A 72,089-nucleotide genomic window follows, 5' to 3' on the forward strand; every position below is an offset into this window, starting at 1 on the left:
TTCTGCAAATGCAAACTCCTGTTGCTGCAAATGTGCAGAAAGGTGGATCAGCAAAAGCAAAACAATATTTACGTGAGAGTGATTTACTTTATAAAGGTCAGTGGAATGATCAGATCCAGGCTGTCTGACCTTTCTCACGCTGCACACTAACTCCCTGTGTCCTTGCATAATACCATGACACCGTTTATCACACCTTTAACTCTTTATCAGACCTCCCACTGAGAGTCCCAGCTCTTTCCTTCCAACGAGCCTGTCTGTAGCGTAGCTTTACTTATCGGCCCCTCAGGAAAAAGCACCAAACGCAGCCTTTCATTCGACCACAGCACAACCTCAGTGCAGGTGTGTGACCAAATCTATTGCGCCTCGAGTCTAGCAGGCATTCCTCCATGGTTCCCCCAACCTATGTCTGTCTCCCTTCCTCATCAGATCCCCATGGAATCGATTTGCAACTTTCCATTACTCACTGCGTCCACTGGGGTCCTGTAAAGTCTTTTCTGGTGTCTGTCTCTCATCGAGCCCTCTAGTGATATTATGTTATTAAGGGGACAAATGACATTTACAAACAGCAATGTGTTATCACATGGTGAGTTGAGTTCAGCCATGTATCTGCTGATGAGGATGTTTAACTAGTAAATGGATGAGGATGAGGATTACAACACATTTGAATCGGCCTCTTTTGAAGACATATGCTTTGTGGTGGTGGGAAAAGAATACATTTGCGTTTAATGGTTATCATAACACAACCTGTCCCATGTAGGAAGAATCAAAACTAAAAGCTCCTTGTAATAAACCACTCAACACATCAGAAAACAAATTGCGATTTTTCTAGAGAAACCTGCAGCAACTGTTCTGATGGTGCTGGACTAGAAACTGTGAATCTGTGTGGAACAGCCACATCCCAATTTCACAGTCGGAAATTTGAACAACAGAGGGCATTTCTCAAGCCGGTCGAATCTTTTTGAAGATATTACAGGAGCCAGATAAAGCTTTGACTTTCACCCCAGTGCAATCTTCCCTGGACAATTTTGAAAGTTTCCTAAGAGATTAAGAAAAGAGTGAGAAGGGAAGGATTTCAAAATAGCTCATGATGGATTAACAAACCTCAGCCAGGTGTCTTAGTCCACCCAACCACTGGCAGCCTTTCCACGTCAAGCACTCAAACATCACTTAACAGCCCTCACATGCCATTCATGAGCACACAGAACTAACAACCATCGATTAGTGGATTCAGGTGCACTAAATCAAGCGTAGAACAATGAGGGTACTTGAGGAATAATAGCTGCTGATCTTCAAAGCAGTTGGACAGATTGATTCCGCAGTTTGTACTTTGCTGGTGTCACAACACGGGGAAGTGTTCTAGGCAGAGTGAATACTCCCTGCTGCATCTGACAACCGGTAGAATCGATGCAAACCCCAGAAGAAGAGGATGAAAGAGGGGGTTTAATCCCTTTCATTGAGGTTTCATCAACAACACACGCACGACTCTCAAGTGTATGTTAGATGTGGGTAATGAGGGTAGCTTATTATTAGTATTTTGCCTCTGACATGCATAGTTCCATGCACTTGTCCATGCATTTCTGTGTTCAGATAAAAATAGGAAGCGATAGAGGGGAAACAGATATGAAAGATGTAGTTCATCGATGTGGCCATTAAAAATTAAACACTGACCGAAGGCATCTATTTAATAAAACAGTAAAGATTCTTAAAGGAGTTTGAACTTGCTGTTTTTTATCTAGTTTGAGTAATTTATGTAAAATGACCACCATTAAACTCCACTCTGAGATCCCTAAATTAAAATATCTCTGTTTTTCTAGCTTCCAGATGACATCACTTGGAGGAACCTTCAGTTCTGATCATGTAATCTCGTTCTATGGAGGTTGTAACCAGGGTGAGTCTGCTTTTCCAGAGCTCCTTTTTTGGTTTGGGATATTTAGGATTCTGCATAAAACAATGTGAATGTAGTTAAAAATGCAGTATGTAAAAAAACAGGCTTTTTATAATCCTCATAAAACACAGAATGTCCAGCACAGAAATATTTGCTTCCATATTCTTTTGAGCGACAAATTAGACAATGTAATTTGCTTTATTACGTCTTGGAGCATTCTCATCTATTGTCATTTCCCAGTGACAACTACCTGAAGCTCTGGGCTTTGTGCACTAAAAATAAATGCCAAACAATTTTAAATACTGAAAGAGTAGCTCAGTATTACTCAAAGTCTGCAGCCACATATAAATTATGAGCAAATAGGCTCCTAGACACATCTGTTACTGTGCTGTTTATGGCCTCTGCCCCTAACAGAAGCACAAGAGACCTTGACTGAATGATACATAAGTAAGATGACTGCAAACAACACAGTTTGCGGTTGAGGACATTTTTTCTTACTTTGTTGTCAATTTGTATCTGTTTGCGTTCCATTTGCACCTTTTCAAGGTCATTGTTGGTCTCTCTGTGGTTGGGTTGTGTATGTGTGATCATTTTTTCCCTCTCTTTCTGGTTCTTGGGCCTTCACGGTTGCATTTTTGCCTCATCTCTTGGTTTTTTTTTCCTGTTTCTGTGTGGTCACTTGCATTTCTTTGGGTAACTTTCCAATGGGATGCATTAAAAGTGCCCTGCTGGCTCCGGTGGCGGGTGAGGAGTAGACATTCCACCCATGGTGATCAGAAAGTTTTAAGAAAGGATAAAAAGAAATAACTTCTGTCCTCTTAAAATTCCCTTTGATTATGGAAATGTACATGGTTTGTTATGCAGTGAATTTTAGCTGATATGAAAACAGCAAACCAACTTTACTTCTTTTCAGTACAGTAGCTTTCTTCTTCAGAACACGTGGTAAAATGTGAGTCATATTGTTTGGTGTGTCGTGTCACAGTTGGCTGCTCACTCCTTTCAAGCTTGTGATGGATTTCAGGCTATCACTGGCTCGACAGGCAGTGATTCCACCTTTCGTTTGAAGGCAGGGAAACCTCAGCAAACACGATGCTCAAGCCTGATTGATGAACTGCTGCTATTGATACGATCCCTCACATGTGGTTTGGACATTGTAGCACATGTGGTTAACCGATAAAGAACAGATCTAGGTTAGATGCAAACACAACAAGCAGATTGCAGGGTTTGGTTCCTGTTCTGATTCAACTGCTACATTATCATTGGCTGCTAAAATGAATCCAAAGGCCAGTTTTAGTCTTCAACCTGTCATTATTGTACCCTGGAGGGTTTTAAATAGGTTTTCTGTCATGCTTCGCGTCCCCAATAGCAGGAGCAATGTAGCTTTTCTCATGGATTACAGCAAGTTCAGAAGAGCACTAAGAAAGTTGGTTTGGTTAATGAATAGTTTTAGTTTATTACAAACTAGGCAGATGATCAATTAGAGTTTTAAAGAAAAGCCACATATCCATGTAAATTCAAATAATATTGTTATATTGGAGTTTGTGTCATGGACAAATGAAAGGTTCAAACCCTTCAAATTTGTATGTAGGCAGATGCAGCAGAGTGGGAGTTTGTGTATGGGGTAAAGACTGCAAGATATATAGTGCTAATCACAAAAAAACCTAATAATAATCCAAATCCAATATGTTTCTTTAATCAGGTCGACTGATCTTGGATTAGATTTCATCAGTTGTTTGAAAATTGTACGACACACTAGGGTTCTGCATGGCCATTATATCCAAATATAAAATGCAGTGTGCTGACCTGGAGGGGGTGTTACACGTGGAAAGGTTGGATGTCAAGTAATCGCAGAGCTATCGTTGGTAATTTAACGAGGCAATTTAAAAATTTCCACTCACTACCTACAACAAAGGCTACTACTAGCTCCCCTGACGACTATCATTATCGTTATCACTATAAATGTAATGGTCCCCAAAATCGGGTCCATTTTATTTCATCTAAACCAAACTTTTCAATCTAAACTGACAGAAAAGGTCCCATTTGGCCAGGGTGCAATGCCTGTTTAAAGCTGACAAATATCATTATTTAGTTACCCAAAAATGTAACGGCAACCATTTTTCAATTCATTTAAACTTTATTTATATCGCGGCAATTCACAACCAAGTCATCTCAAGCCACTTTACATAATAAAGTCAAGACTATAAAGATATAGATCCCCCTTGAGCTAGCACTAGGCAACTTGGAGAGGGAAAACTCCCTTTAAGGGAAGAAACCTCCAGCAGAACCCGGCTCAGGGTGGACGACCATCTGCCTTGACCGGTTGGGGTGAGTGGAAAGTGGAGAGAGAGAAGAAAAAGAGCAACAAAAGCAACAACAAAAAACCGGGTAGGTTGGTTGGACCAGTAGCTGCACGCTGGAAGACACTCAGCTCCAAAGCCGGGGACACCTGCAGAAAGGGACAGACAGAGGGAGACAGAGAGGGAGAACGAAAACTACATGAGAAAGAAGACACTAATTTAATGTTATGCATTGGTAAACTATTTTTAAAAAAAAAGGTTTTTGACAAGGGTCCAGTGCCTCTTTAAATCATTATTTAGTTTCTCTTAAACCTAATGGCAGCGATTTCTATAACAGTCATTTAGGGCTTTGGCACTGTGTACTGTTTCTTGATGATTGACTGATTAATTGATCATAATTTAAGTTGAGGCTGATTTATCAACAACAGAATTTGCTTGGTAACAATCATAATGAAGCTAATTTAAACACCCTCTGAATTTACCTGAACTACCTCCTACCATGTACAATCATTGTCATATCGGTTGTTGCTTTGTACGCAACAATGTCTTATTCTCTGCCAAACTGTCAGGTTGTGAGCCAGGTGCCTGCTTCTTGTTGTTGTCTTTAAAAGGAGGGCGTCAACCATATGAAGTGTGTACGTATTTGCATGTGTGCACTTGTTTGAACTTGATGCATTACTGACAGGAGCAAGCCCTGGTGCAGCAGTGATCTATTGTTTTCCCTGGCAGAGATTAGTGGCCCCCAGGGGTCGATGCCACAAAGAGAGCTCTGTTACCCACTAGAGTTCTTTATTGTACCCTAAATTAACCCCATGGAGAGGAGAAAAAAAAAAACCCAGCATGGCAAATATAGAGCATGCATAATGTCACTGAGCAAACTGACAGCTGCGTAGTGCAGAAATTCCATGCTGCTCGCATCCATCAGTGATGCTCATCTTCCCCCGATGAGACGTGTTCAGTTTTTACTTTAAGACAATTCTAATGTCTGTTCAGTTTAACTCGTTAATCTAGAAAATGCATTTAGGGTTTTTTTCTACATCTTTACAGTGCCTGTGGAATTTAAATAACATTTTTGCCCCTTTGATTCTTATATTTAGAGCCCCTCATTTTATCATGTCGGAATAAAGAAACCACGTTGTTCAGTGTGGCTTAACGTCCTCTTACACGCTTGTTCGTGTTCATCTAAAACATGGACAGAGCTCTACATCCCCGAATTCTTCTAAGACCTCTCCAAAAGACGAATGGGGTCATGTTTACAAAGAAGAATAATCCTCTATTCTCCGCTGCCGACAAACAGGCCTGTCAATTGGCCTCATTGTCAACATCCTAGGGGACAGTTTTTTTCAAAGTGTCAAGATCAAAAGGCTTGACTGACAAAGCACGCTTTTTATTATTGCAGTGGCAACCCATAAGCTGTTAATGTTGGAAATTATAGTAATTAAGTACAAGCTGTACAAGCTTTGGATATCCACAGAGGCTTTGAGGAGTTAACCACAAACCCCCCCCCCCCCCAAAAAAACAGTCCCATAGCTGAGATAAAGAGGGTGGTATGTAAATATGGGCTCTTTGTACTGGTAAGTAGTACAGAGAGCTCGCCTGAGGTGTCTCCTATGAATCCAAGCAGCATGTGATTTATCAGATTTCAAGAAATGGTGTCTTTGATTTACAATAAGGCTTAATGACACAGGAAGGTTGGAGGAGAGAAAATTATAATGAATAGGTAAGCTGAAGAAGACCCTGCTGCAAAGGAATTGCGTACCGCTTCCAACCCGTGAGAAGTTAGTCCCCTGGCAAACTGTGTGTAAAACGAGCAACCTGCATTTTCTCTAGCATTTTGTGTGACATTATGCATTTTTGGATTAACTTGTAATCCCTTAAGACTCAGATCATCATCCATATGTTTGTGGCCCCATTCACTTCAGGAGGGAACTTTGTTGCTTCTTTGTTGCCATGTTTTAGCTGATCATTGAGTAGGCACCAGGTAAACTTCACCCTAATATGAATAAAATGTATCATTTAAAATTTTTGACCCTTTATCTTTTGTCACTTTTGACTGGTGATTGATTGCTGAGTGATTTACTCGTGTCCCGTAGAAAATGAATGGGGTTGGTCTTTGTGTTCGTCAGTGGAGCTTTATGGAAAGACTTTTGTGAGCTTAACTCACTGAACGGTGTGGCAGCGGCACAGAGATATTTTCTTCTAAACGTTTTTTTAATCAATCAGACATGCTCAATTATTTCTGCTTGAATATCAATCATTCATTGTTGAGACCAACAACTGAAGGACTGTGCGGCAGAGCAGTAACAGGGAGGGATCGGCACTCATAAAACCACCAGTTTAAAGGTATAACATTGAGCTTGCAAGTAAAAGAACACCGTTTCTAATGCATAATACAAACCAGAGACCCCATAACATGCCAGAATCGGCTCCGCTTTGTTGCGTAGGTTGCTTTGACGCTTCTGACACAGTGCACCTTGAATCTGTGCAGGGCACAAAGGAAGCAGTAGGTTATCGAGGCGTTCCAGGGAGAAACATGCTGCCCAGTCTCAGAGAGCTCCGTTGAAGTCACAGTTGGCTGATCCAGAGGCAACAAGACTGAATGACAAAGAACTAAAATGTGGAGAGGCCTGTTTAAGTGCATTAGCGCAAAATAGTGTATTACAAGGTATTTGCTCGTATCATTTTAATCTTGTTTGTGTTATTTAAAAGAATTCGTTCCAAAAGCAACATTCATCTGTTGTATGAAATGTGCGGGATTTAATTTCCCCGCAAATGTCCAGTTTTTTGAAGACAACTGATCCCAAATCAAAGCACATTGGCCCTTGGAGTGGCATTTTCCACAGTTTTTACTATTATTAGGAAATTTGGGATGTGGTGATAATACGAATAGCAGTCCTCGCATCTATCCATCCCAACGGGGCAATACATTGATTGTGGGTTGATTTGTATCCATATTTAAATAATATTTTGGATGGACGTGTTTCCATAAATGTTTGCATTACAGTACAGGCAGGTTCAGCAAGTTATGCAGCTCAGACTATCCTCTCCCCAGCAGTGCCCCCCCTGAGACTTTACTAGACCACACGAGATGTATAAAGTCTCCAGTGAAGATCTTAAGTGGAAGTCATCCAGGAGGCATCCTGATTGGATGTCTGACTCACCTCAAGTGACTCATTTTGACACGAAGGAGCAGCAGATCTATTTCAAGCTCACCTGCCAAAACTCCATTGCCAAACCCTTAATGGCTAAAGTAAACTAACTTTAAAGAATTTGTGGTGAGAAAGGCAAATATATATATATATATATGTATATACATACAAGTGTATATATGTACACACTGGTATACTGGAAACAAAGTGTGTCACTGTTATACGTACATATACACACTGGTGGGAACATTTTTATAATATTTAAATTGCAAGGTTGTGCAGAATCCACGGTGATGGGTTGAATTAATTGTTGTGATCACGACATTGCAAACTACTGCAGGAGACTGACTTACCGTTTCATTTTCTCAGTTGACGTCTCCTAATGGGACAGAAGGGTGTGCAGCCTTCAGTCCGACTTGTTGGTGATGCAGAGTGAGAACGACAGACACGGCTCTGTCCTAGCTATAGTTTACACTGCATCTACTGTTGGTAGTTGCCCTCTGAGTGGCCACTGCAGTGAAAGGCTGGTGGGCAGGGGTGACTCTGGCCTCTCCTCATTGTTTTCCAGAGCTTGGTATTCCTCTCGTAGCATGCCCTGGGCTCTAAAGGCTCTAAAGGATGTGCTTTTAAAGATCCCAGGCCCTCCTAATGGCCCAACTCACCTCGCCAACACACTTATAAACAAACACGCCCCTTGAACTTGATTTCTTCGATGCTCACTTCTGAAAAGAAAAAGTTAATTTTATCTGGAGAAATAATGTAGCGACAAACTTCAATTCCTTCCACATTATTTGTATATATATGTTTTAATCACACCCCCACCTCCACCTTCTCTATATAAACCCGTCTCTGCTTCACCCTTCCTCTCTCAGGCCTCTCTCTCTCTCTCTCCATCCTTTTTGCTGAATGTCCCGCTCAGCTGGCCAGCACCTTTTCACTCTTTGCTTAGGGAATTGTCCCCTGCATGTCAAGTGTAGCCATTAGAAGGAAGGGTTTAGATGAGAGGTGCTTTTCAGGTCCCCATCCCCCTCACCTTTGAATGGAGACAATAGAGCTGTTCTTTATGTTCAGATGACCACACACACACAAACACACACACACACACACGTGCAAGCGCACACGTGCACAGATTGCCAGGAAACTTTCTAGTGTCCTTCAGCAGTTGGGGCCTGTATGGCAAATTCACATTTCAAGCAACAGGCATATTACATAATAAAGCTATGATTGCTGTCTTTCACTGTAGTTAACCCTGTTGTGTTAAAGGCAACAATGTTGCTTTTAACACAACATTTTTCTCCCATTTAGGTAAAACACACACTTTTGTAGACTAAACTAAAACCATGAGTATGTTTTTGTAAGGATCACTAAGCTTGATCATGTTCCAATGCAATATATTATTTGACTGAACAAAGTGTTTCATTTATTAGGGGGAACAGAGTCACAGTGAAGTGGTTTTTGGTGTTTGGTGGGCAAACAAAGTACATGACTGTCACACCAAAGATCTGAGTTTGGACCCCCAGCTGTGATTAGGATTAGACAACAAATCACTTTAACGTTCGAGAAGGATTGTGGTGGCACTGGGCCTCATGCAACAACATTTTCATATTCTTGTGTTTTCAGACCTTTTTTGTGAAGCTTCCTCCTACAAATGTTGCATGTCAGATGGAGAAAACCCTCATCCCCAGACATGTTTGTTGTAAATCGCCCATTTGAGTTTGATGAATCCCACCTGTACGTTTGTGGAAGCTGATCACCCACTAACACCCACACTTTCCTAATTATGGCTAATTAATTCATGTTCTTCTCCATTTGTGTGCACTATCCAATCCTAAATACTATGTGGCTCCTAAAAGAAAGAAGAAGAATTTTACGAGAGCTTTTAAAAACCAGCAAGCAAAAACATTAAATATGAAGCAGTGAGAAGTGGGATTAGAGGACCACAGAAGGCAAAATAAATAAAAGAAATATCACATACTCTGATTACTGTAATGGAGTTTTAAAAATTGAAATTGCAAAACTCAGACCAATAAACTATTTAACTTTATGGGGCTTTATTGGTTAATTCAAACATTACAGTGGTCAGTTTTTGCCAAATCAAAAGTTCTATTTTTCATCTGCTATTTCTTTGAGTGTGAGGGACTAAGGAAGCAGGCAAGAGAAGACAGGTGTTTTTTTTTTAACAAAAGGTTGTTATTTACCCCAAAATGTGAAATAACAATATTAATATACTGGGCCCATAAATGGGGGTTTCACAAAACCTATCTAGTCTCATATTGCTCTAACACCATTATTTCTAAATAAACATTATAATCAACCAACCAAACCAACCCACAAACTGAACACACAAGGGAACATATATAATGGCTGATCAGACCTTTTAAGACACAAAAGTGGAAGCTGAAAGATAAAAACTCCCAATCAACGTGTGCAGAACAAAATATAACAATGAATCTAACAGATGCAACAGATTGTACAGCAGCTTGCCACCATCTGCAATCTACCTGGCCTTCAAAATACCAATGGGACTCTAATGCAGCATGAGTGCACATTTGATGCTCATTATATGAGGGGTTCGATACCCGGCCCCGGCTATATGTCGAAGTGTCTCTGGGCAAGACACTGAACCCCCTAACAGCCCATTCCCCTCCCCAGCTTTGCAGTGCTGGTGCAAGCCCGGTAGAAATTGGGGAGGGTTGCATCAGGACGGACAATGATCCGCTGTGGTGACCCTGAACTCATGGGATAAGCCAAAAGGACACAAAAAATATATATATAAGAGCCCTGTCTGCACTGTGAGTGGACCGCAGGAGTCATGGGCCATGGTGCTAAAGCATAACGTACCCCAACTGCTCTATTACACAGCACAAATGAGTCGTGTACTCCACCCGACCAATGGGCACAAACACTGGGCACTTTGCATTTCAAATCTGATATGATCTGGACATTGATGAAGTGATGCTGCTACTTTTCAATTGAGGAATGGGATTGGATCCGTGGAAGGCACTTTAAGGTGCACATGTGAACAGTCTACTAAAAAAAATTAAAAAAGATAAATAGACAGTTGTATGCCTGTATTAGTTCGGGCTTGTTCTGCTACAGTTTATGCAAAACAATTATACCTGGGTGTTGGTCTGGTGAGGGATTTGAAGATTGAGGAAAGTGTATGACTCACTGATTTACTCTGAGACACCTTGTGGACAGCACTTAGAGATGGAGTGGAATGGGGTTTGATTGATAGGTTTGTTGGTTGACATAGGCCTCATATTCAGAGGGTAATTAACTCCTTCGGGAAGGTGCAAGCTATTTGTATGTGACTGCTATGACAAGTCAACACCACTTGTAAATTATGCTCTTAGCTAGGAAAACAACACGAGAATCAAAAAGTCCCAAATTCTCTTATTTTTCATACTTGGCAGTTGAGACCAAATATGTTCACAGAAGCGATAGACTTTTGTTTTCACCACAGGAAGGATGATTGAAAATCTGACATTTAATGTTTATAGTCGTTGCATTTGATCGAAGTGCCTCCATTCAACACGTGGAAAGATTTTCTTTACTTCGACTTTTTCCGGGCAAAAGCTAATAAAAACATTATTGTAACATGTAAACAGTGTGCAGACACTGAAGTGGTAGGATTCTTTTTACTGCAAACAACACAACCTCACACCTTGAAATAGAACGACAATGTCAAGCTTGTGGACATTGGCTGTGGCCACAGAGAATGTCTGTAATCCTTCAGTGAGTAAACAAGTAAAAATGAGTTTTAATCGTCAACATTAAGCTGCAACAAAGAATTCTCAAAGGTTGTGGCTGCATATGTGGTGGATGAAATGTTCCACTATTGACTCCATCCAGCTTTCAAACCGCACCACTTTAGAATAGTAATATAACAAGTAATGTAAGGAGTTATTTTTGACAGGGACTAACAAGTAAAGTAATAATATTAATATTAAACAGAGCAATGAGTATCTTTCTCTATCTTAACTAAGTGATGTCTAAACCACAGAAACGTAATGTTGTACTGGTGGCAGAAATGTAATATATTGTGTGGGAACATTTTATTGACATGCCAATGTGAAGGGATAACAACTTTTGGGCTCATGCTAAACACAAAGTCTGGCCCTGGATTCTAAGAGCACACAATCTCAAAAGACCATTTGTCCACTCTTTTTTATTTGGGCTCCACAGGTGTCAGAGCACGTTATTCTCTCTACTCAGTCTTACAGCAGTGTGATTTTTCTGAGGAGTAAATGTGGACGATCCTAGGTAAAATCTCCTGAGAGCATGTCTTTGGCGAGCAGGGGGATCATTGTTGCCATTCCCGCCACCATGGATTTGCAGAAAAACATTAAAGCTAATGCAGTGTACAGTCTCCACGCTTGCCTTTCATGACTGACAAAGTCACTCATACCAGGAGATTAGCATGCTTCACCTCTAAATGGTTGTTGCTAATGTGCCCATGACGGACATGCTGCAGCATGCAGCAGATAGCCCCGTTTGCTCTATCACCCTCCAACTCGGTGTCCTCTCCATGCCTGGAAACATCCTCACTCCATCCTCCTCCCTTTTCTCTGACAAAGTTGCTACTTACTATGTGTTGAGTAGCATGAATGAGGCCTATCCTCCCCCTGCAGAAAAAAAAAAAAAGGCAAGATAACGCTCATGTGGCTGGTACACACATTCACACACAAACGTATTCTTCACTAACTTGTTTCACACATAATATTGACTTGCATGCACATATATTATAAGCCATGTGTTAAGGAAGATGTTGAGCGGCGGACTGCTGGACAGTAGATCACTTTACCACATTAGTACTGTTTGCTGTTTTTCTTCAATGGCTGTTTAATCCTTGTTGGGTGATTGGCATGAGGTTAATCTACCATGCAACTTAAACTAGCGCTACCTTGAGACACTGATCCTCTCTGCTCTGCCCAGCTCTCCCTCTCCCTGCTCTGACACAGTTTTGCTACACTCTCTGCCATGCTCTGCACAGCCCCTCAGCTAGCCATCTTTGTGAAACTAAAATAAATAAGGTTGTTAAGAAAAGAAGAGCTCAGCTCAAGCGCAGAACCTTTTAGGACTGAATATCTCTGCAGCACTGCCACAGCTGTTCAGTGGGTCTGTCTCACAGGAGGTGTCAGGATCACCTCTTCACAATGAGATGTTATGGATAATATTTTTTCTTAAAAATCATTTGAAAAATGTTCATCATTTATCTGGAAGGTAGGGAAACGGGCTTATTCTGAACAACCAGTCATAGAAAATGACATGAGCGGAATTTAACAGCGTAATCAGCTCTCATAAAGAGAAGACCTCACCATCCTGCAGATGTGATAAAGACACAGCTCTCTGTTTCAAGAACATCTGGGTAATGCCAAATGGAGCACACCTGTGTCTTGTGTCAGTCCTGTGTACAGTAGGATTCATGCTACAGCCTTATAAGGGCTTCTTTCCTTGTGGTCTTGTCATAATGAGAATTAAGGTCCAGCTGGCCTCCTGCATGTGTGAGTTATGAAATGAGTTGTCAGTATGGCATTAGTTGTCCGGAGCACCTCCCTTTCCCCTCTGGTAACTTTTTTGCTCAAAAAAGTAAAAAGTTTCCACATTGCGCATCCGTTTTCTATGTGTGGGTGGGTGTGTGTGTGTGTGTGCGCAACCAGACAATTGTCTGAGGCCTTGGCTGAGCCAGCTACTCCCAGACATGAGGTGGAGCACCTGTATACTGACTCACTCATTCATACACACAAGGACTTACACATATCTGCACACACACTGTGGATCGTCTGGCCTTGGGATTACAATTGGCTGCCTTCAAATCATCTAAAGCTCGGGAGTCACACAATGGGTTTGAGGCATTTATGTAAACAATGGACTCACCCTTCCATTAAGATAAAGACAATTTCACGATTTGTACTTTTTTTTTTTGTATAAGCGCTTTCTTCAAATGTGCCTTATTGACTGCTACATCTCAGCTTGGTAAAATCTAAGAAGAATTCAAAACAACAACAATAAGACAGTGACAGTAGTTTGTCATAGACAAAATTGTTAGTACCCATCCAGAAGAAAGAAACTACTTACAATTTTGTTTTTGAAATAATAAGTAATAAAAACTTGTAATGATAAGGCGTAACCAAAGTTTTCTCCATTTAAAATAAGCTAATTAACTGATTAATAACACAACTGAAGACATGTGATGATAATTATACAAACCAAATATCACTATAATGCAGTTATTTTTTTTCTGTCTGGCCCCATTTTTATTTGTTGTATAATTTGAAATATTCTGCTCAATGAAAGATTAAAAGCAAAGTCAGATTTTTATGTAGTTTATTTCTATTGTCAAGTTTTTTTCTTTTTATGATCAGCATTCAAAGACCTGAAAGCATCTTTAGCTGCCCAAATTACTCAAAGCTTGACAAGGAGAACTTCAAACTCCACTTCGATGGCTCAAATCTCAAATGAGTTGGAGGATGTTGACTTTTAACTTGAAATAGTAGCATATGATCTAAACCTGTCTCAAGCAATTAATGGTTGACTTCAGCCTTAGAAAGTCCTGAGACTTGACCTGTACTTGAATGAGTTTGAATTAAACAGCTCAAGTGATTTGACAATTGTCTTTACTGAGCTTGAGACTTGGTTCGACAGTGTTGTGGTTTGACATCAAGATGTCTTTAATGGGCTTCAGATATGACTTGGTGATATGACTTAGTGATATCTGGTTTGATATTTGGTTCCTTCTGTGATTAGGACACCTCAAGACTTGAGGCAAATGTCTTGTGACTCAAGTTACTCAACTTGGATTATTTCATTTGGAGCTTGAATTGCCCACGATGAGACAAAGACTATCTCAACCATATTCTGATGACCTGTGACTAAAACTTCATTTGGAAAATTTCTAATGCAAAAAACTTTAGATGTGACTTTTTGTGGAGAGCATGGGGCTCAAATGACTTGACACTTGAATCGAATGACCTATTGAATTCAAATTGCTTCGATTTGACTTCACTTGAAGGACTTTAATTTAGACATACCTTCAAGGAATTCATGGACTTGAGACTTGGTCAAACAAACCTAAGTTTGTCATTGCTGATGCCGTAAGTCCCTTCTGAGATATGTCCAAAAGTGTTGGTGCTGAGTTTCCTTTTTAACATTCCACCTCTCTCACGCAAGAACATGTCCAGCTAAGCACAAAGACCACACATTCCAACTAGGTCCACTGTGTGATCTGCAAATGTGACGGTGTTAACTTGCTGCTGCTGCCGCTGCTTAATATGTGATGATACCCATGTGTGGATTTTCTGTTAAATCCCTATGGCTTTACCAGCGCTTGGTAAGACTTAAACATAACCCTTTCCTGTTATTGCAGGGGATTCTCAGCGAAGCCAACCCAAATGGAGCTAAGTTACAACTGATCCAGCTGGTGTTGGGAGAGCATATAAGGCTCCTGGGTCTGTCCCAGATGGTCCTTCACCAATAAAACAGAAGAAAGAAAATGAGAGGATTTGGAACAAGACAGGAAAGCAGAGGTTGAGAAAAATGCAAGCAGGCAAAAAAAAAAGGAGGACAGAGAAAAAGAGAGAGACGATTAAAGATGGTTAACAGCAAGTAAAAAGACCTGTAGGAGAACTCTGATAAGATGAAGAATGTGGCCTTCTCTTCACATGTAGAGTCATCGCTCAAATTAACTTAGAAATGAACAAATTGTGAAACGGTGACGAGAACTGCTCAGAGATAGGTAGGCAGTGTTATCCAAGAGCAAACATGTTTGTCACCTACACAAATTCAGGGCATCGTCGCACTGCCTTTCTTTTCTCTGTCCTTATATAAGGTCTTCAAGATAAGGTCTAAATGAGCATATTCTTATTAAAATAGAAGGTTGACTCTGTCCATGTGATCCACTTTATGGCCCTATGCCACCTGACTCGTGAGGCCCAATCTAATCGGGTCACTACAGCCAGTTCACCGCTTCAGAACCAGGCCTTACCTCAGCTGATATGCATGTGGTCAAGAGAAGGAAGTGGCTGAGATAACTGAGGCGTTTCTCAGTGAGACAAGCATGAGGTAAGACATCAGGAATCTCTCACGGTGCACTACCTCAGACTGTAGGCGCACAAATGCCACTGGATGTCAATGATGGATGTGTCCATAAAAATAATAATACAAAAAACACACACACCCCAGAGGTGGTACCTAATTTAGGCACTGGGCTCTGGTTCATCATTGATTGTCTCCTATGTTAGGAGAACACACCGTGACTCATAATTTCACAGTATGAGGTTGGCTAGGTTTGCTTGTAATTAAAGGCTGTGTCTGCTCTTGTTCAAGCACAATGTGTGTCAATTCATTAAAGCTACAGGGTAAAACCTTTTCCCTTTTTTTTTGGTCGAAAGCGTCTCCAAAAGTCATCTTATTGTGACTTCAATTCGAGTGAAGTCAGGCTCATTGAACATCCCTGGCAGTGGTAAAAGTTTGAAGGAGGCCCATTCTTCTAACCAATCAGAAAAGTCAAATATTCCTGCTGTGCCAGTGGGTTTTGCAGCGTTCTAAGTTGTTGTCATTGCATAATGACCACCTGAAGCACTTTGCTGCATGTGGAGACAGACAGTAGAAGGACAGTAGAAGGGCAGGGAGAGGGACTGCTGGGCAGAGCAGAGCGGATGGATCTCAAGTCTCACACTAGACCCACGCTTAAGTTGCATGTTTTGGTTTTAAATGATTTGACACGTAATTTTCCCAAAGGGGGAAAAAACCTTAAATAAGTAGCAGATGTGTTTGAGGAAATGCATTGCAGACGAAGATGTACAGCTGGCAGAGTTAGTTCTTGTCTCGTCTTGTCATATGCTCAAAAGCTGTAATGTTTTTCTTGTTTAACAGTAACCTGTGCAGCTCATTGGCACGATCACAAGGAATGTTCAGAATGCAGCAGAAAAGGTCAACAATAAAAGTATTTCGGAGACATTAGATTGCTCACAATGGACGCCTACTACAAGAGATGTCTTTGTTGTGTGTACTCTCAGCTCATCACAGAGGTACAGCACAGGCACAGATCCTGTTTCACTGCAGTAATCTGAGATTTGACCAAAAAAAAAAAAAAAAAATTGTAAGGGAAATCAGCCTTTAGAGGGAGGGTAACTTCAGATGGTATCTCCCCTACTGCATCATCTAAGCCAGAGACAATCAAAGGCTGTGTGTGGCACACTCATTCACCCTGATCCAGAGCCAAGACGCAGCAAAATAAATCTTGATCTAAATGATATCCACAAAGCCAAACCATTTGTCCACGCCCAGAGAAGACCCCACACCCCAAGCCATCCATGGCCTTTTTGCCTTTTTTGCTTTGGATTTTCTGCCCTCTGCACTGACTCCAATAAACACACGAGCTAAATCAACAGGAATGCTATGTGAACTTGACTCGTCTTATAATGAGCAGAAGTGAACGCTCCCGTGTCAATGTCCATCAAAGGTTCTTTAGTTTTACTTCTTCCTCACTTCTTGTTTTTCTCACTTGGCACCAGGAATGTCTTTGAAAAAAGGGAGCTTTGTTTTCCCACACACTGTCAGAGAGGCTACGTATAGGTGATGTACACACACACACACACACACAGAAATTTTTAAATAACAAAAAAACTTGTATATGAGGAATAAATTATAATGTAGCTATCATTTTTTCAAAATAAGAGCTTCATTTTTGTTCATTATATAATGCAGGTACTTTTTAAAGATCCAAAATTGTACAATACAATACAAAAACAACACACATCTCCCACCTGCGTCCCCTCATAATAAAGATGCCAGCAGGTAATATGTGTCCGGCTATTTATTCTAGACCAAGGGGTTTTTCCATAAGGTCATGCAACGACATGCACAGTGTCTGACACACAGCAGGGGATGATGGTGCCCTGACAAAAGCCTAACTCTTGCTCCTTCTACATAAACTAGTGCAGTTGATCACGTTGGAAAATAATGTCTGAATTGCTCTCTCTTATTGTGGTCACTATCACCACATGCCACCAAACATCTAAACAGCTCCTATGTTCCTTCATACACATTCTCTCAGAACAAAGCCTTTTCTCTTCTGTTGATGCCACAGCTTGTCAGTCTTCTTGACTTTGACTCCGGCCACCGCCGCCACCACCACCACCACCCCTCCTCTCTGCATATTTTGGTCTTGTGTTTTTGGTATGCTCATGAAAAGACCCGCAAAGACAGGACAATAGGGCACCTGCCAGCATAATGAGCCCTCACAGAGAAATGCAGCTGGGGCTGAGAGTCATACAGGAACGCTGATGATGGTCCCACTTTAAAGTGGTCAGAGATGATCTTCACTCACACCTTTTACTCCCCCCCAGCTGGAATTTCCCCTCTGACACACACACACACACACACACAAAGTAGTCATGCTTACTTATGAGTGTGCCCACAAATACACGGAAAGAGCTCTGAAGGCAAATATTCAGAGCCAGTTTTCCCTGTGTTTGTCACAAGAGAGTTTTTAAGTAGTTTCATTCACCTACAGTGCCACAATCACTGCCAGCCTATGAGTTAGCTCACTATCATTCACACTACGTCACCTGAATGTGGACAGAAACTATGCTCCTCTGAAACAAAAGCCAGACTGTTTACACACCGGTTCTACATATAACTCCTATGAGCACATGTGACATTAGTCACCAGGATTCCTTTCCCTTTTATAGGTTGTAAGGAAAAAAAAACCCTCATCACTTCAAAATAACATCAGTGAGCTAAATTTAGCTGGTCAACAGTTCCAGGGAGTTGATTCCAGAGCCATATGGTGTTTTCTCAACAAACATTTAGAATTTTATTACAAAGTTAGAGCCTTTTCACACCTACCTTATTTAGCTTGGACCTTTGGATTATTTAGATTGGTCTTATAAAAAATAGCAGTTGTGAACGGTGAACCAAAATTGTGTCCCAACCCAAAGAGGTGGTCTTGGTCCAGATCAAATAGTGTGAAAAAAAACTGCATGGTTTAGACTTTTGGACCAATTACAGAAAGTTGAGGCAGGCTATTGCCACCCATTAAAAAAAGATTAACAGAATGAAAACTGAGCTGTGGGAGCACCTGGAAACGTGGGGAGACGAGACAGTAGATTTCAGCTTGGCCCAAGGAACAAATAAAGCCCCCCCCCCAAAAAAAAACACATAACACTGCTGAAATGTTTTGTTTGTTTCTTTCTGAGAGGGGATATGAGAGGATGGGAGAGCAATCCCTTAAAAGAAGCTGGAGCAGCAGCCCATTAAAATGTGGTCCCACAATGGCAATGATGACACAAACCTGCAATGTGAAACCAAAGCTAACTCGATTTACTAAATCCGTGAACCTGGGTTCTTGGTCCTTGGTGGTGTGAAAATACCCTTATTCAAACTGCAGCTCCTCACTGGGAGCTAGAACATTTAACACATCCTCACCAGGCTACTGAGCTCCACAAAGCAGAACAGGCCACAAAGACCCAAACACATCACTCAGGTGCAGCATATGATTGCGTTTTGCAATGGAAGAATTAAGATGCTGTCTCCTGATGACACTTTTGTGTTGGGAATATATATTACTCCATACAGAGACTTTAACATATTAACCCATAGACACAGGTGATTCATCCCGTTACTTTACCAAATCCGGCTTCACAGTAAATCGGGATGTTGGAATTCTTTAATGGAGACTGTGTTATTTCACCGAGCACAAGAATAACAGTGAATAACAAGGTGAATTTGGATTGACTAAACTCTCTGAGTGACCCAGTGGCAAAAGCCTGTAAGTTGGCCACAGTACTCTGCACACCCAAAAGTCCTGTGACCACCGTGCTCCGCTGCCTCAAAGGAGTCATCTCTTTGTTAGGCATGAAGATAACAACCAATGTGCAGTCAGACAGTGAAGCAGTGAAGCCCTATTAAACTCCACAGGTTCTCCCTGTGCTTGCGTGAGTTTCCTCCTACAGTCCAAAGACATTCATGTTAGGTTAATTGGTTCTGACTGTCTTTTTTTGGTTGTCTTTTGTTCTTGCATCTACAGCATTTTGCATATTATTTTAATGCAACAACCTTTTTTTTTGAAACTTCAGCGAAGTTACAGCTGTAGGATTGATTTTCACAACCTCTCACGCCCCCTGCTTTGATACAAATGCATCAATACTAAGAAGCTGACGTTACATTGTTATTTAGGAGAAGAGAAAACAAACACTAAAGATCACTCCTTTCCAACCACCCCATCATCTCCGATCCCTCCCCCCCCAGCATTATGTTGTTCTACGTCTGTACTGGAGGTGAGTGGCAGTGATCCTGGAGCAAGCACTAGCCACCGTAGACAACACAAATGAGGGCTTTGTGGCCCCTGAGTGTCTCTTCAGTACTCTGGGAGTCAGGAGGTCAGGATGGTAGAAGGTGGGGTGGGGAGGTGAGAAGGTTTAATGCCTGATGGGAAGACATACTTTGGGGGAGGGGAAGGTCGAGACGGAGGCTGGGTTGACAAGGCTTCAGTTGTTTTACTGAACCGGGCAGGAACAACCCTGACATTATGACACTCAGGACGCATGAAAATACACACACACACACACCATCCACTTTGCCATGTTGCCCCGTCACCTCCTTCACTGCAGCATTCAGCAGGGAGAAAGTCAAAGCAAACAGAATTACTGATGTGGTAACAACAATTAGAGGCAGTGTTAATGCTACTGGGTAAATACTGGACATCTGTAAAACCACAGGCTGGTGTTGGTGTCGGTGTCAGTCAGCTTGAATTTGTCTTTACCAGTAATCATTTGTAAAACATGAACAGTGCTTCTTTGTCTTTTAAGTGAGCATGTACATGCTGACAAGCATCAGGAGCCGCAATGCTGCTCCACAGTTCTTCAGCTTTTAAAATGCGCGTAATGATTAAAAAGGCAATAAAGAGGGAAAAAATTAACAATATAGAATGCAGACATTAAGAATGATAGGATTAATGAGGGTTTTTTGCTCATTAGTACTCACAAATATGCTTTCAAGTCGTAAAGCCTTTTTACTCCTTCAGTAATCCTCCTGTGAAAGAGAGCTTGCATGGTCCACATTGCTCCTAAGGTCAAAATGTGGCTGGGTTGTAGAGGAGAAGTAAACAGGGGTGGAATAAGCCTCCTGTCTGAGGGGGCCCATACCATAAATCCTTGGAATAAGAGTGCCTATACATGAAGCTGAAACAAAGGCCCAGGCTTTAATCGCCAGTAATAGAAACACTGCTGTGTTAGCTCAGGGGATTCAGTTGTTAGCAAACAACTGTACGGAGGCCTGTAAATGCAAAAACCCAACCAAATGTAAGAAAATTTCCAATTTTTAGAATTTAGAAAACAACATTTCACACAAACTGGAAAACGTTTCAGCAACTACCATAAAATTTTACAAAACATTTTGCAAAACAACATTTTTTTTAAAACAGGACATTTAAAAAAAAAAACCCACACAAAAACATTTCTGGAAAGTCAGTTACATTTCAGGTTACAGAAGAGGCACTGCTGCCACCTGACTGGAGCAGTCTGGGTTGACTTTAGTTCTGTCTAATCAGGAGCAAGCAGTGCCGTCCCTGCCGGTTATGTGATCTGAAATGTCGTCGGTTTGGTACAATGCTGTTCGCTCTTGCGCCAATAGGCCCCCGTACAAAATCTTTAAGAGACATTTAATACTACAAAAAGCCTAAATTTGGGAATATGTGAGTCATCTGGAGAGTCATCATCAACATGCTTGGCTCATTCCTCCAGGCCACACAGCCGAATAGGAGCAATGTGAAGGCAGAAGAATTCCTGGCCCTGGGCAATGAATAGTCATAAATTCATTAGTGAATGTGGCTGATTTGGAAGAATGAGTGCAATTGCAGTGATAAACTAACTGACCCTCTCAACTTGGCAGCTGTCATGACCTCAACCTGTGGCAGTATTAGATGTAGGAAGGGGGGGGGGGGGGGGGGGGGGGCGGGCAGAGAGACAATATTTGTTTAAGCTGATAACTGGGGGGTTGTAGAGGTTGTATGTGTGAATACATATTTGTTTTTATTGTCTTGATTATGGGGAACAAGAGTGAGCATGACTTTGGCAAAGTGAGAGAGTATGAGAGCATACAAAGCAACACATCTGTAGTTATGCTGTAATGATTATTGGAGAGTACATTTGCAAACACGTGCAAAAACACACACACACACACCTCTGATGTGATCCTGCAAGAGCCAGTGTGTGGCCCCGGCTGCAGCCATGAATGACAGCGTGCTCAGTAGCCTACAGCTCTCGCTCAGCGTCATTAACATTCCAGCTATGGAGATTTTGGCATGCATTGGAAAGCATGACAAGACAGCACACACACACACACACACACACACACACACACACACACACACACACACACACACACACGCCCACCCCAGCCCTTGCTGAGTAGGGTACAGGCTCCAAGGAGATTAAAAACAATGTCACTCACTTCTGATCATTTGTGACAGATAATTTCTCTTCTTGTCCGGCCGCTTGTCAGTGACACGCCCCCTAACATTGATTTGCCCCCCCCCCCCCCCCCCCTTTTCTCCTGCTGCTTCTCCCAGCTTGTCCACCCAGCTACAGGTAAAGGAGTTATTTACACTGATCCCTCCCTAACATGCTATTTGCCCTGCAGCCAAACAAATCTCATCGCACTGTTTGGCAGATCTTTACGGCTTCATTTAGAGCAATTATACAGCAGATATAGTAACATAAGATGTGTTATGCAGAAACATTACATAAAATCTGACTGTTGGTAGGTGTGGGCACGGGCAGACAGTGAGTCGGGCAAGGCTTGTGCTGTTGCACAAATTGTTGTCACAAAGCAGTGACACAACGCTGCTGACAATATGTTAACTGTAAACCTGCCTTGAGAAACAGAAACATAATGCTAAATGCTGCAGGGTGATGTAACACATTGCACAGCTGCACCCATCCACCGCAGCAATGTTACCGGTTTCCTAACATGTGAAGGTACACAGACACACAATGAACTGAATGCAAACACATCAACAGGCAGCTGCAGCCAAAAAGGAATCAAGAAAGTATGTGAAGCTCTGTATGTTGGCAGTGCCTATGGATGTGCCAATGAGGCTGTTAATCATATTTGTAATTACTGTTCTACAGTTCCAGCTTATTAGAGACACTCCTGACACTCCAGTCCTGACAAATGGCAACAGGGAAGAGTTTTATGTTTCAACCAGTATAGACGAAGACGGCAGCATGTGGATGTTTTTCTTCTAGTACCCCGATGTTTCAGCCACGCTTTGTTTTGTCTTGAATTGCACCAGCTATCACAAAATACCTCAGCACATACAGATTTACTTCGTTTTGTGGATCTAGAGACCAACTGTGTTGAAAGTGGTTCTCAGAGATGTTCCTGGGCCAATGCTGCGGTTTTCACTGCAGAATCATTTCTGTGTTTGATGCAGCGATGCCTGAGGGCCTGAAAATTATGACCATCCGGTGTTGTTTTTTTGTCTTTGAATCATCTATTTTGTGACATATGTAATGATATTGCCAAACGCTGCAGTTTAAGCAATATCATTCTAAAGTTGCTGAACTATTTTCATGTTACTCGCTTATCCTCATTTCTGTCATATGATAACACTAACCGGTTGCCGATTATTGTTTTAGGATTACACTACAAAATTTTCAATCTTTTGGTGCCTCTCTTCCAACTTCTTCGAAATGTGTAGCTGGCATCAAATTCAAATTAACAATATGTATATTAATGTTAACATTCGATGTTTTCCTCGTACAATAAAATATAGGTTTTAGATTATTTGGAATGTTGTATTATAGTAATAATGATAATTTTTGACATTTTAGACACTGTCCCAAACGGTAATAGGCCTAATCCATTTCCGACAACATGACGCAAGAAAAGACTTCAAACTTACAAAATATTTAGGAAAAACATTTTATTTTACATAAACTGTACAGATGACATTTATTTATTTGACTAAATGATTCTTAGACAGGAACTAAAAATAACTTTCTTATTAAATAGAAAACAAACAAAAATAGAATTAAAGATGAAAAAAATGAAATGTTGCTTATTGTACAAAACAGAGAATGAAAATATAGCTAAGAAATGAAAAGCGTGTCGTACCCTGATACAGTGGTAGGCCTTTTGCAAAATTATCAAAAACAGTATTGTACACAGTAACTCAATGGCCTTGCCATCTTGGTACAATAGTTAAAATCATGGCCTCTTTGGTTCCATTAATTAGGTAAAATACATTTGAAACAAAATTCAATTTACTTCTATAAAAATAAGTTTTCAATGGCAGTTTTTGTCTCACTAATCCCGCAACTTTTCAGTGCAAACATCACAACAATCATTCGCTTTGGAAAGGAAGCGAAAGATTATACATTTCAAGTATTGATAAAGAGTTGAGGACTGAAGAGAGGAAGAATGAGAGAGAGCAAGATGGAAAGAATTCAGTCTAATAGCGCATGTTGTGTATGTGAATACGTTACTACACATTGCATAGCTCATGTGGCACTTATTTACCGATAGGACAGGAAACTCAGTACCCCTTGGAAGGCATTTCTTTATACAAGTGCTATTCGGGGTGTGCATTTCAGTTTTCTGCAAGTGCTGCCCTGTGCCCCTGCAAACTGGAGGCCCGTTTCTCCTGAGCCTTACGGGGCTTGAGGAAGCAGTTCTCCCTCTCTGCTGCTCCCTGTGCACAGGTGAAGTGCACTTATGACATCTGTCTTCACTTAGTTGTCATGGTAGCAGGGCCTGCAGCACTCTTGACGGGCAGGAAGTTAACGTCGAGGCCCATTGTTGATGGCATGAATGACGACACTGGCAGCAGCTCAGTGGGGGACTTTCGTTTGCCACTACACTGCTGTGGAGGGTATAATCCTGCACGGCATTAAACGCTGCCACTATAATTCCACTAGAGAGGACAGTTAGACTGTGTCTGTCAGCATAGCAGGGAAGTGCTGGTGTTCTGAATTGTATAAGCTGATGAATTGTCAGTGCTTTATAAAAACAAAAGTCTGTCATGTGCTTAAAGTACTTAAGAGGGCTGGGGGAGTGGGGGGTTGGGGGGTGAAGCCAATAATGTCATCGGCTGATCCTATCACCTTCCTTAAGCGCTTTTTATCTTCATTAAAGAGGATGATGGGCCATTATTTTTTGACTAGAAATGGCAAACTAGAGCAAAGTATCATTTGGTGACAATTATTCCCTTCTCGTCCCATCGCTGACCACGTTTTGCTGAAAGTGCCACACTTGGACAGCCAGCATGTCACTCAGTCTGATAAATACACACACTCGCACGGACACGTGCAAAGAGACGCGTGCAAACATGGACACAACACTGATACTTGCGTTTGATAGACTGTACCAGTGTGTGTTGCCTGCACAGACAGTAGGTATAGATATATTGTATATGTGTACCGTACAAAAACGTCCTGTTTGTACAAAAGGCCTTTTGACTGTTTCAAGTTCAGGTAATGAAGGGTCAGTGTAAACTCAAGCACAGCCACATTCCTCCACAATCATGTTGGGAACATCCCTCTTGACAATGTTGTACTCGTCATCAAAGTAGAGCATGGACATAGTACTGAGCTTGGTGGGGATGCAGCAGGAGTTGACTGAACCTGGGCTCATCCCTCTCATACGGTACTGGTTGACAACAGCTGTGTGGAACGATGAGGCTGAGCCTGGCACACCTGCCATGTAGGCCGGGCAGCTGCCCTCGCAGTAGTTACCGTAATAGCCAGCTGGGGCGATGATCCAGTCGTTCCAGCCAATAAGGCGGAAGTCTATGTAAAACTGCTGCCGGCAGCAAAGACCCCCGTTGGTGCCATCACACTCCAGCCCTCGCTTGCGAATCCGGTGCTTTCCGTCCACCTGCCGCGCACGCACCACGAGAAAGGGCCGATGGGATGGGTCACCGGGGTCCACGAGCACCGGTGCCACGCCAGCTGTCTCGCAACCCTCACACTGGACCTCCAGGTCCTGCCGCCGACCGCCTTTTCCAAACACAGCCCGCACTGCATCCGAGAGGGGAAATGTATGCCAGCCACTACGCTTCAGATCCACCCGTTTCTCCACCAGGGCCCAGCGACCTGTTCCTCCTGCAACGCCACCTTCTAGGCCTCCAGGTGCACTGTTGGAAACACCAGCCTCCTTGTAGTGAATCCTGACAGTCACCTTCCTCCTGAGGCCCTTCTCAGGACCAGCTGGTGATATGCGAAAGTAGAGCCACAGGTTCGCCTGGGACACATGCAGGTTCTGGTTGCCCTCGTTGGAAACGAGAAAGTACAAACCAGACTTAGAGGAGGTTTGCTCATCTGTTGGAGACAACAACAGAGAAATTGTTAGTTCACAATCTGCCATTTATAAAACATTACCCAATCAGTGTAAATGCAAAACACGGTTCAGTGATCATTTAAATGCATAACTTCCTGTTTATGTGGCATAGGGTTAGAGTTAGGGTAAACACTGATTGGAAAAAGAATGAAGCTTCCAATCATATCTTGTGAGCTTCATTAATGAATGAAGTTGTCAGGGAGATAGTGTGACTGTTGTCACATGACCTAAGAATAGAATTTTGGTCGTGTGATATCATATACAATGCCAGAGAGTATCCTCATGTGCCCTGAATTTACCTTTTATCATATGAGCTAAATTCCATACTTAGGTCACGCAATAATTAAACATCTCCATGACTACTGAGCGAATGACACTGGCTTTTGAACGCCATGAAATGTGGCCGTAGCCCTGGTAATGTTTCAATAAACTGACCTTGTGATAAAGATTTTCTTGTCCAATATAATTAGGTGATTTCTCGAGAAAGAGCTAAAGACCAGTTGTCACATTATAAACACACAAGTGTGCCCAGATGGAAAGCAGAAAGTCCCCAAAGAAGGGAAGACTTCTGTCTTTACAGCCATTTTTTTAGCTTGTTTTCCCTGTTCACACTCAATCACTGTGTCAGGTGACCTCTGTGGCAGCTCCTGATAGGCCAGCTACAACAGACCAGCTCTGGGATTAGACCCAGTTGGACTCAGGTCCAGCTTTGTGAAGTGAAAGGGCCAAATAGGGAGGAGAGGGAATAGAGAAGGAGAAGAAAAACGAAGGAACGACGCAAAGTAGAAAAGGTAGGAGGGTGGCACACACGGCCAAGGCTCCCCAGGGGTTCATTGAGTTCGCGGTTAGTGCACCCCCCCCTCTCCTCCCCGTCTCCTTCCAGTGTGAGTACCCTGAGAGTGACAGCACAAAGACCCCTGTGAGGCACCGGGAGACAGCCGTGCTGCAGCTCGGCATTGAAACGTGTGGCTTTCCAGCAAAAAGCATGATGTGGCAAAAATAAAGCCATTTACATGACACTGGCCACTTTCTACAGCAGCACAATGAAGAGATCCCAGGAGTCTAAAGGTGACGATGGGCTCTCCCTGGCACTGTTTTTTTTCGTCTTTTTTTTCTAAACCTAATGATGTCTTCCAAATTACCCTGAGGTAACTTGAAAGGTTTCTATTTCAGGAGATTTGGTACAATGTCCTCAAGCAAAGCAGTGCCTTTGAAAGTGGCTAAATTACTTTGTTTGCCGACTGATTAGTGTGTGTCAGTGTCAACAGGTGGCCACCAAAGAAGGGCCCCCTCTTTAAGGCGCCTCACGCCTCTTCCTCCTGTTAACCATAGCTTTACATTCACACAGGGACCTGTTCAGACCAGCTCTCCACTCTGTAGCATGTGAGCTCAGAGCTCAGGCAATTTACACGCACACACATTTGCATCCAACTGCATCCAGATCTACACCCACTCGCCCAACCTCAAAGAAAGCAATACATCAAATATCAGCTTTCTCAAAGCTTGCATGTAAAGTATCAGATGCACATACTGACTACATGCTAAAATCCATCTGAAGTGAACAACTTAAGGAATTAGCTGAACAGCAGCTTTTGCCTGGGACTGCTGTAAAGGCCCCTCAGGGCTACAAGTAACTAACCTCACCTCATTCAGTGCTGTGCGTTCTTACGTGCCTCAACAGCTCAGAGTGAAGAAAAATGAGGATCGTAGAACACTGGTGGCAAGATGATAGACAGGGAGTAAAGCCTGACATAAAACTGAATAAACACTGAAGTGCTCTGCTGTTTGTTCTGATGACTTGTTAAAAGACTTGGTTTCTTTCTGAGCTATGGGTTCTAACGTAAGATACCACTAATTTATCTCTCTTTATCTCTATCTGATTGCCATTTAGAATAGGGCAGCAGCTAACTTTATATAAAACAGTACACCATATAGGCCTAACATACCTTAGTTTAGTTCTTCACCAAACTACTTGTTCCAGAAAATCCAAGTCCAAGTCCTACTCCTGCACCCTTGTGTCTGCTACACGATCAGCGGCATACATTTATTCACTGCCCACGTCTGTTAATAGTCAGGACAGACTTTACAGACGTCCACATGCAAGCTCAAGAAGGTGTGTCAAGATGTCAGCTCACTAACGCACGAGAAAAGTTGTTTGTTCACGCATTGATGGTTTGCAGGTTTATCTGTACACCTGTGTATCTTAACATGCTTGGCACTGTTCATGTAAAACAGTTACTGATTTACTGATTCATATTTATATCTTCTGCTGAGCTACAGGGGCGTCTGAAGCTCAGTTGGTAAGTCGTCCACCAGCCCATTCCCACGCCTGGCTGCACAGTACCGGTCTAAGCCCGGTAGAAATTGGGGAGGGTTGCGTCAGGAAGGGCTGACTGTGCCAAATCTAAATGCGGACGATGATCCGCTGTGGCGACCCTCTCGGGATAACCCGAAAGGACAAAAAAAAAAAAAAAAGAGACACTGAGGAAGCATACTGAGGAAGAAAAAATACTGAGGAAGCATTCATCATGCTTCCGTTTGAGGAATGAATTGTTATTTTCATCCAGTGTTAAAAACAATTTGGAGCTGGCCCTGACACGCCTCACCTGACCCTGCAGTGGAACAGTTGTTAGTGATTATCAGCGAGCAGGACACCTGGGTGGGCCTGTGTTTGTGGATAAAGAGCTTCTTCAGCGTGTCCCCACCTGTGCCACCAAGTCAGGGAGACAAGCAGCAGAAATAGGCGAGCCAGCAGGCAGCTCCATAGCTTGTTACTGAAAGCTGCTGTTGACAAGACCACACGCTGTGGAAGGATGAGGGCGCGGCACGCAGCACTCGTGCCTCTAGCTGAAGCAGAGGCATGTGTGTAGCAGCCATCCCTTGGGCTATGGGGAACAGGGGCTACGGTGGTGGAGAGGATGAAGGGGTTTGGTTGAGACACTGGACTTTTGGCCACAGCTTAAAGCTGCTGCGGTTCTGGCTTTGTTGTGGTTTTAGTTTTACTACCAGAGCGTTTTGCCTAAATCATTTATAGGATCAGAAGCTACACTGACACTGGCCCACTGAGGACTGAAACACACACTTGGGAATGAATGTGGAAAATGTCTGGACCATGCCCAGGAGTGCTTTGACTGACGGCTCCTCATGAAAGAGTGGTGTCCTGAAGTAAACCTGCCAACCTGATCCACTGGAGGAACCAGGCCAGAGTTAATGACCTTCTATAATGAAGTCCTAATTCCACGCCTTGGACCACTGGCAAGTTCACTGGGTCTGAATGGCTGTAGTGAACAATCAAGAAGCGCAGATCTAAACTTCTCCATCGACCCCGCTTCTCTTTCGCCCACCCCTCCTCTCTCTGCCTGTGTTCCCCGCTTCGCTCCCGTGGATACGGGACACCGAATCCCTCAGCGTGGACCCACGGGACCATGTCAGCGGAGAAGGGAGATTGGCATCGCCCCCCTTCGCCCTCCCTGGGGCTTCTTGGCAGACTTTTTACCTCTCCCCGCTAAAGCAACCGCTGATAAGAAGCCAGCTCCCTGGCTGACAAGCACACAGTTAACCCTGTGCTGAGGGGAGGCTGAGGATGCAAACTGACCCCAGTGGTCAACACATGCACACCGCACACAGACAACTATCCACACGTATTCACTGGCTGGTGGCTGGCTAAGCCTACGCCAGCCTCACCCCCAACCCACCTTGTCTTAAACTGTGATAACAACAATTTACACTCCCTGATGCTTGGGGGACAAGCTCCCCTGGCTTCAGAGCTTTCTGGAGACCTTGCCTCTGAGCCATGCCCCGGCTGGCAGCATCCGATGTGAGGGGAGGGGGTGTGAGCCAGCTGGCCAGGAAGCAGAAGGGGTCTAGGGAGCAGGGACCCAAGCCAGCTCCATGGTACAATGGTACACAAAGACTCAAAGGTGTGAGGAAGAATAGAACTAGGAGAAAAAAAAACAGAAGTAGAAGAAGAAGCAAAGGAGTCCAGTGAACCTTTAGAATGACAAAAGCATTCTTAATAATACTGCAATATGGGGACAAACACACAATATCACACCCCCCCCCCCCCAACACCATATCCCTCCACCCACACTCCCCCAATCTAACCCCACATGGATTCAAATGTCTCATGCATTATTCTGAGCAATTTCTTTTGTTTTTCCTGCCTTTTTTTTTTCCCTCCTACTTCTTAACGTTGACATGTTGGGTTCAGCACGAACACATAGTGCTCTTATAATAATTGCCTGGCTTTGTTCTCTTGTCAGGAGAGCGCTCAGATCATTCCCATTGCAAGGCAGGACCTAGCAGCCCCATTCGGGCTAATTGTACCGGCAGGGCCAATGGGAAAAGACAGGATAGTGTGTATGTGTTTGTGTATTTAAGAAAGTCCTATTTTAGTGTTTTAATTGCATGTTTTCTTTTTGTTAAACTAACAGTTTGTGTCAGAGGTGTGGTTCTCACAGGCTAACGGACAATTATTGGATTCTGACAAGCGCTGATGATTTTAGGTGTATGTGTAGGTGTGTGTTTGAGTGGGAAGGGGAGGGGGGTGTAGAGAAAGCGAGAGGAAAGGGTGTTCTCTTTGGACTTCTGAGAATTAGTTAGATACACATTCTTAGAGGAAGGGATAAATGCCCAATTGAAGGACTTTGTCTGTATTTAAAAGAGGGCTTTATACATTGGAGTATTGAGTGTGAGCACAGCTTTAGTGATGAAATTGGATTCAGAGGTTCTTTTTATCCCCTAGACAACACATGAGGGTAATTTAAGGACTCTTTCTTTAGTTGCATTGCTTTTTTTTTTATTTTACTGGAGCTAAACAGGAGGATTTAAGAGCAGCCACTGGCTTCAGCAGGGGTCAACTGTGATGTAATGCGATGATGAAAATAATGGTGGCATCCGGGTTTGGCGTTTTATAGCAACAGTTAGGTCTGTTTCACCTCTGCCGATTTGTGAAGAACTCAGGACAACACCCCCACCAAACACACACACACACACACACACACACACACATGCAAAATGTGAAGTTCTATCTATACAAGAGGCTGGTTTTAAGTTACTAACTCAGGTGGCTCATTGCGCAGCCTATTGTGTGCACACAAAGTCAAACGTTGACAGGGGTTCATCCAGGGGTCGATTTAGATGTATCCAATGAATTATTGATTATTACCTGATTCGGCGAAGCTGATAATCTCTGAGGTCTCGGTATGAACCTCGTTGTTGAACGCGCCCTGTCCGTCAAAGCTGGGGATCTCCACCCGGCCGTCCTCTCGCACTTTGCCGGCGTGTAACCTCCGCAGAGCCGTCACCATCGCAGCCTTCGGGATGGGATGGGTGATGTTAGGTCTGTCCCTCATCTGCAGCCTGTTCAGTATGTGCCTTTTCACCGCCTCCAAGAAGTCTATGTTTACCCGCTCTGACGGATCCGGCGTCCTGAGGCCGCAGGACGCGCAGGACTCTTGCGCCGAGCTCTGAGTCTCTGTCCCGGTCAACGAGCTGCAGCGCACGGACACAATGCACGCAACTAAACAGGTCAATGCCAACGTGTAGAGGCTCATTTTTCTAAACTTAAAGTCCAATAATATGGGACAGAAGGAGGATATATTAACACACTCAGATGAAAGTTACTTTTTATTTACAAAATTCCGGAAGAACATCCACGTGTGCTCCAAGGGAGAGAGATCCAAAGAAGCCAGTGATATCTACGTATTCCCCAACGTACAAGAGCGGCACTCACATTAACTCCGGTCACTACGCATGGAGCGTATTGTCCAACAAGGTTTCTTTTTATGCAAAAAAAAAAAAAATAAATAAAAGTTCTTCTCTGTAGCAAAGCGCACTCAGGAGTTTTGATTGTTGATGCACCGCGTTCACTTCACGCTGGTAACTTGTACCAAAACAAACGAGGACACAAACAGTGCCGCGCCGAAAAGTCTAAATTAAACCCCATTCAGTGTGGAAACGCGTTCAGTCCGCTCGTTTCCATTCAAACACGCACAAACTCCACTTCTCCAGCCTCAGTCCCTGGGAGAATAATTGCGCTCGGTAAGTCCCGTGCCTTTTTGTGTGTGCGCCTGGGTACCATGTCCGGTGCGTGCGTCTGTGGAAAGTCAGCTCCGTGCGTCTTGCAGGATGCTGCTCACTAAGACCCCCCTTTTTCCACTATGCAATCACGACAACAGGGGCTCCGCACACCCAAAGTTTTTATACCGGAGTCGAAACCACGTGGGGATTTCCACCAACTGGACGCAAGGGATTAGACTACTACGTCTCCTTGGAACAAGGTTTTATTATGGTAACACGCCAGCCCCCGAGAGGTTGCATAATTGTTTCTCCCCAATGAGTCTTAGACTGCAGTATGTGAGACATAATTTGATCATCAATTTAGAAGATCACAAGCCCTCATAACGCAGATTTAGCTCGGACACGGTACAGCCGCAATCCTGTTCAATGTAATTTAGGATGTGTTAGGATGATTTATGGTAGGTAACATCTTCCTGACTGATCCTAAAGATTACACCTACATTTCTTTATAAAACCATATTTAGACAAATATCCCAACTCCCGCAGGCTCCTTTTTCCTTTGAGCGTTTCATCCCAGCAGATGCGTTCACGTTAAGAAAAAGGTTTCCCAAATACGGAAAATAATTCTGAATAAGAATAACTTAATGATTTAAAAGTAAAGGCAACTATAGAATTCAAATATTAAGATATAAAAAAAACGAACCTGAAAGAACTGATTAATCAAAGATGGAACTTAAGCGACAAGTGAGTTTATGGCCGGTTATAAGGTATATTACCAAACAAATGGCGCCATCTACAAACAGAAATATTTCATTACACACTGGAGCTGCATCACAGCTTCCATCTGTTTTAAATATACAATGTACAATGATAGTATCCTATTTACAAGTATCCTATTTAAAACAGTGATCGTGATGCGATTCATAACATAAATGTACACATATAGTCCAGATTTGTGCCACAAATCTGGACTATATTTTCTCAGAACTTACTTTGTCCACATTTCTTCTATTTAGGTAACGGATCCGGTAGTAAGTAAGAATTTAAAAAAAAAAACAGTTGCGTGCTACACATATTAACACAACAAATTACCTGTTGTAAACTAATTTCACATCGCTATACACTGCAAACCACTTGTACTACCAGGTCATTAATAATTCATACGATATATATACTGTATTTTGCATAAACTATCCAAAAGAAGTTCAAAATGACCACAAACATCAAACATCTTTATTAAAAAAGGTGTAAAAAGACAAAAACACACCAAAAGTCTAATTACAGACACCAAATGCATAAAAATATAAATGAAATGACCAATAGCAGACACAAAATGTCAGAAAATAGACAAAAAATCACTACAAGATTGTTTCTGTGAATAAAAAGAAAAAAGAAACAATTACACACAATTGTGCTTTTTTTAAAAAAAACAAACATTCCTTTTATTTTATGTAGCTTATAAAAAAATTATCAAATAAAACCAAGCAGCACATTATGAAAAGGAAACATCTTTGGTTCACCTGCTTACAATTACGTAACCACTAATGCCATAACCTGCGATGGGGTCACAGTTCCTCATTTGAAATGGTTGGAAAACAATGTTATAAATCACTATGTAATATGTGTGATGTCACCATCATCATCCCATCACCAGTTCATACAATCAAATTGCAAAATAAGAAGATCAATAATGGGCAATAACAATGATACTATCTACAATATTCTCTAAGAGGACTTGTGGAGCAAGTTGTTTGGGAGCTGTAATGTAGGTCAATGGGGCAAACAAAAGGAGGCACAGCGCGATGGATTACAGCAGCCTGGCCTGCTGCATAAGAGTTGTCCCACAATTACACATGCAGATCTTAGATCTCTCAGGATTCATTTACATTGTCTAATTCCATGGAAGACAAACATTTCTTAAAATTGTAAGTGAGACAATTTCAAAATTGACTTATTAACTTAGGTACTTATAACTGCTATTTTAGCCAATAGAACTATGCATTACAAAGTTTTGACCTTGGGGCCGTGGCAATCAGCCCCAATGATTCCTACTAAAGATTCACTTTTGAACAATAGGCCATAATATATTTTAATTAGTTTAATTTAGTTTAAGTTAAAAAAAAAACAAAAGAAAATGAGTGTAATTTTCAGCAAAAGGTGGCAGGCTTGGATCCCACCATACCAGGCTTGACCCTGCCCTTGGTGGCTGGAGCCTGGATCAAAAAAATGGGCGGGTTGCAGCAGGAAGAGCATCCGGCATAAAAACTTATGTCTAATCAAAGTGCGGAACATATTGATTTTTATTACTCAGATGGTGAACTTGTTAGGGAATATTTTAAGTGTTGAGAAAAAATAATACAAGAGATATTATTTGTCAGACGTTCCTCGTGGTTACCACTGGCTACAGCTGTATCGTTACCCTGTTCAATCCTAGGCCACTAACAGAGGCTTATTTCTGTGGTGCATTAAGAAAGTGAGGAAAAAGGTGCTTTTATTAGAATGTCATTGCTGATTTGTTTGGGTGATGGGCCTTCAACAGACTTTACAGGCTCAAAGTCATTTGTTGGTTTTATCTCAGCCAGATCACTATGGATCAAAGAGTAGTAACCTGAGGGCAAAGTTACATAAAGAACATAGATGAAGCAAACGTTTCAAAGTAAATATAAAAATATATATCAATATATCAAATTTATATCAATATAAAAACACAGCATCATACATCAAAATTTGAACAGTTATAAAAAAAATAAAAGCTCTGGTTCAAGCCTGTGGAGACTGCTACATGTTCAGGATTGACAGGATTATATTTAGGCAGGATGCTTTGGAATATCACCTACTCAACTGTGTATGTTTTTAAGGCAAATGAACCAAACAGCATTGTAGGACACTTTTCACAGTTTCCATTCCCTGAAGACAAGAACTATGAATCCGTGCTTGTTTGCCGTTTCTAAACAAATGTTGAGCTCTGGCGCCATCATGTGTAATTTGGATGATAAAGACCTTGTTATGTCCATGTTTTCATGTTTGCAGTACAAACCTCATTTCTGGGAAAGCTGGGATGCCATGTAAAGTGTAACACAAAAACAGTAATAAATTTGTAGATTATTAAAACCCAACTCACTAAGGTGAAGTGGAAAACTGTCCTGTGGTCTGATGAGCCAAAGTGTTACATTCTTATTGCAAACAATCAACACCACAGCCTTCATGCTAAAGAGGAGAGGGACTATCTGACGTGTTTGGAGTACACAGCTTAAAAGCCAGGACCTGTAATGCTGTGGGGTTGGTGTAGTGAACACCTCTTCACTAACTTATGTGTGAAGGCCACATTATGCTAAACAACATACACAGGTTTTGGAGCAACACATGCTGCCATCTAGGTGACATGTGTTTTAGGTTTATAGCTTATTTCAACAACAAACAATATTCAGCAGTGAAGAGTGTGGCTACCAATCTGCCCTGGCTGCAGTTCAGAACTGTCCACCACTGAAACATTTGGAGCTTAATGCAGTGAAAAATATGAAAAAGGAGGCCCTGAACTGTTGAGCAGTCTCAAGAATGCTAAAAATGTTTTCTTTCAAAATTAAAGCAATCTTTGTTGTAGTTGTGTTTTAATTTTTTTCATTTTTACATATTGTAAAGCACTTTGTGATTTTATCTGTGAAAGGTGCTACATAAACAAATTGTACTTACTTGTTTTCACAATTATATGACATGTGATTAATGCAGTAATTTACAACAAAACGCACACCTAAAATTAACAGAATTACAAAAATATATTTTCTTATTAACAGAACACCAGTAAATCTATAGATAAAGTCATAAAATACTGCAGTTTTTTCATATGTTTCTCATTGAGGAACCATTTGTTCTTACAGGCTGTCACGACTCAGTCAGGGTCATATGCCATATGGAGATGGGACTGTGACCGGTGCAAGGTCGTCCTCCCAGGACCAGCAGCACATCAGGCAGGTGCATGGATATGTCTTCCTCCACTTCATGGAGCAGGTCTCCATCTGTGCAGCTCTGCTGTTTCCTGAAAGCTCTGTTCTCGAAGGTCAAACAATCTTCACTCTGCTGGTGATTGTTCTCCACCCGGCCCTGTTTGCTTTTCTCTAGTTTGGAGCAGTTTGGAGGTGTGTTGCTATCGTAGCAGTGTTGTGGGCTAAATGTCTCCAGCTCTATTGCTACCTCTGATCCTAGAAACGTGAGAGGTGCAGGGAAGCACTTGTTTTTGAAGGGTCTGAGTCTGTCATTCAGTTTTGAGCTAGAGGTGGGGTCACTGGTGTTGGACTTGTAGCTGGGACCCAACCCAGTGCAGCAGTGATGGATCTTGTTTGGAGGGTTAGAGCCTGGGTGTGTTGAAACTTGCCCCCATGTCTGAGTGCTGAAGCTGTACCTCCATAGGCAGTTCTTTGGAGAGTCCTGGCTTTCACCTCCCCCAAAAAGAAGCATACTATCCTTATAGGCCACAGCAGAGTGTCCCACCAGTCTGGAGGGACCGGACCTGAAGATAACAACCACAGGTGGTGTTAGCAGGATGCACCTTTGTTGCGGAAGACTTAAAAGATAAAGTCGGTGATTTGACAGTTTGGTTATTGTGAACAAATCCCAGTGTTTCCCACACATGCAATATACCTGCTCACGCATATTTATGGCCAACCAAATCTATTTAGCCACCTGTTTTTTAATCGGTCCAAGGGAATGACAACATCTGTGATCAATGATTTTCCCTCATTCTACAGCACCTATAAACTACTTATTTGCTGCTTAAATGTCAGACAGCAGCACAGATCACCTTTCAGTAAGGTTAGTTCCGTGATTTACATTGATGGCAGGACTAATGCAAATTGTTAATAGTGACTTATTTCTATATTCTGTATATAAAAATGAAAAAAAAGAAAGAAGAAGAAAGTTAATTAGGGACACCTAAAGGTAAAAGTAAGTTATTTTATTCTAACAGTTCTACATAAATCCTCCTGTTGTTGAAATGTGTCATACAGAGAGGTGTTTCTACACTCAGCATAGAGCTACACTCATTGCTTTTACATGCACTCATGGGGGGAGGAAAGACACATGCAGTTGACCGACAATAGTCTAAATTTAAAAAATCCACGGGGGAGAGTGGCTTATTTAGACTTCTATGGGAGACGCAGACTTTGTTTTTAAAAATGAGCAAGCATCACCCTGTTAACTCATTAACGATCTCTCCTCTCATTCATTCTTTTACTCAGCTACGTGGTACCGTCTGCAGCCTTTGGTTACGCACATGTGCTGTTGAAGAAAGACGATTAGAAACCTGGGGATGTGTAAACATGGCAGAGTAATCAACATTCTCCAACAGAAATCTACCTGAAAGCACATAGTTAGTTATAGTTATGCTGTTATAGTATAGACTGCTGGGGGACCCACCCCCTGATGAACTGAGCTCCTTTCCTCCTCTTCTCCCTATCTCCTCTGCTCTCACCCCACAATTGTCACTACTGTATGACATTAACTTTGTGTCTTCTTTCTCCAGTAGTTGTCTTTGTCCTTCTCCGTCCCCCTCTCTCTGTCCCTTTCTGCAGGTGTCCTAAACTTTGAAGCTGTGTGTCGTCCAGCGTGCAGCTACTGGTCAAACCAACCTGCCCGATGTTTTGTTGTTGCTTTTGTTGCTCTTTTCTTTTCTCTCTTCACTTTCCACTCACCCCAACCGGTCGAGGCAGATGGTCGTCCACCCTGAGCCTGGTTCTGCTGGAGGTTTCTTCCATTAAAGGGAGTTTTTTCTCTCCACTGTTGCCTATGGTTTGCTCCAGGGGGAATTGTTGGGTTCTCTGTATGTCTTTCAACTTTATTCATATAGCACCAATTCACAACAAAGTCATCTCAGGGCACTTTACAGAGTAAAGTCAAGATTATAAAGAGTTGTAGAGAGAACCCAACAATTCCCCCTTGAGGGGGATTTCTATACATCTTTATTTCTATACATCTTTATAGTCTTGACTTTAGTCTGTAAAGTGCCTTGAGATGACTTTCTTGTGAATTGGAGCTATATAAATAAAGTTGAATTGAATTACCTCGATAACCCAAATCCCCTACCCCGATTATTTCCATATATATGACACTTTAGTAACCAGGTTATAGTTGGCTTTCTCCAGAAAGCTGATTTCTTATGTCCATAAAAACAGAGAAACTGCTGAAAACAGCCTTATTTTAAAAGGAATTATTTGATTGGTTATTTATTATTTTCCTCAAAGTTCTACAAAAAATACCCCACAATGACAACGTGGAAAGTTTTTTCTGCAACAACTGTAGCTGCTGAAGAATTGAGTGGTTAACACCAAAATACACTGCATTACAGTAGTCAAGCCTCGAGGAAAAAAGACCATGAATGGCAATTTCCAAGTCATTGTGTGGTAGAAAAGGCTTGACTTTGGCGAGAGAGCACAGTTGGTGAAAGTACAGTTTTTAATCGCAGAGCTGTTTATCGAACCGCAGTTCACTATTAAGAAACCTAGGTGTTCGTTTTGACAATGTTAACATTGGAAGATAGACTTCCCAGATATTACAATATTATAGGATTTTGCATTTGTCACTAGATCCAAACAAAATGACTTCAGATTAGGCCTCATTCAAAAACAATAAATTTCTGCCCAGCCAGTTTTTAATATCCGCCAGACAATGAAGAACCACCTGGCCAGAGTTTTGTGATAAGCCATTCAGTGGTAGATAGAACTGAACGTCATCTGCATAGAAATGTAAAGAGTGATTGTGTTTGCTAATGATAGACCCCAACAGGTAAGATTTGAACCAACTAAGTGCCTTGGATCCCCACCAGCCCAAACAGTTCAGCTCTCCCATTGCAGCGCTCCAGGATGTGGCTCTGTGGGACCTCTAAATCTGTCCGCGACCTTCTTCCTGCTAGACACAGCTTACTTTGTCTTTTTTTTTTTCTTCATAGTTTGATTAACTTGGAAGAAACTAAGGCTCACTGACCTGTATCCACGCTACACATTTGAAAACAGAAAGTGTGGGCATTTTATATTTGAGCATGAATAAAGGGAGGAGGAAAAAGAAGAGGGGGCTAAAGAAAGAATGCAAGAGAAACATGGAGCACATTTGCAACTTGAACTTACAAAATCATTCAAGACTGAGAGATTTGAGACATGAAACCACTACTCACTTATTTCTGAGAGAAGTCCACATGGTGCTGGTGGAATTCCATTTCCAGAAGTCTCTCTGCTCTTGCAGTCCTTTCAACCCCCCAAAGAGGTACATGCAATCCTGGTAGACCATGGCTGAGTGACTGTGTCTGGGGCCAGGGCCTAATGAGCCCTTCTGAGAACCATTCAGCTGGGACCAAGCCATGGTATCTTTCATAAATATAAACACAGAGAAATCTCAACAACACTTGCACACAATGGATGCTATGTGGTCATGGTGTGCTTGTGTTTTCTGCAGACATTCCTGTGTTTGACAATTTTACTTGGAAATTTTCCACCCTTGTAAGCTGTTTACATATTCTCAGAATTTAGCTCAGACATCTTACTGTGCATATAAACTCACCAAAATCCAAACTCCAAAATTCCTGGGAGGAACCTTTCATATCAATGTAGCCTCCATACACCAGCATGGAAGAGTGGATCACCACAGCACTGTGTCCTTTTCTGTTTGTTGGCATTTGGGCCTAAAGGCACAGACATATACACACAACAGTATGAGTTTCAAGACGATATTAAAGTTAGGTTGCATGGATCTTGCAGGGTTGCAGATCTGATGTCAGCTTTAAAGGCTATTATTGTACACGAGGTACAACTGTGCAGCTCATGCTTTGTTCATCCTGACATCTGTGAACTGTGGAGTTTCTGGCATTTATGCTGGGGAAAAAAGTCTCTCCAGAGCAGCTTAGACATTAACTTTCTTTTTGTGTCTATCAACATGATTTTTAGTACCTGCTTTTATAAACATAGAGTCTTTCCAGTCTACGTACACTTGTGAAATTGCTCTCAATTAATCAGTGATGCCTGATTTTTGCACAGTATAGTCATGCAAATTCCTTTGTTAATCTGGACATGTTTTAGGGCTAAGAAAATTGGTAAATACCTACATGGAAATATGGTATATTATCACTGTAAAACAGGATCTAATCTGTTACATTTTGTCAGTAATACTATTTGGAAGGATTTATTCACATGAGCAAGGAATCAGAGTGGGTTTCATGATATCTGTTACAACTTCAAATTATTCTGATATGAAAGAAGCTTTGTACCTGAGGGGAGCTTATTTTTCCTTGGCACTGGACCCATTTCTGCTTTTCTGAAACATACACAAAGACAAATGAACATAGAGTTTAGGGGACACAGATAAATATTAAACAATTACAATATATTAAACAATTACAGTTTTTTATGTGGACAGGGCGACTGTGGCGCACGACGGAGAGCAGTCATCCAGCAACCCCAGGGTTGTGGTTGGATACCAGGCTGACGAAGTGTCCTTGAGCAAGACACTGAATCCCAACTTAGTTGCTCCCGGTGTTGGCCAGCTGCATAGCAGCTCCCCCATCAGTGTGTGTGTGACTGTGAGTACAAATGGGTGAATAAGCAGCAGTGTAAAGCGCTTTAAATACCAATAGGTAGAAAAGCGTTATATAAGTTACCATTTACTGGTCACTTGAAATCAACTTTTCCATTTCTTACCACAAACAGCATTAAAATTAAAAGTTTGCAAATTCTTATAAAGCCTTATCATTAGGGATGCAATCAATCACTATGACATATTTTTCTAATAACCTTTATATAATATTCTGGGATCTCAAGGTTTTTTATTTATTTTAAACATAATATTACTTTTAGCTTGTGAATGGGTTTTACACTGAAATAACACTAAGCACAGTGTGTAGACCCCCCCCTTTAATAATTTCCAGTTACAAGTAATGCAAAAAGTTATAAAACAATTATAAATTGTACATGCAATAATATTGGAAGATGGGAAGGCCCCCATTCATTGGCCGAAAATATTCCCATTACTTTGATTTTTTTGGGAGGGAGGATAAGGGCAAAAATGAACAGTGCTCATTTCCACTATTGACTCAGTCTTTTAGATCCCAATCCTTTGGGAAAAGTAATATGACAAGTAACGCAAGGTTACTTTTGACAGGGAGTAATAAGTAAAGTAATAATATTAATTTTAAACAGATTAAAGGGTACTGAATAATATTTTCATTTTTTTGAGTAATGAGACCAAAACCGATTGTTTATCACAATTACATGGCAGTAGTCTGAAGCAGTTGCTGCCTATTGTGAGTTGTACCATGTAAGCACTTCCACAGTGAAACTCACCAGTGTTAAATACCCAAAGAGCACTCCTGCACATGGTGTATGCAGATTCCAGTAAGCCACCAAAGACATAGAGGAAGCCCTGGAAATTAATAAAATATTGTGATATTTAGCAGAGGTAGAGAGAGTTTATGTCATTTAGGAAAAACAAACAGATATTTATGTTTGTACCTCATGAGCCACTATAGAATGTTCCTCTAGCTCTTCTGGTGCAGCTTCACTGGTGCAGCTCAACTCAGTCCACTCATTACGTACTAAAATATTACAAATACAATTTTTGTTTGATTGCCTGATAATTATGATGATGATGATTCTACAGTATGAAGTGCACAACACTGGATTACTTTTTCCTTTACTGGCTTTTATTTGTACATATCATATGTTACTATGATATATGTGTAACAATAACGACAATACACCTATATGTGAATCAGTTGATTGGTTTTGAAAGCCACATATCTACTGTTTGCATCACTTAAATATAAGCACACTTTTGTGTCTGGCTCTTACCTACACTGTACCTCCAGAAGTCCCTTAGACATCTGTTGTCTCTGCCTCCCAGGATATAGACACTGCCATCATAACTGCAGCAGGCATGCTTGTACCGATCACATGGGGATGGGCCGCTCTGGGGGGGCTGAGTCCAAAGAGAGTTACCACTTTGAATCATGGCTGGCATCCTCTGCTCTCACTGCCCCATTGTCTAAAAGAAAAAATGCCAGTATTGAGAAATGTACCATATAAAATGAAATGCACCTATAACCCTTTCACAATCAGATTGTATTTTCTTCTTAGCATCTCAAAATGTAAACAGCCCACAAATAGTCCACAGTTTAAAATCCACAAAATATGGGATATTATAACCTTCAAGTTATCTCTGCACATGTTGGTGCCACCAACATGGCAGTGAGGGTCTGCTAGTTACTGATTTAATCAACACATGTAACTTCTTCCTGTACATCCTGTATGGAAAAATGTCCACACCCTGGAGAGCACTTGCAATCTTCTGCAAGCCCTTCTCTTTAGTCTCAGTAGTAAACTGTGCGTTAGCATTACAAGACATTTCTTTATGTGACTACGCAAGATTATTACAGAATCCAAATATCACAAAATGTCAGTGTTTCTGAAAGTGACCATTTAAAGTTCATGTAAAGTACAAGCAGTAAGCAAGTTACACTGCTGGATTAGTAATTCCAGTTTTGTTGATAAGGTAAAAAATAGTTTGTGCCTATAAAAACTATGAACCCTTTTGTAAGTGTTGGCCTTTTAATTGTTTGTCTTGGTCAACTTGATTTGGCATTTTTGACAAAATGTTACTAAAAGAAGAATCTTGCATACTAAAGTGAAAACAGTAATACGAAACAAGAAAAGAGACTGTATAAGTCAGTCCCTCTTTGAGTTTGTGAATTCAAACAATCCCTGTGCATTCTGCATAACCTTGAAAATTAAATTTTAAAAGAAATCATACAACATTGCAATGTGTATCATAGTTTTTTTAGAAAAGCTGTCATAAAATCAGACATTTTAGGCCACAACAATCAGAAAAAGGTCAGCAAAATCCTGGAGGGAGTGAGAGTATTCACTTTTACTTTTAGAGTAGCTCCCCTAAATTATCACTGGGGTATCCAGTTGTTTTTATAAACCACACAATTAGTTATGTTGAGTGCAGTAAATGTGTAATAAGTGTGTAATAAATAAGTATCCTGGCTAAAATCTACACCATGAAAACCCTCCAATCGACTCGGTGAAAGAATTATTAAAAAGCAGATATCTGGGGGGACATTTAGAAGTCAGTGAATAACTCCTGGAGTAAATTCACCTAGAAATGGAATGGACATTGCTTGGACGACTTCTGTGCATTTACACAGTTTCTTTTTAAGAGATGTAATTATTTTAATGTTTAACCTATGGTATTGTATATATTGTACTTTCAACCCACATAACCCTCTGTCATCAAAACTGTTCTACTTCACTAGGGTTTGCTAAAGGTTAATGTAAAGGTTACTGAGGTCTTTCTGATTTTTTAGATCTGGTGAAATTCAGGGTAGAATTGTAGTTTAACAGTATAGATGGTCACCTCAGAGCAGCTTCAGACTTCCAAAAATACAGCTATGAACTGGTAGGTGGTTCTTGCTTAAGCCTGTAAAACCTGACCAATAAGAGCACAATGGGCTTTATGAGAGGGGGTCTTAAACAGACGCATTTAAAAAAGGTCCTTTACAGTTGACCAATCACGTTTTTGAGTTTTATGAACTGTAAAGCACTTTTTGCGGTTCTATTAAAACCATAAAAAAGGAACCGGAAAATTCCAAAAAACAAAACTTCACAAGTTATGAGGTTGGCTCAGCTGTCAGAAGGAAAATGGAAACATCCATTGACAATACATGGCTAGGGACACACCAATACCATTACCGGCACTGGTATTTGAATGAATCCTGTACAAACACTCTGAAATTTCTCCCGAAGTAGCAAAGGTTAATGTGATGTTGCTATAAATCGGTGTTGCCATAAGTTAAAACACAAAAAAGTAAAGCTTCCTGTCCACTACACATGATATGACATGTAAACCTAACATTATTGCTCTTTAGACATTTTTTCATGCTGCAACATCTGATCAGACAGATTAAAGTGTTTCCACATTAACATACCAGCCATACTTGAAGTTATATAAAAAACACAACACTTTATTAGTGGGAATAGGATGAAGACTGGAGTGAGGAACCATGGGACGGGACAACCGTATCCCACAATGCAACACTACGTCAGCTTTAAGTGATGATGCAACGTGACATGCCTTAGAAATACAAGTGTCCCAAATGTCACTGCTCACTATTGAGTGAACTACTTAGCGTACATTTAAAAAGGGAGCAATGAATTATTGAGTAGGGGGTAATTTCAGACCCAGCCTGCAATTTGGGGAAGGCTTTGGGCAGGCTCTGCTATTGCTCCATGCACAGCAGACCCCCCCCCCCCCCCCCGGCCCTGTGGACACAATAAAATTAAAATAAAAACAGAGGAGGGTGGATGGGATGTAAAAAAAAAAACCCTATTTCAACATAATAGACTGGAAGGGGAATGTCTGAGGTGTGGTCACACTGCTGAACTTCAAATGTTATTCTCCCCTCAATGATTGAGTCACTTTATATCATCAGTATTCTACTAGCAAAAAAAGAAAGAAAAAATAAACCCAGCAACAACAGGCTTGAGTAATCTGTAAATAGTTCAGTGTTACTTTCTCCCTTTTATTTGGATAAACATGATGTGGATGTACAGTAACTGCTCTTCTACCCACATCACAACTCACTGCCTCCAGCTCATCGTCACTGCATAGTCATCCTCCACAATTATACAGTAATGTGCCTTTGGACGTCACTAAACGTTTCATTCTTGTATTACCTGTTGAGTACCTACTCTTTAGTGATGGCTATGACAACAGTGTTGTGCCCTGAACGGTGTAAATGAGCAGAGCATGTTACTGGGAAAATCTTAGCTGATTTGAATTTTAAAGGTATTATGTTTTTCTGAAAATGTTATGAACTAAACAGAAAAAGTATATTCCAAACAGAAAGAAAATCCTTTCAGCGCCGAAGAATTGACAGTGCATTTTCTGTCATTGCAAAAAATGTTAAATTATGTGATGTAAGTGATGATACCATCGATGACATCGTCACTTCAAATCAAGACGGAAGTCAGCATAATAAAGATTAGGATATCTTTCACAGTTTTTTTTTTTTTTTGTCCTTTCTGCTTATCCCGTGAGTTCAGGGTCACCACAGCGGATCATTGTCCGCATGTTGATTTGGCACAGTTTCTACATCGGATGCCCTTCCTGACGCAACCCTCCCCAATTTCTGCCGGGCTTGCACAGCTCGGGAGGGGAATGGGCTGTTAGGGGTTCGGTGTCTTGCCCAGAGACAATTCGACATATAGCCGTGACTGGGGATCGAACCACTCACCCTGTGGTCCGTGGACGACTGCCTTTACCAACTGAGCATTCACAGTAGATTCATTAAAAAACAACAGTGATCTTAACCCTATTTTTTAAATAATCAGCATCATATCAGTGTTGTTTAAAATGTTTTCTTAGTGGGGTACTTTAAATCTTTTACTTAAAGTACAAATGTAAAACTGCTACTTGTAGTGGAGACTTTTTAAGAATAATACTTGCACTTATACTTGAGTATTTGTGTACTTTTCCAACCTCTCCACACAGTGTCTAAAATATGGAAATAACGGGTTTGCCAGCAGTTACGAAATGTGTGACGCATTAACTACACCAAACTTTTAGTGTGTTTTGGTTGTTTTTACAGATACTGAAGGTAATTTACCCAACAATACTTACAGTCATCATCATGCAGTCAGACCTAGTTACTCATCCCAAACCATGTCCCTCTGCAGCCTTCCTGCTACTAACTTTAAGCTATTGCACACCGCGTTTACAATAACTGTTTCTATTTCGTCATCTTGCAAAAAGTGCCGTCATTAACGTTAGCTAAATGTCTGCGGGACTGTCAGCGCCCCAGCTTCCGTGGTCATGTCACCCCCACCCCCCGCCCCACCTCCAAAACACTCCTTCGCTGCAGGCTGTAACGTCACGCGACTGTATGCCTTCGACGATGGCTCGTGGACAGCCTGAAGAGGAACGTGGCCCGTTAATTCAAGGTTCCGTTATCTTTGAGGTGTAACTCACACGTGCTACAAATAGCACGAGCAAGTTGTAAAATTTCAGTCAGCTGACGTTAGGTCAGTTTAAATTATGTACAACGTGCAAACAAATTCGACAGAGGCAAGTTCCCAGTGAAGCTGAATACGAGGAAATGGGGATGTGAACTTTCAGTTAGTAGGTTCACATCCCCTTTTTTCCCGACTGAACCGGTATTTAATGCAAATAATATGCAAACAAGCTCACGTTCACAAGCAAAGTAGTTCGATAGTCTAAACTAGTGAAAAAACTTAAACATTTGCGGCAAAAATGTTTTGGTAACGTAAATGTTACTCACGACACCCAACAGCTTCTCTTCGTCTGAAAATGTTGCCCGCGTTGCATTCAGGACCACGTCGGAAACTCTCCACTAAGTTGCGGACTTGTGTAAAATTGTCAAACTTGCTGCGCACTGATGGTTTTTAGGACACGAACTATCAGGAATTTGCCCAAAGTAATATTTAGGAAATGCTGCAAAAGCAGAATTACTACTACTACTGCTACTGACATGTCGGTTAAATATAGCAGCCTGAAGCCTGGGGACTGTTGTACTGGTAATATGTTAATGCATTAATAGCAACAACATATTGGCTGACGTCAGATAATTTTAGCACATGAGGTAATAAAACTGCAAATTACCAAAGAAGCCTACATATTTTTTTATTAAACATGAACACTGCCAAATATATAATATAACAAAATGTGCTACAGCTGTGTGTAACTGCACTGTTAACCTATTGTATATTAATTTATAACTTGAATGCATTAATAATAAATACACCAAATCTTTTTTACACTTGTTATTTGTATATGCATAGCAAACAATATGTTTTTAACTCACAATTATCCATTTTTGATATGATTGACCTGTATTTTAAAAGGGTTGATGAAGTTTACAAATTAGGACAAAGACAGAACTTGAGATAGCAATTCATTTTATCACACTTGAGTAAAATCTTCTATTTTGCAGACACAAAATATTACAAAATAAAGTTTGTGTTGTATTACAGCAAAATGTAATTACATTAGAGAAAATTCATTTATTGTAGCTTATTGGCTGTTACAATGCAGATTAAACATGAAGCCACTTTTTTTTTTTTTTGTTCTGCACAGATGCAGGACAAAGTGTTGAATTTCGGTGGAAAAAGTCCGGCACAACCACGCGGGCATTTGAAATTCTAGTTAATTAGATATGTCATCAGGATGAAGCTAACAAAAAACATGAAATATGATGACATGTCTTTGATCTAAAAGGCCTAAAAGGACTACAAACAAAACCAATAGAAGGATGAAAGTAAATAGTTCCCTTATTTATGACCTTTGTTGGCAGAGACACTTCCCTACATTATTTACAGTGTCTACCATATAGGAAATCACAGATAAACTGACGTCCTGTTGGATCCATCTCAGATCTTTTAAAGGGCATCAGATCAACCTATAAAACTGGCTTTCTTGGCCTTTTCCTTCCAAACTACATAAATACATTCAAGACCACAAAATCAGCCTTTGTCAGATCCGTGTGCTGCTGGGGCTTCACATTTATACAGATCCTCACATCCCAGTTAATAAGGGTTTGTGCTACGTCATGAATTAAATCAGCATTGATGATTTTAGGGACTAGAGTGTAATAGAATTTAGTCCTTGATATAACCTGACTTCACTGACTGATTTTGTTTGGTGAAAACAGAATTAATCCGTGGTCATTGTTGAGGTGTTGCAGTCAGGAAAGGCAGTATCATAAACAAGTCACGATTATTTCAGACAGAACTGTAATAAGCATGTATTAAAAAACATGCTGTGGTTTATTGAGGTTGTGCCATTTTTACATATTTGTGCAAAGTTTATTAACCAGTTTCCTCAGTCTATTAATTAGTTCCCTAAGTTAATGTCTATGGACAGTACATATGTTAGGAGAAGTCTAATCAGGCCCAATTAGTAAAGGTGATGTGTTGGTGGAGTAGGCCAGAGATCATCCAACCTACTGTGAATGCTGGAGCATTGTCATTTTCTCCCACATGATACACGCTGAACACACACACACACACACACACACACACACACACACACACACACACACACACACACACACACACACACACACACACACACAATACGTTTTCATATTTTAATTTTTTGGCATTTGAATGTTAAAATAAGTTTGGGGTTTTAGTCTACCTGTATTAATACGTCCAGGTTCGCCGATTGGACAATTGTTAGAATCTCTTCAGTTTCTCCACATTGAGATGTAAATGATTCTTCATACATTGACCTACAGAGATTTCAACTTTAAACGTGACGTTTCGAAATGGTCATAATTTATAAATTCTACTTTTCTTCAGATGTTTAACTTAAACTTTGAACTCCTCCATTACATTTCTACAGTTTCCAGGACTGACATGCTATGTTTCATCTGCTCAAAGCAAAACAGTTAACCCTTTAATTCTGCTTATTTTCTACTTTTTTTACATTTCCATATTAAACAGTGTATTCCCTTTTTAAAAATGCTTTTACTTAGTTAGACAACTGGTTGTTTACAGTAGTTATTTATAGTTATGGAATATGTACAGGGTTTAAATAGCAAACAAATTCATCAACTGCATTTTGTTAATCTACTGTTGAGAAGTGGAGAGATACAAATTGTTTTGCAGCGATTGCCAGTATTTCCAACAGTAAGTGAAGGCAGCTTCGGTTCACTCATATGGAGGAGGGGCACGTGTGTGGGAGGAAAGGTGTCGCTTGAACACGCTGGAGTGTGTCGGTGGCTTACATGCACTTATACACAGAAATCAGGGAATGGAGTTTACATGCATTAAGGAACCTGATTACTTACCTGCTAAACCTTTGGTGGGGTGGGGTGTTGGGGTCTCAGTTCCCCAGAACTGTTAATGAAACAGTCTGATGTGACCTTCTTGATTTATTCCTAAAGAAAATCCGTTTTATTTTTATTGTATTTCAACAGGCCATCTCAAAAAAGTGCAGGTGCAGAGAGTAGCAGGATTTCTTATCTCCAGTAAAATCACCATGTGGCTATTGGTATATTGATAGATGCATTTCGTTGTGTAATTAGTGATTGAAAGAGTAAAAGTTTGACCACAGGTTGCGCTTTTTTTTAAGAGAAACTATTGCTGTTGCAGGTTTTTATTGTTTTAGTTAGTAGAATGTGTTCATTTTGGACAGTGAGCTTCCATTTCAGCTTGTGTTAACTGGCTGTAAAATCAGGATGAACACAAGTGTCTGAGGAACTGATAAAACCTAATACTGCTGAAGTGACAGCACAGAGGGAGAAAGAGGAAGAAGGGACACAGCCGATCCACACTAAAAATTAAAATACTCTGGAGTGAAAAGCAACTTCTTTAGACTTCTATGAGGAACTTGTTGTGCTACATTTTTTTGTCGGCCTTTATATTGACTGGATTTAAAAATCAGGAGATTGCGTAACAGTTTCAAACAAAATATGGTTGAACTGAGGAGATAGAACTACGGTTTATCTTAGGACATTAGCTTTTCATAGAGATTAAACATGAGTTTAGTTTGCCTGAAAAACCGGTTTTGGGGCTGACTGCTGTTGTTCACATCACATTGTTGGTCCCATTTTAACTCAAACATGCCACTTGCATTTGAACTGGATTTTAACAGGTTTTATTTTTGTGGTTCAACCACAATCAACAACTAGACACCACAGAGGCCAGTTTTTACCTGTAGTGTGTTAAAAATGAAAACAGTGCGAATGTTTAACTTTTTCAATTTAACTCTATTTATATAGCACCGATTCCAAACAAAGTCATCTTAAGGTAAATGGTCTGCGCTTTTCGACCTATTGGCACTCAAAGCATTTCACACTGCTTCTTATTCACCCATTCACACTCACAATCTCACACACACACACACTCACACACTGTTGGGTAAGTCTCTATGCAGCTGGCCAACACTCACCGGGAGGAACTAAGTAGAGGTTCAGTGTCTCGCTGAAGGACACTTGTGACCGGAGAAGCCAGGGATCAAACTGTGGGATTGATGGATGACTGGTCTACCTCTTGTGCCACAGTTGCCCTGTTGAAGCCCTGTCAAGGCACCTTACATATTAAAGTCTATAAAGATGTACAGAGAAAACCCAACAAATCCCCCCTTGAACAAGCCCCAGGCAACAGTGAGAGGAAAAACTCCCTTTAACGGAAAAAACTTCGAGCCCAATCAGGCTCAGGGTGAGCGGCCATCTTCCTTGATTGGTTGGGGTGAGTGGCCTTTGTGTCACTATGTGCATTAAAGTGCATCACCATGCACAGTGTGTTGTCAGTGGGAATGTTTTTAAAGTTTTGCAAAAAAAACAGTGATTCATTTGAAAAATTAGTTTTGTCAGTTGAGAGTTTTGCTATCAGTGGGGTTTAGTAGTGCAATTCCAATGAAACTATAAGATAAATGTTGGAGCATATCTCTATTTAAAAATATGTAAAATGTGGTGAAATCAAGCCGAACTGCAATTCATTCTTCAAACAAATGTTAATTAACTAAAAATTGTGTGTTTTGTAAAATTGGTTTAAATTTGATAACTTTGGTAAATTAAACTGAGCAGGAAGTTGTGTTGTATATTTACAAGTCTGTCTGCTACAGTAAGATATGAAAACATCTGTTTTGTCACTGTTGTGTCTGTGTAAATGAATTGAACCTTGTTGATCATTTTTTAAAATGTGCCCAGATATGAACAAACTGGGAGGTTTTTCCAGCCTTTTGTTGTCCCTCTTCCACATTTTTGGAGATGTGTTGCTGCCATCAAATTCAAAGTGAGCTAATAATTTCCACGAAAAGGTAAAATGTTAGTTTCAACATCTGATATGTTGTTTATGTTCTAGTGAATAAAATATGGTTGGTGAAATTTGCATGTCACTGCATTCTGTTTTTATTTACGTTTTTACACACCGTCCCAAACCTCGTTTGACTGAAACCAAAGATCACATATGAGACAACCATTTTATTAAAACACAGTATATGTAAGTTGCACACAGAATTCTGTTTCACATTTGTGCAGCTCAGTAGACAAATAAATTAATGTAAATATTTATATACACACACATATTTTTGTACTTGGTCCCCATTTCTGCAGTTTGGACATGTTCAAATGCCACCTCACATATTTCAGAATGCAAAGAAACTGTGCTCAGACAAACTGAGCTATAAGCCATCCCCTCTGTTTAAGGACTTAGTGTAAGACACAGAATTCAGAGGAGCCAAAAGGGCAGAGAATGCAAAACACATGTTTAAGAACGGGGGCCAAAGTTACTCTGTGATAACCACAGATTTCATCTCCTACAGAAGAATAGAGAATAGGGGTGTTTTTAAAGTCAATAAATAGAACTTTTTAACATAAAAAGCATCAAACTCTGTCCCGTGGGTATAGCAACTCAGTGCCTGGCTGTAAGAAGTGCACACTCTTCATCACGTCACAACGGTGCATGAATGTCACATATTGTATTTGCTTGTGCACCCCACCAGAAACCCCTGTGTATGAACATATACTTAATCCACAGAGACATTCAGTGTCATTTGCTGATAAAACACAAAGCCAATGTCTTGATCAAGAAAAATAGAACAGGACAGAATGTACAGAATATTAAGTTATTTTCAATCATTTGAAGTGTATAAATTAAGGGAAACAAATGCCTCACACCCTATACAATACATTCCAACATTTAAAAAATGCATATTAGTCAATGGTCCACCTTGAAATTATTTGTTGACCATACATTTGGGCACTTACTTTCCTTATTAAACTGTCCCAAGTACAGAAGAGGACCTGTAGTTTTCAGATCCAGCCTGCAGAGAGCAGTGTGTGCTCACAAATGACCTACTGTGGGTTGCGGTTTTCAGTACAGCTGTGACCCTGGATACTGATAATGCACAGTCTGTGGTTTATTAGGTTGTTTGGTCACAAATGGGTGTTCTTGTCGGTGCGGTCCCCCTTTCCTTCACTTTTGAAATTCTCATCAAGCTCAAATGCTTTGTTGTCCAAAGCACAGCCCTTTACCTTTACTGGCTCAGTGTCATCAGCTTCCACTGATGGGGCCTCACTGTCTGCATCAGCTGGGCCACAGCTGCAAAGCTTTTTATATCCTTGGTAGCCTGTAGAGGAAGAAAATGGTTAAAAAACCAAGCTGTGATTTTGGTGTCCTTTCTCTATATGTTTTTTTCTATATGTCTAGTAAGAATATTTCCCTTTACCCATTAGACGCATTGGGTTTTTTTTTTCTAAAAAACTAGACTTGCAAAAGAATCAGGTTTTCATTTGGGTTTCTCCATTTAATTTGTTGTGTTAACTTCTTATTTAAATACAGCCTAGGGGATAGCAACAGCATCTAACAAGATGCTATAACTTATAAGTGTCTTGTCAGATACTTTAGTATCTGATAGGACACTGTCTTATCAGATGTCTAATCAGATACTTCAGTATGTGATAAGACACTAACCCTTGATCATAGGAAGATAGCCTTGATCATTGTCCTTAAACTCACTACCAGCTTCTGTCCTTTTGTTGTTTGTTAATTTTCATTTTCCTTTCACAACAGGAAATGTTCAGTCTGCTTAAGGACAGATTAAGGGTTCACACAGCTAAAGCCACAGAGACCTTGTATTTATAGCAACACTACATGTCAGCACAGGGGAGGATTATGCATAATATTTCTGGTCCGTATCTTCTAAAGCAAAATTTCACAAGGCACTTTGTAACACCCAATTCTAGAGCCACGAAACTGCAGAACTACTGCACACAATGAAAATGTTTGAGTGTTGTTTCTTCCCTGTGGTGACATGAAGTTTTGGGGGGATTTAGGTGTGTGAAACATTTAATATTCATTGTATAGATTTAAGTGGCATGCACCCGAGGATGGGTAAAATCCAGAGTGTGCAATATGTATATGTGCTGTTCTGTGCTGTTGTATTTTCTTGCATTTGATGGAGTTCAATGCTTCTTACCTCTATGTTGTTAAAGGTCAATTTGATGATTCACATAGAAGAAAACCTGATTACACCTGATTAAAAACTGCCAGGGCACTTTGAAAAGCCAAGAAGGCTTAAAGCAGTGTAAAGCAGCATTCATCTGGCCCAAAAAAATTTTTTTTTTCATCCTTTCAGCTTATCCCATGAGTTCAGGGTCCCCACAGCGGATCATTTGTCTGCATGTTGATTTGGGACAGTTTTACACCGGATGCCCTTCCTGACGGAACCCTCCCCAATTTCTGCTTGGCTTGGGACCGGCACTGCGTGGCTGGGGATGGGCTGTTAGGGGTTCAGTGCTTTGCTCAGAGACATTTCAACATGACCTCCGACCCTATGGTCAGTGGGCGGCCACTCTACCAACTGAGCCATTAATGCCACGTAACCATTTACGCAAAGTTACGAACAAGAACTTTGTGGTTGGTAGAATCTTACCTCCGACAAATAACACTGCAACAACAAGCTGGAAGATGCTGTAGATGAGGGGGAATGCAAACATGACTTCTAGGTCTTCAAGACTGAAAGACAACTGGACAACCGTGCTGCACAACTGGGAATTCTGGAAACCCGTCTCCAGTGCTATGGTTCGACACCTGATAAAAGCAAGAAATGATGAATGACCTCAAGTCAGTTGAGTTTTGTAATAAATACTATGAGCAGGAAGGGCTGCTGCCACTTTACTGTACCTGTGCCAGGGTTGACCCACAAACCTGGCCATGAGAAACCCCATGCCAAAACCAATAAAAGGGTAGATAGTTCCAATAACCCACAGGGAAGGAGCAATGTTCCAGGAAGACTGGTAGAGAACCCCTCCAACTACAGCTATGATTATGATGAGACCGAAGCCGGCAATGGACCCCACCTGTTCACAACAGACACATTACTAAAACCCAGTCCTGAATCTTTCATCGGGGAAAAAAATGCAACATGTTAATGACACAATGAAATCTTTACTGACTAAAATATGAACATGTTGTAAACTGCTGAGTGTTCCTACCTTAAGGATCTTTTTTGCCAAGTGGGGCTTCTTGCGTTTAAAATACATTCCTATGGCAATGGGGACAAGAAGGGCTGCGAGAGTGATCCCTGAGAAAGCACAGTTTTCATATTATTACATCCATTTTGGCTCAAATTTATTTCCTACAGATTTATTTTAAGACACAATGCCACTACACCCCTTTGCTTATCGAGAGTCTGCCCACTTGCTAATAATCATATGATTTTTCCACTGACCAATGCTGTCATATGGGATCTGGATGGTGCCAGAAGAGGTCCACGTGGTTGTGTAAATAACCAAACAGAGAGGCATCATTCCCAAGGCCAGGATAGAAGAACAAGCTGTCATACTGATACTAAGGATTAGAGAACACAGAGGATTCAGGGTGTAATTCAAACAAGCTCCCCCAGTTTACATTTCACACAGCTAATGCTCTATAGAAAATCCATAAAATTCTGGAATCTGGAATCAAAAGATTTGCCACTTGGAATTTTGCTAATAGGGCCCCACTTGAAGTCCCTATTAATTATGTACATGTACGATACAGTATGATTCCTCACATGACCTTCTCTTGTAGTCCATGTCCTACAGTATATGAAGGCACTGACAAATATTTTATCTAGATTATTCTAATCTTACAAGGCTAGTCATATTAGTTATTACTGGGCACAGCCCCAGGGGCTCAAGAGTTCAGATTGAGAGTGCCCCTGGACTAAAGCCTCTCTTAATTGAAACTCACAGAGAAAAGTTAAAAGACACAATGTCATAGCAAAAAGATGCCAAATGATTGGCTAAAGAGACCAAAAAAAAAAAAAAAAAAAGAAAAGAAAAAACCCCATAAAGCGCCTGAAATGGACAAGAAATAAGAGTTGAAACAAATGAGACAGTTGATGCTGCTTCATCTGTAGTAGTTTTGGTTCTCTCTTAGTCTGTAGAACCTATGGGTGTGGGCTCATTTACCTCTCCATCCCAAGGGGCCATTTAATTATAATGTGTTCATTTTTTGGGGTGTATATAGTTGAAATATATACTAATAAAAATGTTTGCGTGATCAATTTTGCGAGTATACTATGTGGGTAATTACCCCACAATCTCTGGAAACAAGGTTTGTACTGCAAAACGGTGTAATGCTGAAACTCAGATCATGAATCAGATTACTTCATGTCAAAAAAGTGCATTAACTAACATAACAGGAGCCTTTTATCAAGCCAGTAAGTCCAGCAGGTTTCTTACCTGAGATCCATGTCTCCATCCAGCCAGTAGCAGATAATGTTAGAGCCGGATCCTCCAGGACAGCAGCCCATAATGATGATGACGATAGCCTGCACAGGCTGCACACCAAAAGCCAGCGACAAGGCAAAGCCTGTGAAAGGCATGATGCCAAACTGGCAGATAAAGCCAATGATGATGCCCCAGGGTTTCTTAATGTGGCCCCATAGCTTTTGGGCATCCACAGTGCAGCCCATGGAGAACATGACCATTGCGAGCATCACTGTGAGCACTGAACTCAACACCACGCTCAGGATTTCATTAAAATTACTGGGAGGTACGAGGCAGTTTGCACCTGAACAGATCGTCGAAGTAGAGTCGCAGGCAAGATGCACTGCTGTTGTTGCTGTGAATGTGGACATGGTGATGAGAGAAAAAGCGTAAAACAAGCGGCTCCCAAAGTGATGGAACAGTGAAAGAGATTCCTCAGCTTTTAATTCATAAATTGCATGAGATAAGTCCAGTTTCTTCCTCTCTGTCAAGAAAGATATCCAAGAGGATGACAGTGAGAGTGAAAGCTGTTCGCTCACTGTGCTCTTTATGCCTCAGCCACATTACAGTGGGAGGGCAACAAGGTAAAAAAAAAAAAAAAACTAAGAAAAATCAAAAATTAACCAATATGTTAAATTTTATGGGGTCAGTGCTCCTGAGCACATAAAAAGAAAATCATTCTGAAATGTGAAATGTAATTACACCATCACGCCAACCTTTATTGTCCTTGGACTCTAAACTTTATTGGATAGTTATTCTATGCAGCATCATCATCCCACAGTACAATTCCAGTAAGGAGAGAAGATGCTTATAGTTCTCAGATGAGGGCACACCCTGTAGGCACAATGTGTTGTTTGCACAATTGCCTATAAAAATGACATATTTGTTTCCCCATGGTTTTTAAACATTAAATCACGGGGTGGATGAGTAGGATTTTGTAATATTGATGAATAGAAGAAGAGTTGTCAATGCCAAAGTAAAAACAAACGAAACCAAGCCCTTAAATTGTATTTGGTCTAAATTAAATTACAATGTGTAACACAGTCTGACACAGAAGCTGCAATTTTCCTGGCAAAATTAATTAAAACTCGCAACATGGCTACAGAAGAGTTACATTCGTGGAAAGCATATATGTAATTTCCAAGGAATATCAAAATACAGAAAGGTCAGTAAGGAGACAAAAAACAGACAAGAGACCCTACTTAAAATAGAGCCTGTTTACCCTGGTGATTCACTAGTCACGGCTCATCTGCCTTATCTTATTTTAAACCAGTTTTAAGTCCGTTTGTATTTTATATTTGCATTGGTTTTAATCAAGTCTGCCTAGATGTTTTTGTCTATTGTGGCATTTAACTGTAAAAGATCTTACATACAGCTTCATTCTGATATTATCATAAATCTTAAGTTAGCAAACATTTTTGGTGCACGGGGTTTTCATTTGCAGTTTTCATAGGAGAGACTCTGCACGTGATCGATGGCTCGGAATGGACAGGACTTGGCTGAAGGGAATTTTGAAAATACTGAAATATGAATTTCTAACACCAGTGTATTCTTTTGACTTTTAGTTAACCTGTCATCAGCTCGTATTTAAGAAAAAGTCACTATTTTAGCTCTGATCGTTCTGGCTATGATTGACAAACAACTCATTTACTCATTTGTGATACAATGTACCACAAATTTGACTACAGCACATAAAATCAACATGTTACTGTCTACTGTCAACATGATCAACATATCTATTTACGCAGTTGAATGTGCACAGCACCGGCTCCTAAGTTCTTTGTGAATATGGCTGAAACCTGCTGTTAAGAGCAAAGTTTAACTTGCGCTGGTCATTTGCATAACAAACTCATTAAAGGGCTGCATCTTTAATCTACATCCGTTAAAGATTAAAGTGAGCACACAGACATTTACCCCCTCAACAGATGAGTGGTGCAAAACATTAAACGTTCAAGTAAAGTAACAGTAAGATAAGGTTGTTCAGTGAAATGATATGTTGCCCTTTATGAGCACGTTTCGTTTGCTTAAATGCTGCTACTCACTGAGGCAACAAATTCTTGATGCATTGCAATAATTTTCATTGCAGACCGCTATCAAAACTACTAAGGGGCGGCTGTAGCTCAGTTGGTAAAAGCAGTCGTCCACGGACCACAGGGTGAGTGGTTTATTCCCTGGCCCTGGCTATATGTCGAAGTGTCCCTGTGCAAGACACTGAAACCCCAACAGCCCATTCCCCTCCCCAGCTGTGCAGTGCCAGTCCAAGCCGGGGAGAAATTGGTGAGGGTTGCGTCAGGAAGGGCATCCGGTGGAAAAACTGTGGCAAATCAACATGCGGACAATGATCCGCTGTCGCGACCCTGAACTCACGGGATAAGACGAAAGGACAAATAAAAAAAACCCTATCAAAACTACTGTAACCTTAAAGTGCAACTTCATACATTTCCAACTTGCTGTTTATACAGTAGGTCTTAATAAGGGAGTAGGCTACATGTAAAACTTACTGATTTTAAAATATGTCTGCCTGTAGCTGAAAAAACCCCGATGATGTCATTTTTAGTGCTGTCACTGACTGTTATTTTTGGTTTGTCACAGTTCTAATGATACATGTGTCATCAGTTACTGTTGTTTCCCTGTGGTGATCTGTTCTGTGTATGTTGCTCAGGACCTCTTATTGTTTTCCCTTTACAGATTCAAAATGGCTTGCTGTTCTCACATGGACATCTCACTGTTTGATGTTGAGTTACATCTTTCTATTAACAAATACATTATTTATTCATAGAACCCAAGTAAGTTTCTAGACATATTAATTGTTCGAACAATACACTTTCCATGACACCCCTGTAACAGGAAACACTTGTTAGTACTTTGGGCTAATTAGAATTTGATACATAAGATACTGCATTAGATGAAATGAATTGTATGTTCCTTAACATATGTTGTTTAATATATATAATTGTATATGCAATTCTGAATTTTCTTACATCCATCTATTGACCTCAAACCCAAATGTGCAGCAAATACAAATGAATCTAAGCTCCCATGCCCATACTTTTGAGGGGGGTGTTTTTTGATCCAAGTAAAGCAGAGGTATCTTTAATATCATTCATATACTGTGCATGTACTCCCCAAACTAGAACCATTGAAAGCAATTTGAAAATAACGGTGACTCATTTACAATTCAGTAATTTTTCTAAACATTTATGATATTATTCCAAAAAGTGTTACCTGTTTAAAAGCAATTCTCACAATCACTGTCAACCAATCACATGCTTGTTTCTAGTAATTATGAAGCCGTAGTTTGTGTAAATGATCATTACTCCAGTACATGCAACACATTTAAAAAATTGTGACATTATAACATGAATGAAATGAAACTTGAAATCTATTTGTCGGAATTCAGTATTCAAATTTGCAATTAACATTTAACCCAATAAAAATAATTATGTCAAGTGTACTGTTCAAAAGATCACAATGTTTACAGACTCATTGATCTTTTAATTTGTGTATTTCTCCTGTACTCTGTTTTTCTTCTCATTTTATTATGTTATTCAAGAAGCTAGTTATAACCAGTTATAACTAAATCTTTGATATTGCATAGAAGAATCTAATATGGTTAATACATTATATGTATGTAATTATATGTAATATGTAGATAACAAAAAAAAACAAAACAAAACAAATAAAATCTTAACTAAAACATAAATGGTGTGTGTTGTACATGTGCAGTGTATCATGATGTACTTAATGAGCAAGGAGAAAATGAAATACTCATGGTAGCTCTTGAGATGAACTCTTATCAGTAGTTATCTGTCCTATCGGCTTTAATCTTTTTGTCTCTGCAGTATCTGACCCATCCTTGATTTAGGCTTTCTGCTCCTGATGTGTGAATGAGTGTAAAAAGGTTTGTGTCGTGTCATGGCCATTATCTTTCGTGATCTGATTCCAGATAACCATCTAATCTGATAGGCCAACATTTAACACAGTGTTCTGGCGACATTGTAAAATAGGGAAATGATAAGACACGTTTTGGAAACCTTCCCCCTGGCTTGCTCGTCTTTTATGTAACAAGAAGACTAAATGAAAAGGATTTAACGAGATGTTCAGACTGTGACCTTGACCCATTGCTTACTATCTCCTATAAAAAAGCTTTATGACTACATATCTGCTGATCTGCTATGTGTTTTAAACCTTCCTTGTTCTTTCTACACTGTTTCCTATTGTAGTTCCATAAATTACCAACAATCCTGCAAAAAAAAAAAAAAAAAAAAGACAAAGTGGTCTGTTAAACTTAACCACTAAATTTAATAGTTAGGTATAACCCCAATTCTAAGAGTTTGCTTCTCAGTAGAATTCTACAAAGATGTGTGTTCAAATTGATTTTAATTAAAAATACCTGAGAGAGACTTTAAGCTATTGAACAACTCATGTTCATGTTCAAAATCTTTACTACACAGATTACAGGCTAACTCGTCCATGCCAAAAGCAATCTATTATTACAATTGTCAACTCAATTACAAGTTTCAGCATATCAGGTAATTCTGAGAAGTCGTAGCCAGGCTATAAATTTCATTATTTCAAGGGCAAGGCCATTTGGCCTTCAGTTTCATGCATTTTCGGAGGGCGCAAAGGCCACTTGAATGAGCACAAATGCCGACAAAGTAAAAATAGTGCCGTGTGGGTGTGTATGTGTACTAAGCAGTAATGTTAAGCAGTGATTTAGTGGATCTGTTGACAATATAAAAACAACAAAGAGGTTTCAAATCAATGTGCAGGTGTTTATGAAAGAGAAATATGTAGACATTTTGCACACCAATGCATTAGTGGCAATAATAATTGTGTACCTGTATTATATTTTGGAGATTACATTATCTGTTCAATATAAAAGCCATGACATACAAAAATCCAACACCTAATCCAGCTGTCAGTTGACTGATGTTGGTTCAGATGACATGTCAGAGGAAACTTGAGTACATTCAGGAGAAAGCATCCGATAGAGTGTGCAATTTATTTCGAATTAGTAGATCATTTGGATTCCAAATAATAGTGGAAAATAGTTCCTGATGGGGGGTACATTTACTTTGGGGTCAGCTTAAGCATCATAAGAGATGTTATTAATGGGGTAAAGTATAGGGAAACGAGAGGAAGACAGACTTTACATTATCCACAGAACCTACTTGAGCTGTGGATTCTAATAGGCTCACAGTTTGCTGCTTTGCAAAGACAATGACTAAGACATTTGTACATGACTAAATGTGTTCCAGTCTTTTTTCAGACCTTGAAAAGACAGGCAGATGATGGAAGCAAAGCGAAGGCAGTTTTGATAGCAGTTTGACTGAATTTCACTGAATCCAGAACAACAGTTTGCCAGCTGCAGAGGCAGAACAAGTCTTTGTGGTGGTGGTGGTTGAGCATTGGCTGATGCTGCAGAGACTTTCAGCCAACCTCACCACTCAGGAGAGAATTGCCACAGGCAACTACTAGAAAAAGGTAACAGACTACTTAAAATAGGAGAACACGTCGAAGGGTGACCTGCCACTGCCTGTATCCAGAAGATGCCACCATTTGCTTGTATGGACTGCCCAAGATACACAAGGAAGAAGCCCCCCTCCGACCCATTGTCAGCAGCATTAACTCAGTTACATATAACATTGCAAAATGCAAAATACTTGGCCACCATCCTAGCGTTTTCAGCCAGGGTCAGGGAGTTGAAACTGGATGCAGATGAGGGTTATGGTATCCTTTGATGTTACATTCCTCTTCCCCACCATCCCCACTACCGATGCACAGTTGTTAGGAGAGGATTAGAAGAGGTCAACACCCTGGACATGAGAGGCAACCTAAACCCAGATGAGATTTGTGCCCTCCTGTACTTGTGTCTGAACACCAGGAAGTGGAGAAAAAAGCACTCAACTCCTTTCCAGGACAGCACCGACCCATTGGTTCAGATATGTAGATGACATCTGGGTGAAGATCAAGATCTAGGAAGTTCAGACTTTTACAGACCACATTAATGCAGTGGACAATAACATCATATAATAAAAAGGGGCTGGAGACCTCAACCAAAAAGAACAACAACAAAAAAAAAACAATGATTTCCAGCCCAAACTAAAATAACTAAAATAAAAAAAACCCAGCACCTAATCATGAACAGAGTAAAATAATCCCCAGCCCAGGTATAAATATGTTCTTCTCCCAATTCCTGTACTACCTTCTTCCCTTTTATCTCCTCACTCTCCCTCCATCCGAGCACCAATTATACGCTGTGCAACAGCTTGAGGGAGGAAGGTAACCTGAGGGAAAAAACGGAAAGAGAGCAGGACACACACAGAGGCATGTGTAACAACGACTTAAACAAGATGGCGTCCAGATCCAGCAAAAAGACAACAGACAGAGCAGAGAAAAAAAATAGTGATTCCATACATAGGTAAAGCTAAAAAGCATTTTCAGAAAACACATACTTGTTCACTTCAAACCCATTAACACACTGAGACAGAGACTCTTCTACCCAATGGCCTGAACACCTAAACACAAGAAGAGCAACATAGTGTTTGTAGTCCAATGCAGGGAAGAGTGTTCAGGGCTCTACATCGTAGAAGCTTAACAGCATCTACACAAGAGGATGTTGTTCTCCCAGCACAGGAGAAGCAACAAAGCATGCTTTGGAGGACAAAGGACACATATTTGAGGACAACAATGTACACATTTCGGACAGAGACGCCAAATGGTATAAGACAGGATAATATGCAGCCATATATGTTCACATGGAGAAGCCTTAACAGAAGAGGAGGCCTCAGGCACATCTGTCTCCTATTTTCCATGCTGCCCTTTCATCCATCCCCAGGAAGATTAGGACCACTTCACACATCCACCATGGAGGCTACATCTAATGATCACATCCTAGTGGATTAAGGGTGTTTATGGTTGTGAACATTACATCAATAATACTCCGCCCTCTTCTCACCTCCCCTTTTATCCCCCTAACAAGCCTATTCAGGCCAGGTGAAAACAGGGTCTCCTTTGAAGGCTATAACTGTTTCCCCTAACCAAGTCCAGTTGACACGATTCAACCTTCAGGCACGACAAGAGAGGTGGGCTACATGCTAGGCTAAAGGCCGGGGCTACGAGACCACCGGTAATTAGCTTGCTGTTAGTCAACATTCGCTCCCTCAAAAACAAGATGGATGAGCTGGGAATCATGACAAAAACACAGAGGAATATCAGAAAATGTGCTGATTTTCACGGAAACCTGGCTCTCGGACACCTTGCCAGATTCTGCATTCCAGCTTTGCTTCATCTGCCTCAGGTAAAAAAAAGGTTGAGGTGTCTGTGTCCACATCAACAACCGGTGGCAGATGTACAGACCATCACCAGATATTGTGCAGCTGATGTGAAACTACTAATGTTGAAGTGCAGACTGTATTATTTGCTGAGAGAATTCAACGCGATGTTTATAGCAGCTGTTTATATCCCACCATGGGTGGACACCACTGCAGCACTGGGCCTGCTGCACGACACTGTTGACTTAGAGGAATATGCTTCAGCAGTAACTGGCTACATCAGTCGTCCCCCAAAAAACATTCTAAAAGAAATCCAAATTAGAAACCCTGATTAAACAGCGAGGTACGAGCCACGTGTGCATGCTCTTCTGCTGAAGACTACAAAGGGCCAAATGACCTGTGTAGATCTAATACGGATGGCAAGAGAGCGTACAGGCAGAAGCTGCATGGATTTTATTTTTTTCCAGGTGCATGCGACGAGGTCTACAACATGTCACAGACTACCAGCAGAGGAGCAAGGTGGCAGACCTGGTGACCTTTTGCTGTGTCCTTTAAATTCTTCGGAGTGCACACAAGCGAGGATCTCACCTGGTCTAATTATTTAAAATAATAGTTTTAAAACAAACAGCCAGCTTTGCAGATATTGTAGACAGAATTTCAGGTTTTCTCTTAAGCTGTCTAGTTTATTGTTTACAAAACCACCCGTCTGTCTCGTATCAGGTGTTGTGAAAATGTATCACGGTGAACGTCTATAAATAGAAGAAACCTGCCCCTGAGTTTGCGTGACTTGTGACCCACTTGTGCGATTTGTCACGTCTCGTTCCTCTTTTATTACTGCAGGCTTTTCACCCTTCTTTTGGCCATTTGAAACCAGTATAAGGACCTTTGCCTTTAGATGTTGTTTCTTTGAAGTATACTGGGCTCTTAAGGGTTTGTTTCTCAGTAAAAGTAATCACATGTGCAGTCCTAACTATATACCAATAAAGAGCATAATATGTAACAGATTTCAGTCACACCCACGTTTTTGGCAAACATAAAGTAACATGAGTTAAATTAAGTTATGTGTTATTATTAAGTAAACTATGGTCTTGTAAATAACTTGGAGAGGTTTTTTCAATTACCTATAGGCATCTGTAGTGTTCTAGCCAATAGAGAAGTGTGAGAAAGAAGTTTTGTGCCACTTCAGAAGTTGTTTTGCAAGTGAAAACAGTTTATGTATTTGTGGATCCCCCTACATGCAATTTAAATGTAAGAGGATGCAAACATAACAATGTGCATTAAGCTAGTACTAATGTACACATTTTTCATCATCAGAAGTAACAGAAATGGTCAAGCAGTATACAAAAATGCAAAAAAAAGAGGTCAATTCAATAAGCCACATTTAAAATGTCCCCATGTTAAATGCAGTCATTAACTACTGTAATCACACAGTCACGACCACTGGACCACTGGTGAGCGAGCGGGAAGCCAGTTTACATACGAGATTACCGATGAAATGTAGATGGGTTTATGGTTAAAACGTAGCAGCAATGCAGCGGAAAACATGAAGAAGTGAAAAAAAAAAAGCAAAAACAGAGCCAACCAAATGCCGTCAGCATCAGGAAGAATATGTTGTAATGGGATTTACCTCAACAAGCTGCAACCCTCCAAACGGGGGAAGAATTATCCAACAGTAGCATGAATCCAGCGCACTTCCAATGACATCACAAAAGAACCATGTCATGTTGGTAAGCCACCACAGATCATCATGATCTTCAGATCATCCAAAGAAACGATTTAAAAACGACTCAAAAACACCTTTATATGCCGTGTTTTTGCTCGTAGCTAAAACCAAAAAAGCCATTGTTAGGTTAATTGCTCTGTCTTCTTTTTCCTTTGACCTCATGTCACTACCTGTCTACAGGTGCCTGAGTAGAACACACAGCCATTTTTTACTGATAACCTTTAGATACTGTATCAATTCCTTGAACCTCTGTAGTTATTTATTACTGGGCAGTTTACCATACAAATAAGAAATGATGTTGCTGGCTTGGCACAGTGGCAGTTTTGGTACTGTGGACAGGTGCCAAGTCCTGTTGGAAGATGAAACCAGCATCTCCACAAAGCTTATCAGCAAGCAGAAGCATGAAGTGCTCTAAAAGTTCCTGGTAGATGACTGCATTGACTTTGAAAAACACAGTGGACTGATGCCAGCAGATGGCATAGATCACATCACAAATTTATTCTGCTGCTGTTTTACAGCCACATAGTGTAATAATGTCAAAATGTTAGCTACACTGTACATTTTTTTGATCAGAGGAAAACTGTCTAAAAGCAACAATGTTCAAAAGTGTAAGAGCTGCCAACACTGTAATGCTAAGGGGGAAAAAATGGCCAGACACAGGTACATTATATCCTCTGCTACTGGCAGTAAGGTACAGCAGCATCTGCAATTTAGAGATGCAGACCCCTTTCTGCCTTTTTCTTGACTTTTCAGATACATGTAAAGTGTACCATCTTACCAGTTGAAAGAGACCAATTAGTTATTTTTATTCCTTTTCATCTTGCAAATGCTTTGTTCTTTTGAGTCTTGGGAAAGTGGTGGTTAAAACCAGCCGAAGGGCACAACAGAACCCTACAGACAGTTACTGTCTGGACTTAGGAGCTAAGGGCACCAACATGTGTCTGTCCACCCAAAAAACGTAAGAAACAACGACCAGATGCTGCTTCTGCATCTCCGGGGATAAATGAGCTAATGAATCTCAGAGTCCTCTGTCTTTGGGGGTTAAAGAAAAAAAGGTACGGTTCAGTTTGATTGTCCTCTTTCTTAACAGCCGTCACCTGAAGCATTTAAATGCTACAGTTTGAACGGATTCATATGTCATGTTTCTTTTTGTGACTGTGTGTGTCAGAAACATTTCACTTAAAGCTTTAAGGGGACTTTGCATCTTTTCCGTTTGTCTTTTCTTATTTCCCTGACCCGTCTTTCTATTGACATTCAATAAAGCAATCTGTTTCCTTGTCTTCCTTATTTGCAGGATGTAGTGGAGGACTGATATAGGCACAGGGTCATCAAAAGCTTCTCTCTCTTGCCTCCCATATACCAAATCTAAAGCAGAATAACCTGGCTTAAGAAACTAAAGAACATCAGGTAAGTCAGCCAGTGATCCTGGTCTTTCCCATGTTCAGCCACAAACTTTTTTACACATAGACTTTACAGGGGATCAAAGATAATAGGCCCACTGTCAGACCGAAGACCTGCTAGAAAGACATAATAAAACACTAATCTACTGACCCAAATGACAAAACGCTGTGCTTTGGTCTAAAATACATAAACACATAGATTTTCCAACAAGGGAAACAAGACCGGACCGGACCTTGTTTACACCACCCAGAGAGGAGCTTACAAGGTTACAAGGCCTTACCCTTCCCTCACCTCGGTGCCTCAGACCACATCACTGTTATGCTAATCACATTTTGATATTTTGTAATTCCATAGACTCGCTACTTGTGCTTAGATTCTTTATTTCCTTTTACACTTATTCACACCCTTCCATTTTTATACCAAGGTTCAGAGGTGTTGCTGTTGTGCATTTTCATTTGGTTAGTTATGTTGTCATTTGCAGTTGTTAAATATGTTGATATTAATTATGCATGGCTTTTGTTTCCATAATCTGTTTAACACCTACTGGCTGTTTAAAGTTAAGCTGGAAACAGCTCTTTGTATTTTGTATAAAACTTTATTCGGGAAGTGAAACAGTTGGCAGTGGCACACTAGAGAGTAGAAAGTGCTGCAGCATAGCAATTCTATGATGTAAGAGCAACAGTTATCTGCATACATCCTATGCCTTTGGCTGCATGTGCTTGAAAAGGTATGATGTTTGTAAACCCTTCATTACATTTCATGTGACCTTGATAGCCGTCTATAGCTGATTCACTCAATTAAGTAATGCCATTGTCCTTTTTATTCTTAAAAAGGGCCTTTGTATACATACATGTACATCACATCTTTGACATAAAAGTGAATTTATGAGAGATATTGTAAGTTGGGCATGTAGGATTGTGACTACATATTGCTCTAAGGAAGCCATCTTTACTCCCAAACAACTCAGTTGTTCTCTAGTCATAGACATCTTTAACTGACACTCTGTTATGGTTAGCGCTAGACCCAAAGACAACTTACATCTCTGGGCTAACACACACTAAAAGTAGGCAAGTATCTCCTCCTTTGCCAAGTGAAGTTGCCAATTCAGTCTGTTTTGTGTCTCCATGAAACTGTCACAGCCTTCCTCAAGGTTGCATTTCAGTGATAAGTCAGTTCAACTGTGAGTTTTATCAGTAAAACATCCAGGGGTCCCATGAGGCAGTGAGGCTATCCTACTGGCAACAACAGCTGGCTCCTCCGGTCACATGTTGAAGTGTCCTTGAGCAAGACACTGAATCCCAACGTAGTTGCTCCCGGTGAGTGTTGGCCAGCTGCACAGCAGCTCCCCCATCAGAGTGTGTGTTTGTGTGTGTGTGTGTGTGTGTGTGTGCAATTGTGATTGTGAATGGGTGAAAAGGAAGCAGTGTAAAGATCTTTGAGTACCAATAGGTAGATAAGTGCAGACCATTTAAAATTTTCTGTTGTTACTGTCCTTCTTAAGATCACATACCAGTATCTGGAGGAATGACAAACTCTTAATTAGACAGAGCCACATAGTTGTCATTGCATGTTTGCTCAAATAGTATAGAGGTCAGTTGCCTATTTATTTTATCACAGATAAATTTTTCTGCAGATGCATACAAGATCTGGATATTAGTCCTTTCTCTTCTGGACAATCTGGACAGGGTTTAAAAATGTAAGGTTGTACTTGTTCGGCTGTTCTTTTGTAGAATACATCTATGGTGCCTGGTTTGTGAAAGCACCTGTTGTTATCACCCAGCCCAGACCGAGCTTTGGGAATCATCGCTAGGACAATTCACTTGCTGGCACAAGTGAACTACTGAGAGCAAGTTTGGGTGTTGGAATCTCCTGTTGGTTGTTAGAAGGTCATTACAATGCCTTCCAATGGTCTTCTACCTATGGTAAGTCAACAGGTTACATGGGTTACTGTGAAAGATGTTGAACCATCAAAGTACTAGAAACAGGCCAAAGACTGGTTGTCCTGCTCATTGAGTATCGCGTAAACTGTCAGTGCTTCATCACTTGTGGTAAAGATTGTACCATGGCAGATCTCAGAACATGATCCATAAATGAGTTCACTTCCACAGATTTGGGTATATTGGACTGTCATTTCCAAAGTTGCTATACTGTCTTCCTCCACACCATACTCTGAAGGGAGACTGCTTGTGCATCCAAGGTACAGGTCCTTGTTAGAGTTCAGAGATTTGCTTCTCACTTCCACTTGTGTTCCACTTCTCACATGTGTTGCCTCAGTGCTCAGTTTGGACTATCTCCCCTTATGTTTTGGTCTGAGGTTTGGTTTTCTCTTTGTTTCATTCTGTTTCTGTGTTTTGGTTTTATCCTTTGTAATCCCTGCTTGTTTGGCTATTTATTTCCCCCCTTCTGTCAGTCTGCCTTTTATGTTGCGGGTCGCCCAGAGGGGTTTAGCCACCACCTCCGACCCCCAAACATGGACTTGACTGGGCCCACCTGGGCCCAAGCAGCTGAAATGAGTTTCCTGCAAAGGGTGGTTGGGCTCAGCCTTAGAGATATGGTGCCAGTTCTGACATCCAAATGTTGAAAGGAACAAGTTGAGGTGGTTTGGGCATTTAATAAGAATGTCTCCTGGGTGGATGCAAATGCACTTACGGGGAAAGGGAAAGTTTAGGTCAGAGACAGGCATGTCAACAACAATCTAGAGACAGGCACTAAGGAACTTAACAAGGGCAAGAATCTTATATTAATTATATATATATAATATATATACATAATCACGGTTCTCTGAGTTAGCACAGGGGAGTGTCTCACATTGGTGATGACTAAGTGACTGGATGGCAAAATAATTATTTTCAGACCAAAGCAAATCATAAAAAGACCAAGTGGCAGACTGGAGAAGACTATAACACCGGCACCAAGGTCTATAGAATATATAGAGATTTCTGCAAGATGTCAAATTATGCAGCTTGTTTAGGTCTGGTTTAAAGAATAATGGCAGGCACGGAGCAGCATTTCTTTCACAAGGGCACACATGGTACAAGAATTTACTATGTGTTGTGTGACCAACCAGTGGCAGGGAAATGATCAATTTTCCCTGCCACCTGGAGGCTGTAGTAGTAGTAAACACATTATTAGTATGGTCAGTTTTTTAGTTGATAGGATGAACTTGTTAGCAGACACTTTATCATTTCAGCATTTTGCGAAATATGTATACTGTATAAATGTACAGTTGAATTAATTTGGGGTGGTGCTTGTGTCCATTGTGGCGAATTGTGTTTGTGCATTTCAACCCATGTAGATGTTAAATGCCTTATTATGTTCACCAGCTGGTCTCACTTGTGACAGTAATTCGGATTTCACAGATGCACTCCGGACAATGTCACGAGTTGAATTTCACACATGTAACACACAGTGGTAAAGCGTCCAAGTCAGAAGTGTCCTCAAAGGGGAAAGTTTTAGTGCAGGAGGCACAATATGATAGAAAACTAGAAAAGCTCTGTTCTATTACTCAACTACAATGGCAGTCGAAACGTCATCAACACGCTAATGAAAGGAGATGATGCTGCCTCATTTTTTAAACGTCTGCTAAAAGTCAGACAGAAGATGTAACCATCACAAAGTGCCTCGTAGAAGTCTAAAATAAGTCCCTTTCCCTTGAAAATGTTTAAAATTCACACATATCCTGTTTTAGATCAGCTGCATGTGTCTTCCCTTTCTCTCCCCCTGTGCTGCCAATCTGCTGCCACACAAACTAACACAAAAAAGCAAAGTCAGAAGGCAGCATTTACTGTGACTGAATCCGATGACTCTGCTGCTGCATGTATACAGTGGGACCCCCAAAACCTTTTCACAGTGGTGGCCAGATGGGGGGTCCTCCTTGTGATAACTCAGATTCAGTTCGAGCCCCTTGACTGTTTTTCAGGAGGGAAGATTACAGTCAGAATGTGTGAGACGACAGTTGATGATTAAAGTTTACAAAATGTGGCTTGTTTTCAAAGTAATTCAACTTACAGTATGATACTTCAAAGCTAATCAGTGTAAATACTCAAGGAAAGACGATTTGTTTAAATGGATTTTAAAACTATACCCACATTGATCTATATATAATTACACATCTCAGAATATATTTTAGTAATTTTAGAACTGATCTAGAGAAAATGTATCATTGTGCACTTCAGGTTGTATGCGTTCCTGCATTATCTGAGCAGTGATATACTTTTGACACTTTGGTAAAATGTTTGATAGTTTTTCCTTCAGCTGATGAGACACCATGTCAGCATTCATCATGTGTGTTTCAAATTGAATTTGATTATGTTGTATTTTTAGTATCAAAAAAGTACTAAATGTAATTGCACACGCTCCCCTGTACCATGGTGTATTAGCTCAAAGATTTCTGCCCCCTGCTTTATTTGCTTGTGTGCTGCTTTTGGTTGTAGAGGAAACTGAATCAAGGATAGAGTAAGCTACATCTGAGTCACTATCTCCCGAAGCATTTGCAGAAAGGGGAACAAAACCGTTTAGGAGTAACTGCGAAGCTCGGTCATCACTGCCAGATGCATTTAGAGGAAGGAGTAGAACCGACACCTTCCCAGTTCAACACGCAATATCATTTGAAAATTTCAAAGAACAGTAGCTCTAAAGAAGAAGGTTTTTTTTATTTCTCGTTTCCTGTTTTGTCCTTTATTTTGTAGTAGCTCTGTTACTGTTCAGCATCAGAAAGCACATTATGACAAAATGGTCAAAATGCTGGTTCACCTATAAAAATGTTTTTATCAAAAATATTACCAGTCCTGCCTGAACATCCCATTTCAGATGGTATTAATAATGCTAGATAAGATGTACCTCCTTATCTCTCTTGGGTTACAGATACAATATACATCAAGTATCTCTTTTACATGGAAATATTGTAAATAGTTACCTGTTAAAGTGAATGACTGTACTCATGACAGCACATGTCGCGCATAGAAATGATTGACAATCAATGATGACTTAAGATTTAGCTTTAGCTTGCTTTTATTTGCCTTGTGAACACTTTTTCCGTATATAAAACTTGTCCAATCAGTTCCTTACACATTACACAAGTGACGTCATTGTTCTCCATTCCTGGATCACCTCTGAACCTTGATTGCAAAAATAAAATGGAAACAAATGTTACATTAGCAAAACGCTGCCATCACAATGAGCTGCATGTGGTGCACAACACCTTGACAGTAAATCATTCCTCTCACAAGAACCATGAAAAAGGTGAAGCCAGTAGATGCCATATCCAGGTACCTGATCTGTAAAATACAACTAACGTAAGGCATTTAGTCTTATGTTAACCCTGAATGTACAGTAAGTTGCCAAAACAGTGGTCTGTAATAGCACTATATGCTACCAGTTATCATAATTACCATTGTCACAAATAATGTAATTTTTATTCTAAATTGTGACTCCAAGCTGTTTTGCTGGGCATGCTGGTAGTTTAAAAAGGTTGCAGGTTGAGGTCTATGAAGCAATGTACTATATTTACAGGCAGGTCTATCTGCCCTCCCACTGCTTCAGCCAGTATCAACTCATGAGTGCACATGAAGTGTAGAGTCCAGGTCTGTGTTAGGATGGCTGACCATGTCCTTCATTTTGTTTTGTAACCTCTCCAAAATGTGACATCTTAGCATGTCCTGTCAGAAAAGCAATAAATATCAGCACACTAATGGCAACACAATTTGTAATACAGCAATAATATGCATTTTCATGAACCACCACCACCACATACAAACCTCAGAAGTGGATGCTCCCAGGGTCAGGGAGCTGAAACTGGGTGCTGATGAAACCGTGGTAGCATTTGACGTCAAATCCCTCTTCACCAGCATCCCCACCACCGATGCACTGATAGTCATTAGGAGAAGATTAGAAGAGGACAGCGCCCTGTCCACCAGAAGCAACCTCAACCCACATCAGATCTGTGCCCTCCAGGACCACTTTCAGACATGCTCTGTCCCTAATCGTCGGGAGGATTAAAAGCGAGTGGGTGTGGTGATGATGTTTCTCTCACTAAACTCGAATAATTGAACCATAATAATAATTTATTTAGTCGCACAGATGGGCTGTAAACAAAACTTTGTTTCCCCGTTTTTAAGTTTTATATGTTCTTCTGTTTTATACGATGCCTTCTGTGCCCACTCGGTGCCCACGGGCACCATGTTGGTGACCCCTGGTGTATGCAGTCCAGTGCAGTGAAGAGCGCTCAGAGCTTTACATTGGAGAAACCAAACAGCCTCTACACAAGAGTATGGCCCAGTACAGGAGAAGCAACACCTCAGGCACAAAATCAGCTCATTTGAGGACAACAATGTCCACATTTTGGTTAGAGAAGCCAAACTATGAGAAAGGGATACGTGAAGCTATATTTACGATCACATAGAGAATCCTTCTCTCAACAGAGGAAGAGGTCTCAGACACAACCTGTCTCCCATTTTTCATGCTGCCCTTTCATCCATCCCTATGAAGATTAAGACCACTTCACACATCCAGGAAAGAGACCACACCTAACGATCCCGTCCTAGGGAATTAAGGTGTTTGTCTCCACCCTCCTCCCCCATTTTGGGCCTAATCAGCATAGGAAATATAACATTGAAAGACACTATTTAAGTACAGCTGATGCATGCAAAGCACTACGGTTTCTCACGGAACTGAAAAGTATCACAGACGACTACTTAGATGAGATAAAGCTCTAGCATCTACATCTATGGAAT

At 40.8% G+C, this 72,089-nt stretch overlaps 3 protein-coding genes across 5 annotated transcripts; all 3 read right to left on the bottom strand.

Moving 5' to 3' along the window:
* Positions 1–23,281: 23,281 nt before the first annotated feature.
* inhbb (inhibin subunit beta B) lies at positions 23,282–31,906 on the bottom strand. The gene is made up of 2 exons (XM_067516078.1): positions 30,847–31,906; positions 23,282–25,660 (listed from the first exon to the last, which is right to left on the bottom strand). Exons 1-2 carry the CDS (start codon positions 31,232–31,234, stop codon positions 24,837–24,839), a joined length of 1,212 nt encoding a protein of 403 aa, XP_067372179.1. The 5' UTR covers positions 31,235–31,906; the 3' UTR covers positions 23,282–24,836.
* Positions 31,907–32,916: 1,010 nt separating this feature from the next.
* klhdc3l (kelch domain containing 3-like) lies at positions 32,917–46,157 on the bottom strand. 3 transcript variants are annotated; one of them, XM_067516079.1, is made up of 8 exons: positions 46,015–46,157; positions 41,525–41,717; positions 41,186–41,268; positions 41,018–41,096; positions 39,946–39,992; positions 39,243–39,363; positions 38,860–39,049; positions 32,917–36,204 (listed from the first exon to the last, which is right to left on the bottom strand). In XM_067516079.1, the coding sequence occupies exons 2-8, from the start codon at positions 41,691–41,693 to the stop codon at positions 35,580–35,582; spliced, it is 1,314 nt and encodes a 437-aa protein (XP_067372180.1). In that variant the 5' UTR covers positions 41,694–41,717; positions 46,015–46,157; the 3' UTR covers positions 32,917–35,579. The 3 variants fall into 3 exon arrangements, with proteins under 3 accessions (XP_067372180.1, XP_067372181.1, XP_067372182.1); XM_067516080.1 differs by lacking the exon at positions 46,015–46,157 and adding an exon at positions 45,357–46,004; XM_067516081.1 differs by lacking the exons at positions 41,018–41,096; positions 41,186–41,268.
* Positions 46,158–50,667: 4,510 nt separating this feature from the next.
* slc10a2 (solute carrier family 10 member 2) lies at positions 50,668–55,521 on the bottom strand. Its single transcript, XM_067517369.1, has 6 exons — positions 54,931–55,521; positions 53,934–54,052; positions 53,698–53,786; positions 53,387–53,562; positions 53,136–53,293; positions 50,668–51,830 (listed from the first exon to the last, which is right to left on the bottom strand). The coding sequence occupies exons 1-6, from the start codon at positions 55,326–55,328 to the stop codon at positions 51,637–51,639; spliced, it is 1,134 nt and encodes a 377-aa protein (XP_067373470.1). The 5' UTR covers positions 55,329–55,521; the 3' UTR covers positions 50,668–51,636.
* Positions 55,522–72,089: the final 16,568 nt, after the last annotated feature.

The sequence above is a fragment of the Channa argus genome, chromosome 9 (assembly GCF_033026475.1).
Source record: "Channa argus isolate prfri chromosome 9, Channa argus male v1.0, whole genome shotgun sequence".
NCBI classification, from domain to species: domain Eukaryota; kingdom Metazoa; phylum Chordata; class Actinopteri; order Anabantiformes; family Channidae; genus Channa; species Channa argus.

What these genes read in the sequence shown, in the direction of transcription:
- inhbb (XM_067516078.1), bottom strand. Translation starts at nt 31,234, where the DNA reads ATGAGCCTCTACACGTTGGCATTGACCTGTTTAGTTGCGTGCATTGTG. An exon ending in TATCAGCTTCGCCGAATCAG is followed by an intron (nt 25,661 to 30,846) that starts GTAATAATCAAT and finishes TGTCTCCAACAG; the next exon opens with ATGAGCAAACCTCCTCTAAG.
- klhdc3l (XM_067516079.1), bottom strand. Translation starts at nt 41,693, where the DNA reads ATGCCAGCCATGATTCAAAGTGGTAACTCTCTTTGGACTCAGCCCCCC. An exon ending in CTTCTGGAGGTACAGTGTAG is followed by an intron (nt 41,269 to 41,524) that starts GTAAGAGCCAGA and finishes GTAATATTTTAG; the next exon opens with TACGTAATGAGTGGACTGAG. An exon ending in ATTCTATAGTGGCTCATGAG is followed by an intron (nt 41,097 to 41,185) that starts GTACAAACATAA and finishes ATTAATTTCCAG; the next exon opens with GGCTTCCTCTATGTCTTTGG.
- slc10a2 (XM_067517369.1), bottom strand. Translation starts at nt 55,328, where the DNA reads ATGTCCACATTCACAGCAACAACAGCAGTGCATCTTGCCTGCGACTCT. An exon ending in GATGGAGACATGGATCTCAG is followed by an intron (nt 54,053 to 54,930) that starts GTAAGAAACCTG and finishes TCTAATCCTTAG; the next exon opens with TATCAGTATGACAGCTTGTT. An exon ending in GTGGGTCAACCCTGGCACAG is followed by an intron (nt 53,294 to 53,386) that starts GTACAGTAAAGT and finishes TGCTTTTATCAG; the next exon opens with GTGTCGAACCATAGCACTGG.